The 72,089-nt window shown below is 40.0% G+C and overlaps 1 protein-coding gene across 2 annotated transcripts; it reads right to left on the bottom strand.

Annotated features, from left to right (window-relative positions):
- Window positions 1-39,591: 39,591 nt before the first annotated feature.
- Window positions 39,592-61,068, bottom strand: RPL4 (ribosomal protein L4). Of its 2 annotated transcripts, none has more exons than XM_086502124.1 (3): window positions 60,151-61,068; window positions 59,846-59,959; window positions 39,592-39,937 (listed from the first exon to the last, which is right to left on the bottom strand). In XM_086502124.1, exons 1-2 carry the CDS (start codon window positions 61,016-61,018, stop codon window positions 59,856-59,858), a joined length of 972 nt encoding a protein of 323 aa, XP_086358250.1. In that variant the 5' UTR covers window positions 61,019-61,068; the 3' UTR covers window positions 39,592-39,937; window positions 59,846-59,855. The 2 variants fall into 2 exon arrangements, with proteins under 2 accessions (XP_086358250.1, XP_086358249.1); XM_086502123.1 differs by having other exon boundaries at window positions 59,840-59,959; window positions 60,151-61,067.
- Between the last annotated feature and the right edge of the window lie 11,021 nt (window positions 61,069-72,089).

Below are 72,089 nucleotides of genomic sequence, written 5' to 3'. Positions count from 1 at the left end.
TCTCTTTCTACAATAGTAAGGATGCCAATGAAACTATCAGTTGCGTCTCTTTAGAACACCAAATGCTTATCTACTGCTTGTTTCCTTTTGCTGGAGGCATCTAAGTGATGCTCAAGATAGTCCACCAATTGACTTCCCTATCTTTTCTTATCTTATCCCTTAACAAAGAAAATTTCTTGTAGGTTTGGATGTCCTTCACATTCTAGGACTGGATTCCATCATTGGGAGAGGGGTAGAAATTCTTCGACCTCACGTAGCTCTTCCTTTGTATGCTCTTCTAGAGAGTCTTCTGCCATTGTCCAGTTTTTGACTTTAGTATGAGAACCAACCATCTTTGTTGTCATTAGGTTCTCACGGTTGGCATCTCAAAGCACAGAAGAAGAGGTTCTCATATAGAACGGGATTTATCGATTATCGGGCAGGTTTTTCTTAAGTTTTCCAACTACCCTTGCCTGGATTTCAAGCACTTACATGAAATGTTGGATATTTTCTGCCAAACTTCTCCCCGCTTGTGAAAGGTTTATCTTATGAATTGTCGAGGTTGATGCTTTTTGGACGGGGAAATATGTGAAGCAAAAACTAGGGGCAGCCAAGGCTCCACTACTTGGGACTTGTAAGAACTTCCTTGATTGCTCTTGAGATTTCCTACTAGGAAGGGCTTCTTGGTTTTTATTGGCCCGCCCATCTTTTTCTACCTGTTACCTCTCCGTTTGAGTTGGTTTTATAGTTCGTATTTAGACTATACAGCCATATTGGTTGTTATTGGCCTGCCCATCTTTCTCTAGCTGTAAGCTCTCCTTTTGAGTTGGTTTTATAGTTCATATTTAGACTATATAGCCAATTAATAAGTTTGGTCTTTTACGCAACTCTGACCATGAATTCAAACACTAGCATTGAGTTGGCTAGTGTGGCCAACTGTCTATTTATTAAGGATGGAGGAACAACTACTATAAGTGTATCTTCCACATCCACCCTCTAGGGGCGAGTCTTTTTGAGCGCTTGAAAGGCCTTAGCGCCCTTGGTAGCATCCAAGATAGCAATTGGTGCCTCTGATTCATTGAATGACCTCTTGTTTGACATTACACCTAGAATTTTGGATAGCTCCTTTTAAAATCAAGTTTCGCGATCTTTGTTCTGCCATGTTCAAGGATGTAAAGCTCTTTTGGCCTCTAACATTGATCCTAGGGGTGTTGAATCCCTTCTCTCCATCTTTAGAGCCTTTGCCCTTTCACCTAAAAGGGATATCCTTCATCGGTTCCTTGGCCCTTTGGCCAAGGTTTCATCCCCACTAGTTGGGGGCGTTGTCCCAAACCTCAACCTAAACTTAAACTGAAACACACAAACTATGAATCTAAACTTAAGCTTAAACCGTTGTTGTGAAATTTAAATGTTCACCTCACATTCTATACTTTTTGATATGCGAGAGAAAATTCTATAATGTATATAGTGCCATACGTGTGAAAATGTTTCCGCGACTACAATCGTGTGCATACCTTATTGAAGAGGTGAGGCTCTAGATGTGTCACTATTGCATATTTTGTCATAGTAAAACATGCTTAATTTGGTTTAGAAATGTACATATGTCAAGTGCATTGTGATGACACACTTGTTTCGCGTAAAAAGTTCAATGTGGGCAAACATTGTCCAAAAATAGTAGTTGGCAAGCGTAGTTATCAATGAAGTGATTAAAGGTCAAGAACTGTAATCTAAATTGTATTCCTAAATTTAAACCTAAGCTTTATCCTTGAATCTAAATCATAAACTAAAAAATAAATATACAATCTAAATCTGAACTATAAAACAACATAAAATACACTTAAGCTAAAAAATGTAAATATGAAACTAAACATACAATCTAAACTTAAACTTAGAACATAACCATAAATTGAAGGTCTAAACTTAAACCGTAATCTTAATCTATACTTAAAATGCAAACAAAAACTAAAAATCACAAATGCAGACTTAAACCGTATGTAACCTTCATCGATCTAAACTGAAGTTTAAACCATAAACTTAAAACCAAACTTACAATCTAAGTCTAAACTTGGAACATAGCCATAAACCGTAAATCTAAAATTAAACCTACAATATAAATTTAGCCTTTAAATTTAAATTTTAACTTTAACTTATAATCATAAACCTAAGTTTAAAACCGTAACTTTAAACTTAAACTTGCAATCTAATTTTAATCATACAACAATAACACTAAACATAAGCATATAACCTTCACTTAAATCTACAACCATGAGATCCTAAACCTAAATCTACAACATAAACCTAAGCCGTTGATTCAACCCTAAACTTAAACTGTAACATTTACCAAAAACATAAAGCTAAATTGTAAACTTAAACTATACTTACAAACGCAAACTTACAACCATAGCCGTAAATGTAAACCTACAACTTAAAACTAAACGCACAATTAGAATTTGTATTTGAATCATAAACCTAAATCATATTGTTAAAGCTGAACAGTAATACTAACCTATACTTAAAAATGCAAGCTTAAATTTATATTTTTAAACTTTAAAAATTAAACTTCCAATCTGACCTAATCATAAACCATAAACTTAAATCTAAATTTATAACTTAAATCAGAACTTGAAGTAAAAATGCAAAAACTGATTTTGAACTTAAATTTTTAAACTTAAATTGAAAAACACAAATTATTAACCTTAATTTACAGCTTTAATTTAAACTAGAATGCGCAAACTAAAACCTAAAATCACAAAATCAAAAACTTAACCTACAACATCATCAAATGCAAATCTAAATTTAAAAAGTCAACATAAATTCAAGCTGTAAATTCTAAACATAAACCTAAAATTTATAAGTTAAATTTAAATCAAATCTTAAATATTACATTTATACTCAAAGAAGATTTAAAAACCAAAATTAAATTTTGGAAAAATACAAAGCTTCAATCTGATAATAAATAGTGCAAAATAATTAAGCGCATTCAAATATAATTTTTTTTAAATGTTTAAAATTTGATGGATTCAATAATTGAACAATTAATTAAACAAACATCAATTTTCCTTAGGTTTCTTTTTAAATGTTTAAAAGTTGAACGGATTTCAATATTTAATAATTAATTAACCAAACATCAATTTCTTTCAATTCCTTTGAATTTTATGTGTATCTGCTTGTATTCAACTATGTATATGTAGATTTAAACAATGTATGAAGTGTATCTATGTGTGTAAGTATGCGTGTCTGTCTTTTTGTGCATGTTGTACACACAGTACATTAGAGAGAGAGAGAGAGAGAGAGAGAGAGAGAGAGAGAGAGAGAGAGAGAGAGAGAGAGAGAGAGAGAGAGAGAGAGAGAGAGAGAGAGAGAGAGAGAGATGGGGTAGAAGAGATAGAGAGAGTGAGAGGGAGAAGAAAAAACTTACCTGCAACACGCTTTGGAGAGGACCAAACTCTACCTATTTGCGAATAGCTCAAAATGGGCTCACTAGTTGATTGCGAGTCTTAGGAAGGCAAGGAGGCATTTAGTGTATTGTATCTCGTCTCAGACACCTACACACTTCATTTGCTCTGTCTTTCTGCCCCATAATCACATCCCTTAGGAGACACTCTCCTACTCTCTCTCTCTCTCTCTCTGGACATGTTACTTCACTCACTGAGGTCTTCTCCTTGAAGGTAAGGCCTGTTATGTTTCATTTGGTCTCGTCGTGGCTTTATTATCTCTTACTCAATAGTTCTCCAAACCTTTGATAGTTGAGCTTCATCATCTCTCTTGCTCCTATGTTATTGGTGGTTTCCTCGTGCCAAAATTTGGGCACCAAGTGTATCTGTTCGCCTTGGTATGTTGCCATGACTCTGATGGCAGAAGACTTGCTTTGAGCATAACCTCTCTTTCCATCATCCCAAGACACTTGAAGGTACTATAAACTTTTGCTATGTATCCTTGATCAAGTTGAAGGTTTTTTTGCATGGTTCTTAAACCTATACCCTATGGGTGTGTGGTCTACTGTGTCTTTGTGTGTATTGTAGTTATATGATTTATATATGTCTATCAAATGGTATAACTTGTCCTTGCATGCACCTACTTAAATGGGAGGGACTAATTTTAATGTTTGGCCTAAAAAGACTAGGTTGAGGAATTGGATGATGGCCTAGCTTACTGCCCCCTTCCTATTTAGAGGTGAGGGATCTCTATCCCTCACTGAGCCTTGTGATTTCTTTTTTCTTCAACCAAGAAAGGGAGTGCGAGAGTAAGAGAAAGGGATATGCTGGCCCTATGTTGGTAGTGAGAAAGTGAGAATGTTTGACTGGAAGAGAACTTGAGATTATTGATTTGTTGTGTGTTGAGAACTTTGGGCTTTACTCTTCTTGTTATCATGGAAATTGTGGAAGGATCTTCCTCATAGGTCTTTAATTGATTCAATAGTTGTTGACTTGATTTGGATAATTTTTTAAAATTTTAGCAGTACTTTATGGTTGTGGTTTGTTATGGTTTTTAAGCACAATCATGGGAATACCTAGCTGGTGTTGTCATTGGATGCTTGCACTTAATGGATATATTTGACTTGCTATGGTACAATGAGTTGGTTCATCTACCATATTCTCATACTGTGGTTTGCGCCTAGCAAAAATGACTTGTTGGTGCTACTAGTTATTAATTTTTTTTGGGTTTCAGCTTGTTTCTTGCTTTGACAAGCCTATAATGATTATTAACAAGGAATGCAAAAAGTGAGTGATTTTTATATGTTAACACTAGATTCGTAATAGGACACTTTCATGTCCTCTTAACCAAGCAGTTTCCTAGAATTATTGCAAGAGATGCCAATGAGGTCTTAGAGTGTTTGATATTTACAAAGATAGCTTAAGAGCTAAAAAAAACTTGGAATTTTTTTGGGCTATGTTTCCAGATCTAGAATTGTATTTCATAAGTACTTTCCAACTTAAGCTATGCCAAAAAATACATGTGCTGTTTTTGCACATTTTTCATGAAATTGGTCATAGACCACCCTAGAAATCCTCTTAGTGAGTTCTAGGTACATAAGCAGTCTTCATCATTATAAAGGTCTTGAAATGCTTATAATGCATGGATACTCTATGTATTTGAAGTTATGGATTATTTATGAAAATCATGCCATGCAGATTTATGGACAAATTTTACACTTTGATCAATTTTTAGGCAATGTATATGCAATAGAAAGGCAATTTTGATTGTACATATAGACTCATCACTGTGTATTGCATCTTTTTTGAGTTTTGGGGCACCTAATACCCCCAATAGCTAACAAAAAAAGTCGATGTTAAAAAATCCATTTCACTAAAATAGGACTCATTTTGAGTTAGAAATGTATTATGTCCAATATTGCTTAATTTCTTCAATAAAGATGGTCAACTTGTAGCTAAGGTCCAAACATAAACTTACAATACCAATTTGGCTATAAGTACATACTTTTCAAAGAAATTGAGATGGGTGGATGTTTTTGATGCTTTGTGGGTGTTAGTACGAAGGTGAATTACCAAGGTGTATTGATATAAAGCATATATACGAGTAAATATGGGCATGGTCATGCAAACACCAATGATAGATATGCATAATACAAAATAATGCAACTTTTTTGTACTTTATTGTATGAACAATAAAAAAATTGTGGGGCTATAGCAACATTATACTTACATTAGAAACTCATTTAAGTTAACGAGAAAAATAGATTGATTGTGTGAAAAAGTTCTCCATGTGGTATAGCATGGTATTGATCATGAAACAATGTTGTTTTTAGTCAAATGTAGCACTACATTGACTTTGGATGCTTGTCATGACGTAGAAATCAAGAAATATGCGTGATACTTATTTTTCCCATGGAGAATGGGATCTTAGCATCAAGCTCATGTAAGGATGCTTGAAACTTCAAACATATATACGGAGCATTGAATTTTTTTCCAAAACCCCAAAAGGAAACTTTTATGTCCTGTTACGTTACCAAACTAGTGCTAACTGGTTCAAGTAGCCATGTTTATTGGTTTGGGATGACAAAATCTTTGAGCTTAGTTATGCTTTCATTTGTGTTAACTGGTTCAAGTAGCCATCTTTATTGGTTTGGGATGACAAAAAAGCTTTGAGCTTAGTTATGCTTTCATTTGTGGGGCTTAAGTTTTCCTACCCTTTACCTATACTTTGGTTTGTATCTAAAAATTGACATGCTCATGGTGTTGGCTCTTAGATTCTATGTTTATGTTGTATCCTAGCTCTTGCACAACTTGATTACGAGCATTGATAGGGTATGAAATGCTTGGTTAGTCCTCAGGGCAATCACTCATCAAAGCTCCCTACATCACATGCATTCAAGACATTATTAATAATACCCCAATATACATTTTATATTTTCACATGTGGGCCTATTTTAAAAAACCCCACCCCCTGTAATATATACATAAAAGTAAACATTTTTTACTATTGATAATCCTCTTCAATTAACTTACATAATATAATACACATTTTAAAAAGCAATCGCCCTGAGGGTTAGTCCTTACATCTGTACTTGACTTGGTTTGGTTTTTTTTTTTAATCCCTCATGGACTTTTGGGACACCCTAAGAGTCTAGTTGTGATTCTACTTTATTGGCCTAGTTTTTGACTTTGAGACTTTAGTGCTCCCGCTAGGATTGGAGTGGATTGTCTTATTTTGGAATGCTTAGCTTATGTTGTCTTGGGTGCCTGCACTCAATCAATATTTATGACCTTCTCTCATTGCATTGATCCTTGATTGGTTTTGCTACCATACTATTACACTTTGGTTTACATTTAGTGAAATGACTAGCTAATGATGTTGGTTTTAAAATTTCAGTGTTTAAGATTGGATCCTTGCTCTGGTTGGCTTGGTAATGACCATTGTTTTGGAATGCTAAATTTGGGTAGTCATGACACTTGTATTTGACTTGGACCTTTTATATACCAAAAGGTAGACAAACTTTGAAAGCGAGAAACACCAATATGTATGTTTGTGTGTGTGTGTCTCAAGTTGAGGTAAATGTGAAATTTAGTTGGCTTTTTACTCAAAGTTCTTTGTTGACCGTGCAGCCTATGTTTCTCATACAGTTTGGTCGTTTCTCTCTTGCAATTTCTCCTTTGTACACTGGTAGGTGTGACATGCCACAAGGTAGTGGCTAAGCTATTGGCAAAGAAAGTCAAGTTCTTAAATGTTGGTGCCGGTGGACAATTTACCAAAGTGTTCCAAAATGCTACAATGGATTTTTGGTTGCATCTAAGAACACTGCTAGACAGCAAAGGTTGTTAACAACCCACAAATAGGGTTTTGATGGCACAATAGGGCTGCATATCAAAACGCCCACAAATTTTGGCAACTTTTGCAAATGTGTATTGACAGGTTGTCTTCACAGTGTTGAGTATATCAAGCAAAGGCTAACGATGGTGAATTCTCACAAGTGACACCAAGATCTTCTTGAAGACTTCAATATGGCATCAAAAGTCGATAAATTCAATGGTTTTGGATTTCAGACTTGGAAAATCAAAGTGAAAGGCTATTTTCATGCGAAAGAATCTTTGGAGCGTGGTCAAGCCGCTACTAGCTGACAAAGCTAGCACATCCGCTGCAATTACAAGAGCACTATCTACTACTGAGCAACAACACAAGGATGAGCAAGAATTAGGTATTATTGTGACATCTGTCAAAGATGAATTTATTCATTATTTGAATTATGTGCAATCTTCAAATGCTGCTTGGATGGAATTGGAGAAAGTTTTTGGTCCTAAAGCCAAGTACTCCAATATGAGCCTTAAAATGGAGTTGTATTCTCTTTCCATGTGTGATGTGACAAGAATAATGAAACTTTAGCTAGCAAATTGAAAAGCATCCACACTCAGCTAATTTATATTGAAGCCTCTATGCCAAATGAAGGTCTTATAGCCTACCTACATAATTTCATCAAATTGTAACTATTTTAAAAGAGAAGGATTCGTTGCCTTCTTGGACGAGATTATTAATTCATTGCAGGAAGAAGAGAAATGAGTACCACATGTTAGTTCTGCCATACCTACTGCATATTTACTACCGTGTGGTTGCACTTCAACTGCAACTTCAACCAGACCTACGACCAGCACCACTAGACCTACTGCATATGTACTATCGTGTGGTTGCACTTCAACTGCAACTTCAACCAGACCTACGACCAGCACTAGACCTTGTGCGATCTCTGGCTACAGCAATCATCAAACGAAAGATTGTTTCAGTAAAAATCCTTGCATCCACTACGAAAAGACCAATCATCCTTCATATAAGTGTTTTAAGAAGGAAAAAGACAAATAAAAACGAAAGAGGTGATGATGGTGAAGCACCGATGCTTCTTGTAGATAGTGATGTCCTGTAGTTTTCATTTTGTTTTTATGTTGCTTTTTATGTTAGTCATTTGTCAATAAATTGTACAAGTTATAGGCACTACCACACATTAGTGGTAAGACCTCCCATTTATGTTTGGTTCTAAGTTCTTGTAGTCTCACATTGATGGTTGTTTGAGGGAAGTGCACACACACACACACACACACACACACACACCTATGTTGTTGGGGGGGGGGGGGGGGGGGGACTTCTACTTGTAGTTTCAGGTGGTTGAACTTTGTCATGGTCTACACTAAGTCCATTGCTAGTAATTTGGGCTTGAAAGAGGGGTTGTTGGGTTTTAAGCCCAAGTCCGGTCCAGTAAAGTCGTGTCAACCTGTGGAAAAGTACTCTTATAGGCATGCATACACATCTCCAGTTGTCATTAGAGTTTGCATGGAAAGTTTAAACTCTATATGTAGTACATTTTTAATCAAAAGCAAATTGTATTTTTTTGTTTTATCATGTTGAGATATCTCTTTCTCGTTCAAGATCTGTGTGTGTGTGTGTGTGTGTGTGTTGTAGAGTAAGTTTCCACCCTCTAGGAATTAGGAATTAGCACTAGACATATAAACTAGTAAACCATTAAGCTGAACATAGTCAAATTTGGTATTTTTAAATTCTTAAGCACAATTTTACTTCAGGTAGAAATTTTTTGAATCAAATTCGGATAAAAATTGACCCCCAAAGAAAGTTTTTACGGTCACTTTAATCAATAAAATAATTGTAAACCTTTATAATTATCAAATCACATGGGCTTTCCACATGGCCAACTAGACATTTTATCACATGCATCAGATATTTCAAGTTCAATCAGTAAAGTGAACTAAAATTAGCATATTTGAAAATCAAGCTAGGCAAGTGCTAGGGAAGAGATTTTGGACCTGCAAAAATTTGAAATAGCAGTTTGGGCACTTGGGAAAGCTGTGAACTCCTAAATGCAGACCCAAGTTGCCAAAAACCTATAAATAGGGCCTAGTCTTCACAATTTTACACAGACTCTGAGACCCTAGCAATTTTTCTCTAGCTTAGAGAGAGTCTACCATTAAATCACTAGAGTCTAACGCGTTAGATTAGTGAAAGGCATATTAATTTAGGTCTATTTTTTAATTAAGCTTATATCTATGTATAATCATATTCTTATACATAATTAAATTAATGAATACTAAATCTTTGATTTGAAACAGTAATTAAATTGATTATTAACCTATACTAGGACTGAAATTGCCTAGCAAATCAACCAAGATACTTATGAATTGATTTTCAAAGCTTCCACACATTTTTAGGAAGCTGTGGAGATTATGTCAAAAATTTCTACCTAATTTTGGTATTTATTAAAGTAAAAATTATTTATTTTTCAACCTATAATTAATAGTCAATTTAGAAATATAGCAAAACAAATCAAAAGATAATATTTAGAGAAGATTTACAATGTTAACCAAGTGTGGTAATTATCTAACAGTTAGTTAATTAGTTTTGCTAATTATTATTGCTTAATTCTTATTTTAGCAAAAAAAAAGTAAGATAACTAGTAAATCAGCTTAGAAGTTAATGAAATAATTTCTAAAACTACATTATAATATTAAAAATCTTTGATAAGTATATCTTAATTAGATAATTGGTTTGGCTAATTACCATTGCTTAAATTCTTTGATTTTAGTAAAAAAATAAGTAAGATGATTAGTAGATCAGCTTAAAAGTTAATGAGATAATTTTTAGAGCTAGATTATACTATTAGAAACCTGTGAAAATATATATTAATTAGGTAATTAGTTTTGCTAATTATAATCACTTAAATTTGTCATATCAACAAAAAATTAAGTGAGATAAGTAGTACATCAACTTAGAAGTTGATGAGATAATTTTAAAAGATAGAATACATTATTGTAAATCTATGATAAATATATCCTAATTAGATAACTAGTTTTTCTAGTTACCATTACAATGGGTAGTTTTCTATAATTTTGATAGAACATTAAGTGAGATAACTAGTAAATTAGCTTAGAAATTGATGTGATAATTTTTAGAGCTAGATTTGCTAATTGACTTAAAATCTATGATAAATATATCTTAATTGGATAAATATATCTCAATTAGCAAATTTTACATGCACAGTGGAAGCTCGCAAAATAAGACTCTTGGTAATATTTTGGGGTTATTAAATAAAACACAAGAAGGCAACTATTTGTCAGCATGGTTGTGAGAATTCTAGTCTAACGCACTTAAAACTAGATATGTAGTTAACATTAAGTCTGTATTTAGAGGAAAGATTTGATTTTGATACAACGGTGATTTATGGTAACCAAAAGGAAGATTTGGGTTCCTCAAATTTGAGTATTTTGATTACTTACCCTTGGTTGATAAAAAAAGCACCTTGTCATATGCAAGCAATTGCACATCCTTGATAGAGTGAGTTAGACCACTTGAGCAAGGGAATACAACAACAAGCGGTAGGATGGGGGCGATGAGATTAACTTAGCCAAGAAAGAGCTACACAAATACCTTAGTGAAAGCGAGGACTGGGAGGAATGTGCCTCTATGATGTACCTTGGGAGAGAATATCTTGAATAATTGTGTAAATGCTACAACTTTTCATGTTTTTGCAGGCCTTCCAAGCCAATTATATGTTTGTGTGTAAGAATGGAGAGTGTGATAGCACTCTAATGCTCAATGCTTAGGCTGGGGTGATCCCAACCATAGTACAAACATGACAAAGTCCATTTGGCTATGCATAGTTGTTGGTGCCAACCTCAAGGAAGAAAGGTCAAAGTTGTCATAGTACATCAACCTGAGAATACGACCAAGGATATGTCCTAGATAATGTTGGGAAGTCCATGTATCTTAGCATTGTTTGGTATACTTAAACCACATTTTTCTCACCTAATTTTTCAATATTTGTCACCTAAAAAATGAAACATAGCATCCTTACTTAGTTCTAGAGCTTTGTTGATCTTATTGAAGCAACCACCATGTAGGAAAACCAATAGCCTTCTCACAAGAATCCCATTTTCAATAAAACATTTATTTTAACATTAGAGATTTACCCTAGTTTTGATCTTGCCTTGATAAAGATGCTATGTCAATTCAGGGCATATACTTGATGGAACATTGCCAATGCTTCTTAGTCTAAATTTGTACTCAATGAAAACAATTCAACCAAAATGCAAACCAACAATTGAAGCTCACCCAAAACATTCTCACAAATAATTAAGATGCTAAAAATCTAATGCAAAAATTACAAAGATGGAATAAATTTTATTCCTATGAGGGCAATGGTCCAAGCACTTGCATCATCTTAAACCTACAAGGCTAGCCTACATGGGGAGATTTTTTTATGATTTTGCTAATAAATTTGCTAATTGACTTAAAATACTATGGTAAATATATCTATTTGACTTAAAATCTATGATAAATATATCTTAATTGGATAATTAGAGTTGCTAATGACCATTGTTTAAATTCTTTGATTTTATTAGAAAATTAAGTGAGATAATAAACCTATTTAGAAGTTGATGAGATAATTTTCAAAGCTACATTACAGTATTAAAAACCTATGATAATTATATCTTAATTACTAATTACTATGTTCTGAATTTTTCATTTTTAGTAGAAAATTAAAGGGGATAATTAGTAATTCAGCTTTGAAACTTCTAAGCTACTTTTTAGACTTAGAACACATTGTCAAGAATCTAGGATAAATGTGTTTTATCATATATTTACTTTTACTAATTACTAAGTAAAAAATGATCTATTTTTTACTATAATTAAAAGGAAAAAATTAGAAATTTGACTCAAAAAATTATAAGATAATATTTAGAGCCTTGATACACCATGAGGAAGCTAATATAAAATATATTTCTCAAATATTTAGTTTAGAAAATTTTATATCAAAAAATTATTAATTTTTACTATATTCCAAAGGGTGATTAGCATACTAGTTTTTAAAATTATCTGTGAATCCATATAGCTGATTGAAGGTATGAGGAACCCATGATAATGATATCACATAAAAAGTAAACTATGCATAAAAGCATGTGTGAGTGCGGGTGGTAAGTGGAGATTGACTAAGGTTGTCGATCATGGACTGGTGAATGTAATTTGTCAGATAACTATCCATTCCCACGCATTAATGTTTTGTAAACTTCTTCAGTGGAAGAGGATTTCTTAGCCCATTTGTAGAGGTTATAGGGTTGAAAGAGTTTTAAGTCTTTTAAATATTGTCTTGTTTTCGCTTGCAAGACGGGACTAGGTCTTTCTCTAGGGCTATAGTTCCAAGCCATTGCCAATGGTAAGGGCATGCTCCATGTAATTGTCTTGCTCATTTGAAGACTCTAATTTTTATTAGTCCTAGAGACCTTTCAAGGACCCCATCATGGCTTTAGAGTCTGTGGATTGGGGATCTGTCAATAGAGCTACTCTATAGTGTCTCCACATGTCATTTTTTTTACTAATGGTAACTTTGGAAAGCCTCAACTTGTAGACTTCAAAGAGAACATCTGCAAGGCATCTCTCTAAAAACTAGTCCCACCTTCTACACTTGACAATTCTATTGCAAAAAGGAATCAAGATCAGATGGTAAGAAGATCACAAAGCTAGCTCTATGGAATTAAAAGGATAACTAGTATCAGCTTTTATCCTAAAGCTTCCTAATTTCACTTAGGAGTATGGACTCATCGGGGGGGAGGGGGGTTACTATATGTAAAACCGACATATTTTCTGCATTCAAGGACTATTTATAAAACCCCTTAGCCTTGGATTTTCCACCAATCCACCAATAAAAGGGACCCTTTTTCTATTCAATTTATAAATATTTTTTTCAAGATCATTTTTTCAACACCCTTCTATGTGTAAAAATGTGAGAAATTGTGGAATAAAATAATCCCTACATTTGAACCCATTACTTGAAACTCCTAGCGTTCATCCATGAATTAAAGTGGTGGAGGCATTAACTTTGTGAATGCAAATTTCAACTAGTTTTCTATTACAAAGCTTGAAGTGGATCTTTACACAACTTAAACTCAACATGAGGTAGAGGAGGTGGATTGGAATTATTCAAGAATAAAACTTTCATATGAAGTATAGACTAGGGAAGGATAATGAGGTCGCATATGGAATTAATTGTAAAAGAAAATTATAAGCTATCTTTATACTTAGTAGCCCTATTTGGGAGAGGATCAAAGGAGCTTCCTAGAAAGACCCACAATATAAACAATTCTCTTTAAAAGTTCAACAAGGTAAAACACCTAATAAAAAAACACATCTCAATTAAGGCCTATGCTCTTCAAGATGGATACCTTTACGTCATGCAAAGGATTTGCATACTTAAGGACCTAGACTTGAGGAAGGAAATCTTATTTGAGGTCCATTATAGCCCAACTTTAAGACACCCTCAATATGAAAAAACCTTAAACACAGTAAGGTGAAGCTAATTTTGGCAAATATGAAGGGAAATATGATTTGTTATGTTAAGCCATGCCTTTCATGCCAAAGGATCAAAGCCAAACAAATCAAGATATCTAGACAACTCAAACCTCTTGATATACCCCATATGAAGTGGGATTTTATCAGTATGGACTTCGTCACTGGATTACCTAGTTATGGAGGAGGATACGACACCGTATTTGTGGTAGTAGATATGCTCAAAATGTGTGACTCATCAATCATTGAAAGGTATCTAGAGAATTTGTATATGGCAAAATGGCATAAATTGGAATGCTATATGCTTCATTCCATGGCAAAGGCCATCTTATATTGGTCTTTAGGTTTAATAGTTGATTGGTTGTAACCTAAGAATCCATCTAAAAAGTTGTAGGCCTCCTTTTTTACCACTCTCCAACACAGGATCCGCAATAGGAAGGGGATAATTATCTCTAATGATGGAAACATTGAACTTCTTGAAGTTTACACACAATTTGAGTTTCCCATATTTCTTGTGTACCACAACAATAGGTGACACCCATTCCATGTGCTCAATCTCACAAATACATTCTACCTCCTTTAGCTTGTCTGTCTCTACCTTGATTTTTTGTGAAGACATTTTTTATACATGTATGGAGGTTGTTTGTTCCGCTTAACGTTTCTCTTAAGAGGATGGATATGCTAACAAATTATGGGGTCCACTCCATTTATTTTTTCTAAAAACATTTGGTTATACGTGTATGGAAGCTATCTGCTTGGCTTAGCGTCACGGGCCTCTTAAGAGGATGGATATGCTAGCAAATTTTGGGGTCCACTCCTTTAAGATATTTCTAAGACCAAACAAAGACATCTCTATACTCCTTAAGCATTGCAATCGAGATCTCTTCTTTCTCGTGGGATAGTTTAATTGTGATGTATGTTGGTCTAAGCTCCTTCCTTGCTTTTGCTAGGTCAATTCTCTTGGCTTATTATGGCCCATCGTGTGATGTCCTTGGTTTTTTCACCTCTCACATGGGTTGTTATTCGTCTATCTTGAATTTTATATTGTTTGTAATGGGATGTAACATTGGCATGGATAGTCTAAGTGTCTTCATCACTCTCCATTTCTGTTGGCCAAACTTCCTTTAACATTTGTTTCAGCACTTGATCTACTTTGTTTTGCATTTGACCTTTGACATTTTTGGCTCGTTTTCTTTTTGTTGGATTGGTTTAGGTTTAGTTTCCTCTTTTCTTGGTGTTTCTTCCCTTTGGGTAAGAAGCTCCTAGAGTCTCTTTGTGCTTAAATTTTTCTTCTCACAATCCATTGCCTCTACAAGCATCAAGTAATTAGTCTTCCCTTTTGCTATCAACATTGGTATCTAGTTAGTTATTTCCTTGCACTTGGTTCACTTTTCTTTGTAGTTCTCTTGGCATTTAAGTTTCCCATTGGAAAAATTGTAGAGTCTTTCGGTTATCCCTCCCAAAACTATGTCTTAGTCTCAGATGCACTTGTCATGTCATCATCTATATCTTCTTGAAAAAGTGGAAGCTTTCTAGGATCATAGAATATTTTCTTTGTTTCAAAGATACCTTTGATGGCCTGGAGACATCATCTTTCTTGTACACAAGTAATGTTTTGTTATCTATTGGCTTGCTCACACCCTCCTACATTAGTTAAACCCTTTGTAGGGACACTATGTCATATGCATCTTCATTGCAAACCTTGGTAGGGGTTTCTTTGTTTACATATATGTCCAGTGTGGAAATTATATAATCTTATCAAAAAGTTCCGAAGAGATATTTGGGGAAAGGCTATGGAACATACGATTTGTTCTCAATTGTCCTCTTTATTATACAATCTTCCCTTTGCAGGGGTGTTGACACTCAGATGCATTTCACATCCAAATGGGTTTCTTTTAACCATATAGAAATGTCTTCTTCTCCCTTGGTACTCCAGTAGAATTCTTCGGCCAGCGTCTTTGTGACATCTCTAATATTCACATGTTCTAATAGTCACATGGGTGTCTTTCTATGTAGCCATCTTGTAGTTGCAGTTTCATGCATGTCTATTCAAGAGCTAGTTTGCCCCACTTCTCCCACATTCTATCATAGCTATGGATATTCCTACTCTACTATCTAGGATAGATATTGTTTTAACATTCTCATATTCTACTGGTATGGTGGTGTTCCCATCTTTTCTTTGCAATATTCACCCACTTTTTTTCTAGGCACAATCTTAGTGGTCTTTGGTTTTCAACATTTCATTTCCTTTACCTCTCTTTCGATGATTTTGAAATTAAATTTTATGCCCTTTCTTGAGGTGCTTTACCACTTCATCCCACATATGTGGTCTATTTTTTAGGCATTTTGTGAGCGTTATAGTGCATTGGATGGGAGTTCACATCAATTTCTATGAACTCCTAGAATTCGTCATTTTAGGAGTTTCCTTCCACTGTGACGGAACAACTTTGATTTCTAAACTAGCCTAGTGTTCGCTAGTGTTAGATGGTAAGGTTCTCAACATGCAAGGTTTGCTTTCTCTTGAGGCAACAAATCCCATGTCTCCATAGAGAGACTTGATATCAATATTTAGATGCTCTTGTTCCATGTTGGTCTCAAGAATCGGGATGGAAATATAAGTTGTACTTCAATTTTTTGCATTTTGTATCCCTTTTGACAACTCATTTGTCCATGTTTCCTCAATCTCTAAATGAGTGCTCTCTAGTATGACCTAGTGTCATACGTGGTATTTGCAACCACGTGTTCATCAATTTGAGTGTCTTGTTCAATCATGGTTCACTTCCTTTTGTCACATTGTACTCTTGGCTCATCTTCAATTTGAGTTTGAGTTTCTATCTCGGTATTTGGTTGAGGTTCAGGTTCTATTTTAGTTTGAGGGTCTCTTTCATTGGCATCTCTAGCTCAACTTTTTGTCTTTTGGGGTCACTTTGTTGTGGGGTTTGGGATGGCATCATCAAGTTTTGTGTAGTTTTTGTAGGTTTCTACACATTTTCCACTATTCATCAACTTTTTCATATGGATATGTCATCCATCTTTTCTCTAGTGTCTCGTTGGTTTGAGCTTAGCCTCAAATGCTTCCAATATATCATCCAAGGGTTTGAAGAGTTTTTATACGAGCACTGATCTTTCGAATCTAATTGGAGAGAACTTGTTTCGCCTCACTATCAAATCTTCATTTTTCTTATTTTGTTTCAAATTGCTCTTGAGCTTGTGAGAGCTTCCTTTTTTTTATTTTGTTTCAATTTTTCTTGAGCTTATGAGAGATTTTCAACCATGGTTTCTTCTTTTTTCTCTTATGTAACCTTCATTTTCTCTCTCTTGGATTTCCAAGATTTGAATTGTGCTCTTATCAACTTGGCATTTGCTTTAGTGAGATTTACCTCTGTGGATTCCTTCCAACTATCGTCATCACTTTTGTCATTTGTGAGCTTGAGCTCTTACTACATTGATAGGAGTAATCCATTCCGAGTCCGATGTGTTACTGCTGGGTACGATTCCTATTTTTTTATTAGTTTCTTGCTTTATCAAGATTTTTGGGTCAGTATGTAACAATGTGTGTTTTATTGCACTCTAGAAAAAAGCCAAAGAACCTTAATATTTGTCCTTTGTGTGAGTACTTTTTGGCCCAATGATTGGCATAGCATGTGAAAGGTAATGGTGGATACCATAATGAACCATTCATAACATGTGAAAGGTAATGGTGGATAGCATGATGAACCCTTCATGTACAAAAATGAGCATAGTGATTGCATTATGTTTTGTTGTGAATACAAAAGGTAGCTTTATACAAGCTTGTACATTGCCTTCTGCATGCTTCTCAAAACACACACACAAGCTTCTTGTTGACACACACTTATTGCCTTTATCAATGGCATATGCACATGTTAAGCATGACTCTTATACTAGGAGGTATTCCCACGAGTGTGAGGTGCTACAATGCGTGCATCCCAACAACCCTCCCCTTGTGCGTATAGCTCTCACACAAGTTTCCTCCCCTCAAACACAAACAAGGATGAAAAAAAAAAAATTGCCTCCCCTTGACACATAGGGTGTAGGCACACAAATCCTCCCCTCACACAAAAGTAGGAATGCAAACACAAGCATGTCCTACTTATTAGGTAAAGGCGGTGTGCCTCATCGTGCTTTGCCCATGTCTGTCGGCCAGTGTCCGGCCGCCCACATTTATCTCCTTATTCTTTATACATACAAAGAATAAGTAGCTCTAACTCATTCTCACATTGTGCTCATACAGTGAAATTTGGGAGCTCGTATTCTCTCTCTCTCCCCTTCTCACTCTCTGCACACGCACCGCATTCATGCACTCACAATTGGTATCAAAGTTTTGGTGATGCGCGTGCGATGGCTTCCCAGCAAGACGAAAGCGACGGAGCTCGGCTATGGCGGCTTGAGCTCGACGGAGGTGGATACGGCTCGGTGGTGCCAGATCTCAGCTTAGGCATGTATATTCAGCTTGTGTAGAGCTTTTGTAGCAAGCCATTGCTGAATTTTGCAGAAAAAGAGCAGGAACAAGAAGTGTTGCAACTCGTTTTTGTTGTTTTTGGCTCCCGAAACAGCATTTTTTGCATATCTTCGTCACATGGAGTTGGATGAATATGATCCAGGAGTCTAGGTTGGGGTTTTGGCATATTCTAGATTTGATGGTTGATGTCCATTTCCAAAAAATTTACTCTAAATTATAGCAAGTGCAATAGCAGCAAGTTTATGCTGCTTTTTGGGTCAAAAACGGAGGTTTTTGGCATATCTCTCACACTCAGACTCGGGATACATGTGATCTAGGAGTCTACCCTCAGGTTTTGGCACGTTCTAGATGTGCTGGTCATATCAAAATTTTGAGCGCTGAATTTTTCAACAATCTCGTGATATCTAGGTTTTGCAGTTTGATTCCTACAGTGTAGAGAGTGATGTGGTTCGCATCTTTGGCTATGTATGGCACACTGTGGTGCTTTATTTTTTCATATGTAAGTGATGCTTTGGGATGTGACTTTCGGATCGTTACACATTCGGATGCAGTTTCATGCGCATTGTTTGATTGTGTGGGGCATTTCAGAGAGCTTTTTTAGCACGGTTATGTGCAGTTTTTTATGCTATGTATGCATTATACGAATACAGTTTGAGCTAGCCATAGCTCACAAGTAGTAGGTTTTATAGGTTTTTAGTGTTTTTTGGACAGTTACATGTCCATAGAGCTATTTGGTTAGGAGTGAGCCAGTTTGCCAGGCTTTTGGCATTGCATGTAGACCATTTGTGGATTTTTCTACTGAGACAATGTCTATTGTCATGTGTATTTGGTGATATTTTTTAAGTTTTTTGCTCAGTTTTCAGGAGAAACTCTATTGGATTTTTCCCAAGATTTCTCGCCATAGTTTATGCCTATTCGCAGTTTGCTCTCTAATGGTTTAGCAGTCGAGTTGACTCCCACTCTGGCAGTTATCTACAATTTCTTGGCTTGCGGTTTGCGTTGAGTTTTGACTCATTTCGCAAAGGAAATTGTGTTCATTTTTCCCCATCTTCTCGCCATAAATGTTTGCAGTGTTATGCAATCTTGTACAGTGGTCAATATATTCCCACTTTGACAATTATCTAGCGTTTACTCTCACTTTTGACAGGTTTTGTCAATTTGGACACGGTTTGGTGTTCTTGTACCCACTCTCGCAGGAGTGAGGATTTGTGTATGATTGTGTGGTTACAATACATGCTAGTCAGAGGTTTCACAAGTTTTTTGCATATTTTTGTAGGCAGTTTCTCTTGTGGGACGTGTTTTGAGCTAGTTTGCTCTCTACTTGAGTATATGGTTATGCACTTTACGCTCGGTTGAGCAGTTTGTTCCAGTTTATGCTTGTAGAGTTTGCAGATTCTGGAGTTGTTTTTTGCATGTGTGAGCATTAATTTTGATGCAATTGATCATGCTTTTGAGCATTGTGTAGTGGTCGAGTTACCTCCCACTTTGTTTGCCATAGTTTTGGCATGGATATGGAGATGCTTCATGTTAGAGGTGGTTCTCCCTCACGATCGTGACTGACATGTTGGCACTACGACCATGATGGGCATATTAGGCATCGTTGCTTCAGGCGTATGAGGCAGCGGAAGATGCAGATGCATGGTGCTACTATGAGGACAGATGCTAGAGAGTACGCATGTGACGGGCATGTCACTTTTGAGTCTAGCTTGCCTTCAGACTACTTTGTGTCTTGGGATAGCACATTGTCTACGCGTTTTCTACTAGATGAGCATGTAGTTTTTCACATGATGCCATGTCGTGATTTTTTTTGCTCTTTCTCTAGTGGGAGACTTGGTTGTATGCAGTTTGCTAACGGTTCAGCATATGACATAGAGGGTGCTAGAGATGTATGCATGTCTTTACCTAGCGGTGCATTGATTACACTATGAATGTATGTTATGTACCAGGACTCAGCCAAAGTTTCATTTCAGTGCGTCAGTTGTTGCAGAGTAGTGGACATTGTGTACTGCTTGGAGAGAGGTCATTTCAGATGCATAGGGGATCACTGGTGATAGCCAGAGGTGCTAGGAGTGGTATCGTATACCCTTTGCATATTTCTGACACACGATGCAGTGTAGTCTCTGTGTATTTGCAACCATGTTTGGAGTAAGAGACGAGGCATTTCTCTTTTGTAGATGTGTTGTATGGAGAGCACGTTGTGCATTTGTCTTGTGGTGATGTTCACACAGACAGTGGTATCTCTGGGGATGCACAGTTTTATCTATCATCAGTTGAGGGGACATCAGTTGAGCCAAAGACCAATGCATTGTTCTATGATGCATCTGATAAGTTTGAGGGCGACAATGTCCTTTAGACAACTATGTGTGATTGCAGTGGTGCTGATTTTTTGGTTTTGCAATCATTCTCAGCAGGATATACCTTTGCTAGACGATGTTGACATGGTGATGCATAGTCAGGTGGTTCTTGACGAGGATGCATATGGCAATGAGGTTGCTGACAGGGATAGGTTGGCACACATAGTGCATGTTTCATCGGCTTTTGGGTCTCTCATGTCTGACCTTTTGGTCTCGAGACCTGATCTTGCTTATGCAGTTGGTGCATTTACAGTGGGAGTTTTCAGTCGTGCAATGACTGACACTGGCATTGTGCATTCTGCAGCCATGCAGGTTGTCACTCGATACCTGCATCAGGAGTGTTATCGTAGCTCTAGCCCTAGTGGTATGCATGTTGCATCTGCACTAGAGCGGTTACATAGTGAGCCAGTGGGCATAGGTTGAGAGCAGTCTTCTCTCACCTCTTGTATATACTAGTTGTATGCTAGTCTTCTCGCCACTTATCGGCACACAGCCTTTAGTGAAAGAATGTTAGGTAAAGGCGGTGTGCCTCACCGTGCTTTGCCCATGTCTATCAACCAGTGTCTGGCCGCGCACATTTATCTCCTTATCTTTATACATACAAATAATAAGGAGCTCTCACTCATTCTCACATTGTGCTCATACATTGAGATTTGAGAGCAGTCTTCTCTCACCTCTTGTATATACTAGTTGTATGCTAGTCTTCTCGCCACTTATCGACACACAACCTTTAGTGAAAGAATGTTAGGTAAAGGCGGTGTGCCTCACCGTGCTTTGCCCATGTCTATCAACCAGTGTCTGGCTGCGCACATTTATCTCCTTATCTTTATATATACAAAGAATAAGGAGCTCTCACTCATTCTCACATTGTGCTCATACATTGAGATTTGAGAGCTCCACCCACATCCTCTGTATTCTCTTTCTCTCCCCCTTCTCGCCCTTCGCACACACACCGCATTCACGCACTCTCACTACTCACAAGGGAAAAGTACACAAATCCCCCGAACACAAGGGTAGATACACAAACTTCCCCTAACACACACAAACTAGGGTTGAGGAGCACACTCCTTCCTTACACAAACAGGGTGGCACAAAATTGAGGATACACATAGTTTCTCATGGAGTGTATTTTTGTTGGTTGATTTGGAGGTCATTCACCCCCACAAATACCACAATCATTCTCTTTGCCATGTAAGTTGCTCATTTTCGATGGTGTAACATTGTTGTTGTTGATGTTCATTGTTCCTTGATGTTGTTTTGATTTTGGTTGGCTACTCAAAAACTGTTGTGGCTTGAAATCTGGGTTTGATGCCTTTATGAGAGATGAAGCTTATACTTCAAACCTGTCAAAGGTGCACATGAAGGTAGTATAAGCATGCACATAGTTTATCCTTGAGGAAGATCTTACCATCGTAATGATAACAGTGCCTAATCCTCTCACAAATGGCATAATCATATGATTGTCACACAAAAGATAAGTACATATGTTTCTCTTAGTGCAAAAGTGTGAATACCTCTCTTAGGCTTGTGTGAAAAAGGGATTTTAGGTGAGTCGGAGCTAGATCACTTCGAGGTTAACAAATGCCTTCATTACAAAACTTTTGTAAAGGGCTCTTGATTGCACCTTAAAGGATATGTCCACAAAGTGTGAGAATAAGGCTTAAAGGCTTGGATATTTTTAGAGGCTTTGTGGGGTCGTATTGGTGGGAAGCAAGGCTTAGCCAAAAATAAAGTGCCCTTTAAAGGGTTGATCAGCTGGAGCTTGGAGTTTTCTTGGTGTTGATGAGGTAGCGAGTGGAGATGTAAGTGGGTAGCTGTGATCAAAAGTTGATGTAAGTGCTAATAGTGGCCCACATGGTGCTAACAAATCATTCGCTACAATTGACCTAAATTCTCATGGTCCTTTCACGACTACCATGCATGCATCTCTATCAGCTTGATGTATAGATTGATCACCAACATTCTTTCTAGTGCTTTGACCTATGTATTCACATTATCTGATATCACCTAAGGTTGGCCAAAATTAGTGCTAGTAAATAGAGTTGAAATATCACTAGATGGGGCTGGTAGGTGCTGCACAGTGGGATGCTTATACAAGGTGTGCTACACCTACAAGCATCATTGAAGCCTTGCAAAGAAGGCATTAGATGTGAGTGTGCAAGGGTGGCAATCTTGCTAAATGGAGATGATGCACTAAAGTTGAAATATCACTAGATGGGGCTGGTAGGTGCTGCACAGTGGGATGCTTATACAAGGTGTGCTTCATTTTCAAGCATCATTGAAGCCTTGCAAAGACGCATTGGATGTGAGTGTGCAAGGGCAACAATCTTGTTGAATGAGTTTGGGCCTATGGTGATGGTGTTTTGCAGTTCAATGTTGCTAGTTAGTTCCTTGAGGACAGAGCCTACAAGGTGGGGTAGGGCTTGATGTAAAGGGCCCTAGCCAGTTGGCGTGAATCCTAACAGTTCCCACTTCAAGGACAAGTGGCCTATGTATGTACAACATATACAACCATGAATCATTCAAGTGGCTTCTCCTTACACCCATCATCTCCATGCACTGTGAAAACCGCTCTGAGGATAGGCTCTTTGTGAGAATATCTGCAAGGTTGTCATCTGTATGACCCTTAACTAGCTAAATGTGCTTACTAGCCAATATGTCATGTATCACATAATAACAAAATTCTATGTGTTTCCATCTAGAGTGAAACACAGGGTTGTTCTCTAATAAAATTGCACTCTGATCATCATAAATCAACATTGCAGTTTGAATAACCATTTTTGCTTTCTCAGCATCAAACTTGGGAGAATCATTCTTGCTAAGTTTTTCATATGCCTGCATTGGGGTACTCAATGTAGCCTTCCCTATAGCATATTAAAACATTGCAAGACCTTGTGGATACACATTTCCTGAGAGATCTCTAGTATTCCATTTTTTCCATCCCTCTTGATATGCATACCAAGAAAGTGACTTGCATCTCCCTAATCCTTCATAGAAAATTGTGTGCTAAGTGACTTTTTCAAGATGGAAATTTTTTCTAGACTTTTTGACAATAAGCATATGATCAAAAAAAATTATTAAGATGATAAGTGAACCATCATTCAACTTTTGGGTATACAAGCAGTGATCTTCTTGGCTCCTTTCATATCCTTGGGACTGCATGTGCTTGTCAAACTTCATGTTCCAGTCTTCCTTGAGCTTTATTTTAGGCCATACAATGCCTTATGAAATCTACACACCAATTCTACCCTTGTAGACTTCTCAAGTTTGACTTCAAAACCCTTTGGTTGTTTCATTTAGGCATCTTCTTCTAGATTTTCGTCAAGGAAAGTCGTTTTCATGTTCATCTTGACAATTTACATCTCCTTGTGGATACTAATCCAAACACAAGATGCAATATAGTCATCTTGACCAATGGAGAAAAATTATAATCAAAATCCATGCTTTTCTTTTTCTTCAAACCCTTAGAAACTAATCTATCCTTGTACTTAGGCTTGGGATCTTTAGTTGTGTACTTCTTCTTGTACGCCCATTTTCAATACAAGGCTTGTTTGCCCTCTAGAGCTCTCTCAGTTCCTAGAATTGAGTTATACTCAAATTCATTACTTGCTCCCTCTTCATCCTATCGTCCATCTCAATAGACTCTTGATAATAGGTAGGCTCTCTGTAGTTGATGACCAATAGATAGTCTAATCTTGGTTGGAACCACTTAGGGGAATGAGATACATGTGTAGATATCCTCGCTGCTTAACACTAGACTCTGGTATGTCAGGAGAATCACTGGCTCTATCTAGAGCACTACTAGTGGTAGGTATATTGTTAGTAGACTAAGCTATTTGTGTAACTAGTGGTAGGTATATCGTCAGTAGACTAAGCTATTTCTGTAACTAAACTTGAGGCTATGTCCTTGAATCTTACTCTACATTATTCATCCTCTTTCATTGGTTGTCTGTGCATCTTGGATTCATTGAAGATCACTTGTGATCTATGAATAACTCTTTAATATTTTGGGTGCCAAAGACGATAAACCATCTCTCCATTTGCACCATAGCCAATGAAGATGTATTTGTGTGACTTGGGGTCCAGGTTCTTTCTAACCTCTTTAGGCACATGTGAGAATTCCACACACCAAACACATGTAAGTTGTCATAATTAGCCTTCTTTCCTATCCACATCTCCTACAAAGTCTTGTAGTCGAATAGTCTACTAGGTGACCTATTGATTATATGCATCGCTATCATAACAATCTCTCCACAAAAATCGAGGTAAATTTGTCATAGATAGAAAGGAAGTAACCCTCTCCTAAATAGTCCTATTCATGCACTCGGCAACTCCATTCTAAATAGGTGTGTACAACATAGTAAACTATCACCAAATTTCTCTTTTTCTTTAGAATTTCTTGAGCTCAGTGGAGACGTAGTCTCCTCCATTGTCAATGAAAAGTCTTCAACTTCTTGCATGATTGGTTCTTAACCATTGCAAGGAATTTGTGAAACATAGCAAAAACGTTATCTTTCCTCTTCAAGAGGTAAACCCGCACCTTTCAAGTAGAGTTACATATGAAAGATAGGACATATAATGCCCCTAGAGACTTATTTGGCATAAGCCCAGATAGATCACTATGAACCAAGTCTGGAAGATTCCCTAACTCTTTGTTCAATGGAAAAGTGGTAAGATTAGTCTATTTCCAATATATGAAATGCTCCCTTTGACTCGTATGACCAAGCCGGCTATGCCACAACTTAGTAGAATGCAGGTTTAGCTATATAGATAGAGTTCTCTTTCATAGAAGAGACATGCAAGGAGTATAACGAGCCAAACTTTTGGAATTTGATCATGACCAAGTTACCTTTTTTTATTATCCAAGAATCATTGCCAAATACTATAGTGTATCCAACCAAGCTCTTAGTTAGCTTTGGCACATATCTAATACCTCACAGCATGAAGTCAGTACTACCATTGCACATATGCAACTTCACATCTCCAATACCACATATCTCAAGCTAATGAGAATCACCTAGCTTAACTGAACCATGTGTAGAAACATAACTGGAGAACCACTCCTTGTGAGGAGTAACATGAAAATTGACACTTGAGTCAATAATCCAATTCTATGTATAGCATTTATCAAGGTCTAAAAAGGCCTCTGGACTCAAATCAGAAGTGAAAAATAGTACATTTGATGGCTATGTCATGTCAAGAATAGCATCAAAATGTGGAAACTCAATGACATTGAGCTCCTCTATCTTCACACTACTCTTAGGAGGCGTAGAACTTACAACAATGGCTTTACCCTTCTCTCTTTGCAACAAATGGAAATCCTTTTTCATGTGTCCTTTCTTGTGAAAATAGTAGCATTCAATATTCATTGAGTCACGTCCATAGCTCTCGCTATGGATATTTTTGCAATCTTGAGAACAACCATGACTGTAACTACGACCTCTTTGTCTTTAATTGTTCCTTTGGCTACTTCCACTTGCTACTATAAATGCATCATCATGCCCACTAGTTTCAAGAGACTGACATCCAATCTCTTCCGTGAGTAGCACACTGGTAACATCACTGGAACAAGCTTTATGAAGACAAATACATCAAAAATCATAAAGAAATCTATGAAGATTAAGCACAACAAGCTTTATGAAGACAAATACATCAACAATCATGAATAAATCTATGAAGATTAACCACAACAACAATTATGAAGATTAACCACAACAACAATTATGAAGATTATGACCACAACCCAAAGGGCATTATCAATGACATGATACATGAGAAGAGGAGACACTTCCCTCTTCCCATGAATTTGTTTCAATATGAAATTTTGTATAAGCCTTAGGATCTCATGAGACCCTACATGTTGTATTCAAGTGAACCATGGTTGAAAAATCCACCAAGAGAAGACCTACTCTACCTCTACCTGCATAGACCCTAACAATACCTGTTGTGTCTCACTAGAGCACTATCGCTCTACCTTTGTCTCTATAGAGTCTATGGCACGTCTTGCATAGCTAAGTTCTCTGTCTTGTGAGCATGGTGGAGCTCACCCATGAATGAGAGATGGTCCCTCTCTTGCTCAAAGCATGCCAACAACAAAATTGAGACCATGCCGTCTCGAACCTCAGACACATGCATAGGATATAGCAAGCCACAATGGGCTCGTCTAGAAATCACTATGAACCACAATGCATCTGAAAGACTTCTCTCTAAGCAGTGTCTAACACCCACAAATTGCTAAATGTCTCAGTGAGATCAAGTTATGTCTCAGCTGAGGAACGTAGCACACATGTCATAGTATATATGATGCACCAGTTGGAAATGACAAGAAAACATCTCCTCCACCTGCAATGTCAAACGCCTTACCATATCGACCAAGTGTAGACAACCAAAGCTCCCACTAGAGAATGTGTTAAACCACTCACAATGTGGTGTGACGTGGAAAATTGCATCTTGATCTCGTAACCAACGGGGAGAAGTGTCACCTCTCAAAGACATGTAACCAGGAGGAACGCTAAAGGCAAATGTTCCATCACCGTCACTGGCATATGAAACCACTGCTCTAGCATGTGTCAAAACCTCATCTGCATCTCGCATACATCTCTATTTCTATCTAAGAGTATAACTACAGATATGCATGAAACATGGCGAGATTCTGGGAAAAATTTGATAGAGTTTTCATTGAAAACTAAGTGAAAACTAAAAAAATATCACCAATACTTCATAAAGCATAGACAGACACTCAGTGTCTCAGTAAACAGATCCACAAATGGGATACATACACTGCCAAAACCTTTGCAAACTGGCTCACTCCTGAACGAGTTGCTCTATAGACCTGTACATGTCCCAAAATGCTGCAAACTTGTGGACCTACTACCTGTGAGCTATAGCTAGCTCAAGTTGTATCTGCATATGCATACATGGCATAAGCTGCACAATATTGTGCTAAATCCACTCTCTGAAATGCCCCACATAGTCTGCACTTCAAGAAAGTGCAATGTGTGAGCAAAACATCAAAAATCTGACGCACTATCTCATCGGTCAAAAAACACGTCGATCGAAAAACAAACACAAAGCATGACCAACTGCCTGTGGTCAAAATTGCCATCTGAGAGCCGTGCTCACGTGAAAAACTACTATGAATGGGCTGTTGGAGCTACTATACGCTCATATGTGCCAGCGAGGTTGGAAACTCGGGAACCATAAAAGGTGAAATGCTAGATCAAGGCTGAGATGCCGGGGGATGTCTGTCGGAGCATATCCTCTTTAGAATGGGGTGTGGAAAGGACTCTAGCTCAATAGGTCTAGAGGCCTAAAGTGAAGAAGGCTCCAGATAAGCGAAAGCCTAAGCCAAAAAGGTGAAGCTAGATCAAGATTTAAAATTTTGCATATGAAAAAATCAAGGAATAATAGGAGTATGTAGAATGTGGGAACCAATTCCTAGAGACCCCTTGCATGGGTGGTTTACCTGGACGAGTTACCTAGCAGAGTTACTGTCAATTACCTGATATTGTGAAATTGTGCGACAAGTGAAACTCCAATGTGGACACCTATAAATAGGACCCACTAATCCGATTTGGGGGGATCATTCAATTTTTAGTCTTGAGACTCTTGACTTGAAGCTTTTCATTTTGTAGAGCTTAGGAGCACTTAGTTTTGAGCCTCATAATAGTTGTACTTTTATACCAATCTTTCTAGAACCCTTGTATTTGAATGTTATTTTGAATTTGAATACACAATTTTAGTTGTCTCATTCCGTGTCTATAATCTGAAGTCTTTTGGTTAGATTCTCTTTCTTTATTCATATGATCTGATGTCAAGTCAATTGGAGTCTGTATCAATCATCTGGTCATCTGAGAGTTTGAACTCATTCAGCTCTAGAATAGTTGTCAAAGAGATCCAACTCATTCCAAGGGTGCCAGCTTTTAAATCCATGTCATATGCTTTTATAGATACGCCTTCTTTTTTAAGAACCCTTAAAAAATCTTTCTTGTAGAGCATATTGTTTTTTATGCATTTCTATGTATGCATATAGGATGTCCCATCATTGGGCGTCTGCATTAGACACTTTTTTTGCTTCCATCCATGCACCTTGAGTGGACTACAACATGTGAACAAACTTTTCGTATTTCCACCATTATACATGGTGATATTTTATTCATACATACACCAGCAAATAATAACTTCTGTACTTCGTTAATACTTCCCATGCTAATATACTAGTGCAATAATGTGTGCGTCCCAAAAGCACTTTTTCTCCAATGGATTTTTTCCCTTTGGTTACCCATATATTAGACCCTAATCTAGATCCTTCACTCTCTACTTCTCTTGTCCATGCCTCAAATAAAGAATGAGCAAAGCTAGTCATTATACTCCTACAACGGACAATGGCACAACATTGACTCACATATCAGAGGTGAAATTTGGATCTTCAAGATCCTACATCAAAAGGAGCCTCACCAAACAATGTATCAATCAATGAAGACAACAAAGCCCATCAACAACCTTCCAACCTCCACAAACACTTCTCAATAGTACTTGTGGATGGGTACTAAAATTGAAATGTTAAGAGAGAAATGTTAACTAACATGATATCAATTAACATTTTTTTGCTAAAGACCCAAGCTTAGTAGCTACACATCAAGGATGGATCCAAAGAAGCAAAAAGGATTGGATGTACACATTTTTCCAATATGGATTTGTACTGTAAAGCTTTCATTAATTTTCGGACATTCTAATAATTATGATGTGATATCAGCTCAATAAGAGTTCCAAGTTTGTAAATATGATGTCAGTTAGTCTGTTAAGTAGTAGCTAATAAAGTAAGTGTGGAGCCCTAAAGGCTTAGAGCACCCAGACATTGCAAATTTTTAACCCTTAGAGTATAAGGCAGTGTGAAAATGAAATTAGGGTTCTTAGCTTCATTTGTTGAGAGCACAACTTAGTGAGTGGTGTATGGATATCGAGTCGTTGAGCTTCTTCATGCTCATATGACTTGATTAACACTAAATTTCAAGGCTAATTACTCTCTAATGTTATGTAATTGCTCTCTTTTCTTGATCTACTAATCGGCTTTGATGCCTTGATTAGCTACATTTCAACTAATACAAGTGTGTGCATGTGATTAGTGTATGACATGATAGGAGTAGCATAGTTGTGCATCATTCAAATAATTAGCATGTTTGATTGAGTTGATTTAGGTAAAGAGAAGTGGAATTGAAATTAAAATTATCATGCTTCACGGTTGTATATATTGACTTTAGTCTCCAAGTACATCCACTTTGACCTAGATTGTTGGGTAAAGGCCCTCTGTCCATCGCCCATATGACCCTAACTCATTAACCCTTTGTATACTAACCCTTCATCGACTTTATACAAAAGACAAATAAAAATGTACATACAAATATGCTGCTAAGCTGTGTGTTTTTCCCAATTGAATCTCTCCTCTTCTCTTCTCCTTCCCCCTTCATGCGTTCACTTGCGCACAAGGATTCCTTCCCACATCATGCATACGTAAAGAGAAGGAAATTGAATCATTGGCTAAATGAAAAGGGGGTGGACTGAACTGGTTACTACCAAATAACTAAGAAATAGAAGAATGAAACCTGGACTCAAAAAAAGCAGGTCCTAAGATGGTAAACATCGACAAGCATCTAAAACTAAAAATTAAGGAAAAGGCTAGGTAGTTGTTTCAAAAGTCTCGAGATGTGTTTGCCTCGGAGCATATAGATCTGAAGGGTGTCAATCTTGATGTATGCCAACATCGAATACCAATAAGACCATATGCATGACCAGTATAGCTTTGGTGGTACATAATGCATCTAGACTATGCCAAGAAGGTTAACGAAGAAATCCACAATTTACCGAAGGCGTGATTCATCATTAAGGTGGAAAGTAGCAATTGGTTGTTTCCTTAAGTGATAGTTTGAAAAAAGAATGGGAAACTAAGGGTCTCTGTGGACTATAAAAAGCTACATGCTCGTACAACAAAGATCCGGTCTCTTTGCCATTCACACATATGATGTTAGATGGGATAGCAGGCCATGAGATGTACAACTTCACGAATAGGTATAATGGAAACCAAAAGAAAATACACAAGAAGATCAAAGCAAAACAATGTTAGCCCCTAAGTGGGGAGCTTTCATATTTTTAGTAATGCCATTAGGTTTATGTAATGCTCCAGTAACCTTTCACAGATGTATGATAGAAATCTTCAATGAGTTTTTGCACAAAAAAATTTGGTTTTTTTTAGTAATGCCATTAGGTTTATGTAATGCTCCAGTAACCTTTCACAGATGTATGATAGAAATCTTCAATGAGTTTTTGCACAAAAAAATTTGGCAACTTTTGTGGACAATTTTGATATGGTATTTGAGAGATACAAAGAGAAAATGATCTATCTAAATTCATTTAAATGAACTCTTAAGGTCTGAAAGGGATAGCTATTGGGACATATTGTGTCCAAAATGGTATAGAAATGGCTGAGTACAAAATCCGAGGTGTCTAGCAAGCCAGATCACCAACAAATGTGTCTAAATTAAGTTCATTCTTGGGGTACATCAACTTTTATAGAAGGTTTATTCACATAATTGTGAAAAAGGCCATTGCACTATATAAATTAACCAAGAAGCAAGTTAAACTTGTATGGACCCCAAAATGTGAGAAAAGATTCTAGTCTCTCAAGGAGTATGAAGTTGATTCTTCACCAGCTAGATTGGGATGTTATTTTTCACGTTCATGTAGATGCTTCGGGTATAGTGATGGGAGCTATCATGGCACAACCTAATGGGAAAACGAACTACCTAGTAGACTTTGCTAGTTGAAGATTCAGCCAGTCGAGCACGGCTAGATCTTTGTACAAATTGGGTATTGATGGGGTCTTGAGGAGATATGTACCCATGCAAGGAAGGAGGCTAGTAATCTTTGAAGCTCACCGTGACAATTTAGGGGGACACTTCTGTATTGATATAAGAAGATCTTGCAAGCGAGGTTATGGTGGTAGACCATGATGTCATATGTTAGAGCCTTTTGCAAACATGTGACATTTGCTAGAGAATGGGCAACCCTAATGCATCAGAAATAACACCTCTGAACACAATAAAGTCATAAGGAATATTCATGAAATGGGGTCTGTATTTCATGGGACCATTCAAGAAGGTCACACCCAAAAAGAACAAGTATGTAGTTGTGGCTACATGTTATGTAAGTAGATGGGTGAAAGCTAAGGTATTTCCCAACAACATAGCCAAGTCAACATCTTGGTTTTTATACGAACACATTGTATGCCAAAATGGTCGTCCGATTGAGATTGTCTTAGAGCAAAAGACCCATGTAATTAATGAAACTATTCTAATTCCGCCGACTGAAATCTTCTCGATCAAGCATAGGAAGTCTACACCGTACTATCCCAGATGCAATGGACAAGCTGAAAATAGCAACAAGACTATTAATACCATTTTGACTAAGATAGTTCTAAAGGAACCTCACACTTGGGATGACAAGCTTCAAATGGCACTTTGAGTGTACAAAACAACCTATAAGATTACAAGTGGTATGACACCATTCAAAATGATGTACGGAACTGAAGGAGTGCTACCCATGCAATTGGTGGTCCTTGGTCTCGGATTGGCTATAGAGCATGATATGGCTTACACTCAATATTGAAGAAAGGATTGGATGAAATAGTCAAGCTGGATGAAATCATACAAAAAGAAATGCTTGAAATAAGGAGTGCAACAACGAAGGAAACACTGGTATGATAGTAAACTAAAAGCAAGGGACTTCAGAAAAGGTGACCTAGTTTTGTTATATCAGTCAAAGTAAGGCCCTAAAAACCCCAATTTGAAGATAGCATGGTCAGGACCATATAAAGTAGCCTGGGTTTTCTCTAATGGCACAGCTAGATCAAAGGACTTCTTTGGCTTGATGCTATTATTATGGCGCAAAGATTAAGTTGTACTATTCCAGACTAGCATAACCTCCAACACCAAATCCTCAAGGGACTAGCACATTTGATTTTGAAAGCCCTCCACTCAATATGTTTTTTATCAAACTAGAAGGGGTCAGAGTAGCTAATGAAATTGAGGGTTGTCAGACTCGAATCTTAGTTACTAGATAACCGAAAGAGATCTGAATTCCATAACGGTCATTGATGGTGCACTAATGCTAGTCCTGTAATAATAATTGGACACTCAAGTGTTCTGAGACACTAAAGTGTCTTGTTTTCGTACCAAATTTTGGCAATTTATTTGTCAAGCTAGAGAGAAGTTTTTTACACCTTGCTACTACCATAGGTTGGTTATGAGGGAAAGAAAACATTGGATTTTTCTCCATGTCAGAATACAAGCCCTATGAAGAGAATTGTGGTAAGCTCGAAGTTGTAAATTTTAGTAAAATTTTAAGTTGTTTTGCCCAAAAAATTGTAAAATTCTTATATCTTTTTGTAGAGATGACCTTTTTTATGTTTGTAAAAGCCAAGTGTTAGCACTTAGTGTTACACAACAATGGAATGACCTTCAACAAATAGTTGCCATGTCACTTGCCATTTATAGATATAATTTCATACTTGAGCACGTGCTGACTAAGAGCACAATTTTGGCCTTTCAAAGGTCCTCTCGTGGAATTGGGGTTATTCTGGTGTAGTTTGACTTGCAAATGACTTTATATGTTGAAACCAAGAAACTACGTGTTTTTTTAACTCCCTACTTCAGTTAAATCTTGTTGCTTGAACCTTATTTTAAATTTTTTATTGTGCAAAAACACTTGAAATCTTGAGTCCTCCACGATAACATTGAAACCAAGGTTTAGGTGCCCCAATTGTGTTGATACCATGTATTTGACACATTTAGTTTATCTATGTGGAAAGTGAGAAGATATTTGAGGTCTTGAATTCTTATGTCTCAAGAATTAAACCATCAATTTTTTTGCATGTGCAATTTTGAATATTTGAAATGATTCAATCATTGTTGCTTACCAAAGCAATTCTACTTGCTACCTTGAGTCCTCAATAGAGAAGGTAAGCAATGTATCACTTTCTAAAACTCACAAATACATCAAAAAACATATTGTTGTTTGTATACAATGATATGCTTGAAATGGCCATATCAAACACGTAGAAGTTTCCATTATTTTATATACTCTCAAGTTAAAAAAATTGCGCATAAAACTTGCAATTATCTATAGCACAATTGTGGATAAGTTGCATACAATTTTCTACAAGGCCGCTTCATTTTTTCTCGAGTTGATAAAGTCATTTTCTGCAAAGAATCAATCACATTCTTACGAGGGTCCACTTGATGAGTATATTTATTGATCATGATAGCTTCTAAAATGCAAGGTTATTTTTTCAAAAGACCCTCTAGCTAACAAATTTAAGCATACCAAGAGGGTTTTCTTAAATACACCCTCTGATGCAAGTAGCTTTTAATCTACATCTGTAAAAAAGGACACTTAAGTGTCATGTTTTGGTACCAAACTAGTGTTAAAACACGTATCATTTTGTGTATCTTGTCGATAATGATTATAACGCAAGACCAATGCATGCATGCCATGTAAATAACGGATCCTATATCTTGAGGCGCGCAAAGAGTGGAGCATTTATGGTTCAAATAAAAAGAACTATGAGGAGGGTGCGTGATCCCGCGAGCCTTATTTGCAGAGCCTCTTACTTCAATGTCTTCAACACCTTCCTTCACTCACTTCATTAAATGAGCTCTCCTTCTCTACACAACCACTTTTGCAAAGCTCAGAGATGGGGAAGCGTAGGGCAGTCTCTACACAAGCTATGCAGATGGTCTTCGATGAGCAAACTCAAGCCATAGCAAACCTTAAGCAAGGGTTAGCACAAGGGAAAGCTCAACTCACGGTCTTCTATCAACCTATTGGCAAGTATGTCTTTCAGGATAGAGAAAGGGAATTGTTGCAGAATTGGGGAATGATGGTTTTTCTCGAAACTTTCAAATTACCTATTGATTCCCACATCATTAAACAAGTAGTGGATACCTTTGATGTTGAGACAAAAGCAGTCATAGTTTATGGTTGGAACCTCCATATTATTACCATTGCTATCTCGCATATCTTTAGACGGTCATTTGACCAGAAGGCGCAAACATGCAATTCTGATACAATTAGCAGTTTTCAAATAAAATCACCAAACCAGAAAGAAGAGAAAGTTGGGAGGGCAAGGCATTCCTGTATTTGCACTAGAACACAGAGAAGCCTTCGAATCTATTGTCACCAGTCTCAAAAATCATATGACTGATGTCTCAGAAAAACTTTTTAGCATGCTTCTAACAACGGCTGTAAATAGTAAAACACCTATCAACCTCATCTCAATTCTGTTTAGCAGTGTGGTAACCAAGACAACAAAGGTCAAGACACAAAACGTAGTTAAAGCCTGGTATGTGGGGCAATATATGTACTAGGCAACTAGCATACCAAAGCATATCAATGTTAAAAATGTACTACTAAAGTTGAGTGGGGCCGAAGTCTCGAAGGACTAGACGAAGAGTCTTTAAACCCAGACAGAGAAGATAGCATTGGTCAAACAAGGAACAAAAAGGAACCTGAAAAAAGCGTCGTATGACCATCTGAACCAGTAACCGAAAAGCAAAAATTGACCAAAGAATTATGGGACCGCCTTAGTGCTAGGACAAAAAAACCAGCAATGAGCCCTGTTGAAAAGAAACCAAAATCGATAACTATGGAGGTAATAGCCACTTCACCTACCACAGCCATTGTATTATTGGGTACCATGCCATAAATAATTAGAGCTCCAAAAGAGCCTATAACAAACTGGCACATCTGAACAAGCTACCACCATCACTACTACCATAATATAGAGACCAGTTGATAGGCTACAAGCTTTACAGAAAAACGGATTGGTTTTGGCCATTGATTCATAAAACATTCGCAATGCCTTACAAATTTCATGTGCTTAGATACTAAACGGAAAGAACGTATGTTGATACCATCATTGATGGTTGTGTTGCCACCATCGAGACTGATTGGAACACAATCATCAATGATTTTGGTCATCCTAGCTTCCATCAAATATGTTGATGTAACTAAGATAGAACAAGAATTGGAAAGAAAAATTGTCAAATCAAAAATTCAAAGAAAGGAGATACCCCAGCTTAAAGAATATCTCATTGAAGAAGAATGTCAGAGTGAGCAGGATGCAAAAACCATCAAAGAGCTCCAATAGCAAGCAGAGAAACTCAAGGTCGAAAATTCTAGATTAAATGTTGAAACATGGAGACTTGTAAGGGTATGGCTGCACAAAAGGTCTTATTGGATCAAAAGACTGCAACTCTAAGCAATTTAAAGGAGGTCCATGGTATACTTCAATAGTCAATTCTTGACAAGTGCATCTATCAGTCATTAGTGGATATATCTGACTCGGATGGACATTTAACCCTAAATCTGAAAAATCTGCAGAAACTGGTTACCACTATAAAAGATGATCTGAAAGACAATGCTCCACATATACCAATGCAGTAGCAAATCAAGCGCTCATTGAGCATTTGACTACAAATGTAGAAGATGATGAGGAAGCCGATAAAGAAAAAGAACAAGATGTGGAAGATGGGGGCCGATCATAGAAGAAGGACGATGATGGCAATGGTGACTCCTCTAAAACTCCTAGATCTTTTGAAGGGAAAAATCAAGTTGATCAGACCTCGGGGAGTTCTCAAGGTCCATCGGACTAGATAGCTAACAAACTAGCTGATCATACCAAACGAGGTCAAGAACATGCACCTCCAAAGCAACACAACCTGGCACCCAATAGTTGAGGATGTTTACAAGTAAAGGTCCATCGGACTAGATAGCTAACAAACTAGTTGATCATACCAAACGAGGTCAGGAACATGCACCTCCAAAGCAACACAACCTGGCACCCAATAGTTGAGGAACATGCACCTCCAAAGCAACACAACCTAGCACCCAATAGTTGAGGATGTTTACAAGTAAAGGCAAGAAAAAGGTGTGTTGGTAGAGCCAGACTCAAACTATAGCTTTGAATTCTCTAACCAATGTCTAAGCTTGAGCAAGCACTTGCGCCAAGAAAAAGCACTTGAGATCTGAACCTTCTACATGAAGATGTTGTATATTCAGACCTGAGCAATACCAAATTCTTTATGTCGGGGCTAAAAGAATGATCAAGCAGTGGAAAATCATGCACTACCATGAGCAAAAAACCTACAGTCTGCAACACGTTCGAATGTCATTCAGATGCTGAGAGTTTGTGTTGACACAAGATAACTTACTACTGAATCCTCAAACCAAGAAAATCAATAAACTGACCATCCAGAGCATGAGAATTCAGTTGGAAGTGCTATTGGGAAACAAACCAGTACACAAATGTATGCAAGACATAAGAATTAAGATCAAGGAACTATTCAGATAGGTAGATGACTGCTAAATCGTAGGGTCAAAACCCTATTAGAAAACAACGCATCCAGCAATTGAGGCCCAAGGATTCATATGACTTTTATTTTGTGAGGGTTTTGAAGAAGATGATGCAACAAGAGAATTGGATCGTCCTCAACCACATTGAGGTAGTACTAGACTCATCAGTAGTGATGTGTATGTGATCCCCGTGAAGGATGAGGAGCTACCAAGATTCTATTGTGCCCTAAACCCTAGTTATAATGAATTGACGAATTAAATGAGATATATCAGAATAGTAGATCAGGTCCGAGAATGGTATGAGCAGAGCAAAGCACTATGGGTGGCTTGTAAATTTACGCTCAATGAAACTAGATAGAAAAGCATAGTATCTTAATTGAAAGATGATTTGGTCAATTTTAGGGGTATGATAAATCAATGGCAAGGCCAAATTAGTATGATGATCAAGTATACAAATGAATTGTTGCAGTTGGCAATGCAAGCCTCCAAGGTTCTGGGTTGGTCTATCTCCTATCAAGTAGTCTTGAGTAGAGATATATTGTACCCATAAGCCTTTTTGAACTCATGCACGTCTTTGTAATCTAGTACTTAGTGCCAATTCATTTGTATTCTAACTCAACAAGCTGAATATATCAATTGCAATTGTTTTGTTGTCCAACATCTAATTTTATTCTTTTGATTCAATCCAAGTTTTTTAATTGTTCATCTGAAGTTTGATTTTGTTCATCATATCTGATCTGGTTTAATCTGCATCTGACTCTAAAGTTCTAACTTGAAATGGCTATCCACTGACGAACTCTAACATCATTCCACATATCACCGCAACTCTAACATGCTCTATCACAAGGAATGAAAAGCCACTGGATATACTCGACCAACCTCACCTACCTCTCTTATGTCTCCTCAATGTCTCACTATATATGGAAATGGGCTCAATACCCCTCTTACATCATGAGCAAGGTTCAAGGACTTTCGTCGAGAGTGCATGGAATTACAGTATTGCTCTCTCTCTCTCTCTCTCTCTCTCTCTCGACATGGTACTAACAAGTATCCAGAAACATTCCGGCCCATTCTATGGTAATGGGCAACCCATGTCCGTTCCAAATTCCTCTCACCAAATATAACATCTATTTTAGTCTCCAAATTCCTCACCAGATATAATATCTATAGCAAAGATGAGCTCTATCTGGATTCTAAGGGTCTTATAACGCTATGCTCTATGCTACATGCATGTGTTCCAAGTAGAGGGTCTTTTTTCCCCAGTTCAGGCACTTTTGTGGCTCAGGAAGAGGACAGCCTATGCAATGCAAAAGATCTTTGCCGCTCTGCCTCTATCCCTCTGTCTTGCTCAATCGTAAGCCTCGCCTATTCTCTTGTGTGTTTGTCTCATTAAAGACTGCCATTAATTCTCTCTCTCTCTCTCTCTCTCTCTCTCTCTCTCACACACACACACACACACACACACACACTCACAAATGTGACCCAATTTAAGTCATTAATATAATTTTACAGTGTAAGATTTTGTTTGGACAATTTCACAATGAGTGCGTGTGGATACTTAAGGAATTTGACAATAATCTCTCTCCCCACTCTTGCTCATTCGGCTATTCTCCAATGACGGACTCACTTCTACCTACTACAAGTTATTTGCAAATGGCTGTTCATGGCTTCTCGACTAAGACCCCTACTGCAATGCAAGAACGCAAGCATCTTATTACAAGGTAGATTAGAGGTACACATATTATAGAAAGAGTTACACCCAAGTCTTTCACCACAAGCTCTACATAAAAAATCCTGTAGAGAGCTTCTAGGAATGTTTGAAAATGTCGAGAGTCAATGAGCTGTAGATTGCCCTGACAATTACAACAGTGTCCATATGCACAAGAAAAATTGACAACCTACATAGCCAGTTCCTTCACATTCCATTACTACAACCCCCCAAACCTTCCCTTGCAGGTTTGCCAAGGATCAGAATGCAATTTATAGCTTCATATTTAAAATTTGAACATGGTTCCCTTACTTTATTGAAGAGAAACCATGAGACCCCAAAACTATACTTAAATGTAAAAGGCAAATAACATTTTGGAAGGTAGACAACAGGGGCATGTAAGAGCAAATCAATCTCTCTCTCTCTCTCTTGGGATAATTTCCTACGACGTTAAAATTCTCTTCTCTCTCTCTCTCTCTCTCTCTCTCTCTCTCCACATGTTAGCATTACTACCTTCAAATCTTGCATTTAGTCACATGGACAGCTTCACCTTGAGAGATTAGAAGTATGAACAGGCCGGATTTGCTCTGCCCCCCCCCCCCCCCCCCCCCAAAAAAAAAAGAACAGCTAGGGTAAAGCCATAATGACAAGTTCTTTAGTCCTTATCCAGAATCACCGGCCTATGATATGAACGCTCATGTGTAGATGCTCCAAATTAACTCTTTTTTTTTGAGGCACAATAGATCTTACCACACCTAAATAATGCTTTCTAATTATAACTTGGGCATCTCCACCTACAGATTGCAAAATATTGATTACAAGCACTGATGACTATCATAAAAAGAGAAAATACCCAAAAACAGAGGTCACCCATTGCAGTAGCCCATTTGATTCCTCACCTTTAGAAAGAAAAAACCACAGTGAACATACTAGGCACAGACACAAACACTCCATCTCTGGTTGCATATCCCTTGACTCTCTCGCGAATATCAATAATAAAGCTCTGTTTCAAGCACTCGTGCATACAAAATCCTGACAAGGCCTGTAGAAATCAGCTGCTTGTAAGCACAGAATGACTCGCAAAATGGCTCAACGAAAGAATGAAGTGTTTCATCTCTAGAGCACTGACAGCATATGAAGAGCATAACGTATGGATCACCGTGACCTTCAAAACTTTCTAAAGATTCAAGAAACCGCTTTTGCATGCCAAACCTGCAGTACAGATTTAGGGTCAACTTTTTATTCCTCAAGAAAGAGACATTCATAATATAAAAAATTTACATACATCTATTTATTTATTGATTTGTTTATTTCCGGTCACCTGTACAGCGGTCCCCTCGCGTCCCCGAACCTCTTGGGGGTATTAGGGACCGTTTAGGGCCAAAACCCTAAACCTGCAAAAATACACAGCAGGCTGCAATTTACTGTTTCGGGCTCCGTTTCGCGTGCCGGTCGCATCCGTAGCAAGTCCTCGAGCTCCCGCACCTGTAGGGCTACTTGCCCTTTGAATCGGACGAGATTTCTGGCGTGAAACCTCTCCGAATTCACCTGTACCTGCGGGGATTAGCCGCTAGCTAATCCAGTACCTGAGCAAGAGGCTCTCGCCTCGGCAATCACGCATGAACCCACACAACTGTACATTGGTCAATTGAAAAGCCCACTAGTGGGGCATAACATACTGCCATAGGGGAGAGAGACCAGTGCGTAGCGTGCAAGGCATCACTCCTGGCACCGCACTGTACATAGGAGGGAAAGGAAGCACTCCATAGCTCTTAACCTGTGACAAAATCTGCAAATGAGCCTCTTTCCCCTTCAAATTCAGCGCCACCTTCTCTTGCATGAGGAAAGTGCACAGAAATGTGCCACTTGGCACATTTACAGCCTATTTCCCGTTTCGGGGTTGCCGCCTAAAAATCTCCCAACTAGTTGCCCAGTTGACTTCACAGCAGAGTAAGAAAATGTTCCCCTTGTCATTCCGGAGGTAATGACGCAAACACATTTTCAAGTCCCAAAATAGCAGTTCCCTAAATTTTAGGAGATGCTGCCATTGTATCTTTCTAGGTCATCTGACCCCCTTTGTACATTGCAGCCACACCCAAAACTGAAATGTAGCCTCTATAGCAAAGGATTCCACTTTGGCTAGTCAATGACCCCACTTTGGCTAACCATAGTCTTTGTCCAACCTTAGTGCTCTCTTGCCCTCAGGCTTGGACTCCCTCTGGACAGTTCCACACTAGCTATGCAATGCAGGGCAGTTAGATTCCCGAGGGGTGTTTCCAAAAAGTGAAAGTAAATAAATAATAAGAAAGAAATCAACAAAAAGGATATATAGTAGGCACACGCTGGTGACAGATCTTGACCTTGCAGATCTTGAGACAGGCCACTGGCGACTTTGGGCTTGAGAGAGCTTCCCTCTCGCTCGCGTGCAGTGGGACCCTGGAGAGTGGTTCTCAAGAGACCCCTTCTCTGCAGTCAGTCACCCTAAGATCCCATTCTTTCAGTACACAGTTCAACTAGGGCACCACATACTGGCAGCACCAAGGGAGGCTCGCCCTGCTGCAGCACTTCATTGGCACGAGGAGGATCTCACACCTAAGTTCTTGTCAAGTTTCTGGGAGTGGTTGTGGGACTCCAGACAGCCGAGGAGAGTCACTTTGTTCCAGTGGCTTGTTGCCACAAAGAGCTACACAGCAGGTGTGAGTTGGCTAGTACACAGTGGCTTTTCAACAGCCAGTGCAGCTTATGGCCATCCTTTGGAGAGTCAGCGACACTATCTCTGGGACAGCCCCATGGCACAACAGGTTTGGCTTCGCTTTCTTCGGTTGATGCCGAGTCTTTCGACAGCTCGACAGTACACTTGGGGTGTTGCATCCTGGTCCACCCTCAGAGCCCCTGCGCTCCATTTTGAGCTAGCCTCCACCAGCAGGATGATAGTGATCCAAGGGGGTCGACCTACACTTCAACTTGCCACAGAGCTTACCCCCCAAGAGTGGGGCAGTGAGAGAGAGGTGTGTTGGGAGCTCGTCTGTGGCATGACACTTTGGTTCATTTAGTGGGCCCATTGCTTCCGCATCTTTGAGGCTCGCCATGTTCCTCCAGCAAAGATTGTTCGTGATTTTTAGTTGGAGCTGGTTCACACTCTCAAGGGCCAGTTCGAGAGACTCCAGGGCAGCTTCGACCGCATGCGGGACCTAGGACCCTTCTTCACCATGGTCCAGGGTGCACCCAGATGGCACTACCATCCACCTGTGTGGCTCTTTCCTCCTCCCATCTCGTGATTTAGCCCCATTGTACATTTTTGTCTGCTCACTGGGAGAGTCTCGCCATTCTCTTGATGTAGCCCTCTATAGTAGAGGTGGTTTTGTAGCCCTATGAGCAGTTTGATTAACTAATAGAAGGATAAATTTCTCGGGAAAAAAAAAGCCGCCGATGAACACTCCCCCCGCAAATAACCATCTTGGTCCGGGCCATGAGCTGTTCAACGACTCCCTCATCACTCCTCCAACAAATAACCTAAAAAGGTCCGAGCCATGAGATATAGAGGCCTTATACAATCAAACGCCCCCCAGACCGCAACTTGCGTCGTTTGGAGGTGCTAAGAGTAACCACTGCTCGGACTTCTTAATACTCCCCCCGTAAAAACCATCCAGGGCCGGGCCATAAGTAACAACAACAATACTCCCCCCGTAAATAACCACAAGGGTCCGGGCCATGAATAAAAGCTTGTCCTTCTGTTATCACGGTAATTGTACGGTTCCGGATATGAAGTGTCGCATCATTCTTGTCATGCTAAGGCATGACGAAGAGGACATCACAGTTGCCCAACTTCTGGGAGCACGCGGTTGCGTCGAGATTGAACTCCACTACTACATGGAATTATCTTTAAGAAATCCCGCTGCTCAAGAAATCTTGGATTCTTTTGTATAGTTCTCCCAAGCATAGAGGTTGTCAAATTGCTGTAGGAACTGCAATGCTTTCTTCCGATCTTTCATCCCGAAAAAAGGTGAAAATTTTAATTGTCGTGCCGCCATCCTTAAAATCTTCCGAATGGTTAGGTGCGTATCCCAGGTACGAATAATAAGGGCATCCATATGGGCTCCAACCATTGTAGCTTGGTGACGATGGTGGTGGGGGAGGTGGGAGCAACGGTGGTGGCAAAGGCGGTCGCACTGTATCAGGGTCACATGGTTGCACCATATTCCTAAAGACTCCCCCCCTATCGGAACAGACGGCTAGAAAGGTTGCCGGTTGGAAGCTCTTGTACTTTCTAGTGCCGGAGGAGGAGGTACCACCTGAGGCATCACAAGGGGATACCATGTGATTTAGAAATTGTTGAAAACTTTGATGCATTGGAAGATTCTGCTAAAGATGCCACGAGAGAATGTTGCGAAGCTCGTCGAGGAGAAACTGCAAGTATTCTGCTGAATCCATGAACACCATGCCTTGGGTTCCTTATGGATTATGCCCTGTAAGACGGAGCGATGCAGACAAGAGCACGCCCGACGCGAGATGAAGTAAGGGTGGAAGTGGCTAATATGTCCAAGGTAGGCCACGAGGATTCTTAAATAAGATTTCGTGTAATTCATGTAAACTTTGGAAGCGTCAACTTGTTGTGTCTAATCTTTGGTGGGACCAGTATGCTTTCAAAAAATCACACATCTGAAGCTCTGATACCAATGTAACGAGACGGGCACCACGTGCCAACAGAAAAGAACAGACTAAACAACTTTAAACACTTCAAATAACAATTGAACGGTAAGAGAGAGAGAGAGAGAGCACGACACGCGACACGAGGAGTGGCGAAGTTCCACCCCAAGAGAGCAATGGCCCCAAACCTTGGTGCCGCTTCATTATTTCTTTATAATGCTTTAACTCAGTACAAGCCAGTACTCCACGCTCTGCACCTTTAACCGGAAGCGTGACAAAGACTGAGCCCATGGCGCATATTGCAATTTCATAAAAAGCTTCAAACTCAAAAGCATTTGTTTCCAAAAGCTGGCCCTGAACTCTGCCAACACGTTTCACAAAAATCCGTATAGGTGCCACGCCAGCACAGTCAATGTAAATTGCAAGATTCTGTACTTTCTCCCACGTCATCAACTGCTACGCAATAGCGTGTGTGTGTGTGTGTGGTCTTGCTTTATTTTATCTTTATCTCTAGGCACTTGGGCCCCATCAATCGGGGTCCCATAAGTTGGTGGGAACTTTTTTAAAAATAGGCCACTCGATAAGACTTTGCAAGTTGGTAAAACTTCTTCTGCTGCATCTAGGGTTTACGCCCCTCGGTCGAGATCTGAAAGTTGGCTTTGTTCTTCAGTGGCTTGACACGTCAGTAGTTTGTGACACTCTCATCACATCAATCTCCCCTCACGTGTTTTTCCATCTGCGATCACTCTCTTTGAGCCTAGGGCTCCCTCTCTCTTGTGGTGTACACACCCTCTCTGTGTTGCACCGTGTGCAGCGAGTTCCCGTGCCCGTTCGGTGGGCGGTACACGCTAGGAGCTTGACGACGAGGAGATCCATCACGATAGATACGAGTTCTATTGGCTGCTTGTCACAAAGAGGTGGTTTGCTCGCGGTTGCAGACAAATTCATCACCCGATTCACCCTTTTTTGTTGCACCTTTGACATGTGTCCCTTGGGCCCCATCCCGCAGGGTCCCATAAGAGGAGCTGAACTTTTAAAAATAGGCCACTCAGCTCTTATGTTCGTAAAACTTCTTCTGCATCTTTCCCTAGGGAATTGACCCCTCTATATCCGGAGTCCGTTCTATAGGTCATGCCCCACCATCACTTTGTGACAATCCCCCCACCTCTCTCTCTCTCTCTCTCTCTCTCTCTCTCTCTCTCTCTCTCTCTGTGTGTGTGTGGACATCTCTACCTCCCTCTCAATCCCTCTCTTCAGGGAAATAAAAGGAATCATCTCCCATGCCAAGTAGCAATCATTAATGCAAGGAAATAAGTAACATTTGTGGAAGTGTAAAGTCTAGATCTTGTCACCATTTCAACTCCATTGCACCTGACAATGAAGCACCAAAATTTATAATTCACCTCCAAGAATCTCGAACCGCAAGAGTTGTCTCAACCTCCAAAGTCCCTCAAGAAGTCTCTGAAGGTAGCATCTCCAAAGATTGGGGCCTTTGCTAAAGTTGAAGAAGTAGAAGCCTCCCCAACTCGCTTTGGACACTTCCACCAATAATCGTTTTTCTCCAAACTTGTCGCAATGCCGCTTCGCTTTCAAAGCCTCTTTTTCAACATCTGTCTTGTTGTTCTTGTTGTTTTTCTTCTTACCCTTGTGCTGTTGGTATATTGGGCACTCAGTAGAAGCAGAAGAAGCAAGGACACAAGGAGGGAAGCACTCAGCAGGCAACCAACACCTCAGCAGGAGCCTTAGCGTTGTCTCAAGAAGAAGAAGACCCAAATCAGCCTGGCCTTTTTAGATTTCAGCCAGATCAGCCAACGTGTTTGCATTTCAACCCTAGTCCGACGAAGCAATTGCACATCCAAGCCGCAGTACCGCCGCAGTAGCAGATCCATAGCAAAACATCTAGCATTTTCAGTTTTCAGCATTGACGCCGTCGTCGTCGTCGACACCATATCGCCATCATCATCGTCATCGCAGTCCCAATCTTGACGACAACACCTTCGTCATCGTCATCCACCTCCCTATCTTGACGACGACACCTTCGTCGCCATCGTCGCAAATCTCGGACTTGACGATGACACCATCGTCATCATCATCATAGTCTCCGTCGTCGTCGTCGACATCGTCGCGGACATAGTCATCATCAAGTACCACAGCATCTAGACCATTGTACCAGATTTGTGCAATCTATAGATAGACCTCTCTCGCCATAGAGAGAGGAGCCGTTGGAGGACGGTTTGAGAACCGCTTGGTGTCGTCTCTCTCTCTCTCTCTCTCTCTCTCTCTCTCTCTCTCTCTCTCAACACTCTCATTCACAGTAGCATTCACTTTGTTTGTGATCATTGCACTCTCTCTAAAGAAACAGAAGGCTCTCCCTTCCGTAAGTAAAAGGAACCCTTGAGCACAGTTCGGAGCACTTATCATAAGCACTATCAACATTCACTTCCGTTGCACCTTACATTGGTATCAAAGCTTGTAGCAATGTTCTGTATCACTCAAGGAAAGAACATCAGAAATTTTTTTGCTTATTGCGATCACACGAAACCCAAGTCCACTTGGGCATGTCGATTCCTAATCATATTTTTGAAGAGTGACAGGTAACCCAAGAAAGAAGGGCTTGTCTAGCCTCCCCTTGTTCCTCTTTTTACTCTTTAAGAGCAGATCGTGCACTTAGCGGCCGGCCAATGAACGTAGGGTGGGAAAAAGCAACTTTGGTGTGAGCGCAAGGCAGCAAGGGGTGCGCCCGTAGGGAAGAGTCGAGCTCGGGTAAGAGAAAAGTCTTCTCAAACACCGATTGCAAGCTAAAGAATTCAAGAACTTCAAGAACCCTAGAACCTCAAGAACCCAAGAACCTCAAGAGCCAAAGTTCCTCAAGAACTTAAGTACCCAAGATCTCAGTGCATGGTCATCACCCAACGCGGAATGGATACTTTGCGTCAAGGTGATGAGAGTGGAGTTGGTGAAGAAGAAGTTTCTACACCAGGAGGATTGTTTCCCGATCCTCCCCTATCCCCATCTACGCCACGGGTTGCACCACATCCTATGGAGGCTTTGATCAAGTCGATGATGGACATGATGCTACAACAAGAGGCGCAACGCACCACCATGGAGCAAGCACGAGAAGCTCAACGCATAGCGGCCGAAGAAAGGCGAGTGGCTATGGAGTTAGAGTGTGAGGCGCAGAGAGACCAACATATGCAGGAGTTGGTCCTACAGGTACTCACCTCGAAATCCGAGACAGTCAAAGATATGGGCAGTTCATCACGTAGCACAAGTAGAGATGCGGACTCCAACAATCCAATCACTAAGAAGTTGACGTTCAGTAAGTATGACGGTAAGATCAATGCTAATGTTATTCATTCTTGGTTGCATCAAGTTAATGCTCACTTTGTGAAAACTAAGAAAACAGGGAATAGCAAAGTTTTGACGGCAGCCATGTATCTTACCGGTGATGCCATTAATTGGTATCAAGCATGGCAAGAGGCACAGTTGGCCGCCCACCTAGAGGAAGCCGAGGAAGGCGTGCCTCTATCTTTCAATTGGGCCGGCTTCTAAGACAAGTTCAAGGTGCGGTTCATGCCACCTCAATACCTAGCGCGCTTGAGAGAAGATTGGCACAATCTCAAGTAAAATGGTATCCCAGTTATGTCTTTTTCTAACCGTTTTTTGCAGCTCGGCACCCAATTACGCAAATCGGATGAAGAGCGCAAATAGGCATTCCTATTCGGGTTGGACGAGTATATCAAGTTTGATGTCGAAGTCCTCGGACCAATAGATCTCAACAAGGCGGTAGCGTTTGCTCTCACACAGGAGATGAAGCACAACAAAGGTAAGCGTAAGCCTAAGGAGGACAAGTCTTCTCACAGCACCTCTCAGAATTCTCAGAACCCACAGAATGGTAAGAACGGTAAGAACAACGGTAATTCTCCTAATCAATCTTCCTCTATTTCTCAAGCACAGAATTCTCACAATGAACCTAAGGGAAAAGGAACAACTAAAAGTCAAGAAAACCCTAAGTTGACGCCTGACCCACTCAACGAATTTTAGGAGGTTGGTTAACTCTTGAAGAACGAGCCGAATATGCACGAGACAAAAGATGTTTTTAATGCCACACTACAGGTCATATGAAAAGAGATTGTCCTAAGAAAGCAATGAGCATCCAACGAACCTAAAGAACCCACGAAACCCGCTTCCTCTGTTAATGCCATAAATGAGAATACTAGTGTGTCCCAAGTTTCTAATGCTCATATAGCTGATGAGTCTCTCATGAAGTGTTATGGTCATGTGAATGGTCAACGCATGGTGATCTTGTTTGATTCAGGTAGTATGCATGATGTGATTAGTGACTCTCTTGTAGAAAAAGCCCGCTTGGAGGTTAGCCAAACAACTCCTCTCCAGGTGTCAGGCTTCGCTTCCGGTATGAACTCTCTCATTACAAGTGCCGTGATGTGTTATTCACTGCTCAGCAAGCTTCCTTCCGTAGAAGATTTGTTGTGTCTCCTCTCTCAGAATGTGATACGATTTTGGGCAATCGATGGTTTCGTGAACATAACCCTCTCATTGATTGGGCAAACAATATGCTCACTCTAAATGCCAAAAGTGACACTCCCATTATCATTCGTGGTGAGGAGGATATTCATTCTTTACCTCTCATTTCTAATGTGCAGGCGAAGCTTAAAAAGAAACATGAGAAGGAGACTCTCTCAGTCCTTTCTTCTCCGAAGCACGACACACATTTTTTGCATGATAGAGATGTGATTGTTCGCAAGGATGATGGCTTGAATGATGATGTTTCTAGTGAAGCTAACCTTATTGCAAATACGATCAGTCACGCAGAACCGATCTTGGCTCTCGAGTCGAGGTCCAAAGAACTGACTATGGAAGTATTGTGTGTTCGCATGATTAGTCAGTATGCATTGTTCGAATTTCTTATTCATGACAGTTTCTTGTATTTTCGTCACAGTCTTTATGTGTTTCCTTTTCACAAGCATGACGTATTGTACGATGCACATGATTCACTCACGGATGAGCACGGATGTCTGCGGATCACTCTCAAAAGAAAAGTAATTTGCATTCAAAGCATTCACCTTGTTTTCGGATTGTCCGTTTTGTCAATCGCTTTTACATGTTTCTTTCTTGGCATGACACAGTCTCAGAAAGAGCACGACCAAAATTGTCCATCAAGCATCGGCATTTCCGTTGTGATTTGCCACAGTTGCTAGGCTTAGGCAAGTTTTTCTTCCACTTTTTGCATGTGTTTGGTGAGCAGTTTGGCACTCCGTCACTTTGTTCATTTGTATTGCATGCACAGTCATTTAGGAAGAATACTATTCTCCAATTACTTTACATGGAATGGGTATGTTTATCGTTTTGTGTTGGAAATGGTTTCAGGAATTTTCCTCCTCAGAGATTCTTGAAGGTGGACCCACGACCATAGCCGAGTTGGAGCATTGAAGTCACAACAGATCATTTGGTGTCGCTTTCGATGCAGCCCAAAGAAGCAAGCATAACAGACCTTCATGAAGTTCAAGTACCGCACGACCCACGCAGAGTGGGCTGGCGAAGAGTTCTTCTCAAGATTCCCAGAGTTGTTGGCGCATCCCTCGACACCATACAACTCGGTACCAATACCTCACTTTTAAAAGGAGGGGATGTCACGAGCACATCTAACTCTGTGTATGTGGACAAGCTATCCCAGGTCTAGGGTTCAGGTTAGCTTACGAAGTGTTATGTCACCCTTGTGAGCCTGTGCGCAAACCGTGCATATCCAGTTACATATCCTCTAATTGCACACTGCATAATCATTAGCATGGCATTCAGTACCCATCATGAGCATTTTCCAGAGCATAGAACCCTTTTTTACCAAAGTAGACATTTTTCACTTATTTATTAATAAGTGACTTTTGTTGGAAAAGTATTGGGCACTCAGTAGAAGCAGAAGAAGCAGGGACACAAGGAGGCAAGCACCCAGCAGGCAGACAGCACCTCAGCAAGAGCCCTAGCGTTTTCTCAAAAAGAAGAAGACCCAGATCAGCCTGGTGTTTTCAGATTTCAGCAGACAGCCCAGCGTTTTCAAAATTCAGCCAGATCAGCCAGTGTTTTTGCATTTCAACCCTAGTCCGGTGAAGCAGTTGCAGATCCAAGCCGCAGTACCGCCGCAGTAGCAGATCCATAGCAGAACATCTAGCATTTTCAGTTTTCAGCATTGACGCCATCGTCATCGACACCATCCTCGACATTGCCATCGCCATCGTCATCGTCATCGCAATCCCTATCTTGACGAAGACACCTTCGTCGCCATCGTCACAGATCCCAGACTTGACGATGACACCACCATCATCATCGTCATAGTCTCCATCGTCGTCGTCGATGTCGACATAGTCATCATCAAGTACCACAGCATCTAGACCATCAAGTACCACAGCATCTAGACCATTGTACCAGAGTTGTGCAATCTATAGCATAAACCACCATAGAGAGGGGGGACCCTTGGAGTTTGAGAACCGCTTGGTGTCGTCTCTCTCTCTCTCTCTCTCTCTCTCTCTCTCTCTCTCTCTCTCTCTCTCATTCACAATAGCATTCACTTTGTTTGTGATCATTGCACTCTCTCTCTAAAGAAACAAAAGGCTCTCCCTTCCGTAAGTAAAAGGAAACCTTGAGCACAATTCGAAGCACTCATCCTGAGCACTATCAACATTCACTTCCGTTGCACCTTACAGCCAGAGAGTTCCAAAGCAGCTGAAGAACGTGGCAGAAAAGGAAAGATGAAAGCACGACTAGTCCCAGATTGTATGGGGACCAACCCTGATCAGATGGATGAAAGCACAGACCTTTGTCGCGCATGGGGCAAAGTACGAGATCAAGAAGCCCTCATCTTCTTTGATGAAGGAGCCAAGGCCAACTTCATTTCACCTGAATTGGCGGCTCCACTTGGAATTACGCCCGACAGAATGGGGCCACAGGCGAAGGAAGTTCTAGCGGCACTCGGACGGGATGTTGCCATTACATCTGCCATTGGCAAACTTTGTTTGCATTGTTAGGGGTATTTAGGCACGAGGACTTTTACATCATACCTTTGGAAGGGTGTGACCTCCTCCTAAGAATCCCTTGTACCACAAGAACAACGCCGTGGTTGATTATCGGGCCAAGAAAGCTACTTTGAATGAGAAGCGCACGAAAATTGTGCTTGATGTAAAATTGAAGGGCGAGTCAATCTCTACTCTATCGGCTTCGATCATTTCCAAATTAATGAAATCCAGTCTTTTCGTATACTCGATCTACTTGAAAGAACTGAATGATGACAAACGAACCAATATATATGAATTGGATAAGGAACATCAAGAATTTCTACACACAAGCTGATTGTTTCTTTGAAGGCCTAACAGGCGAGTTACCTCCACCTCATCCTGAGGACTCCTGGAAGTACACCACTGAATCGGCTATCTTATCGAGTTAGCAGAGCCCAGAATGAAGAAATAATAAATCAAGTAAAAGAACTTCTAGGAAAGGGTCTCATCCAACCTAGCACGTCACCTTTTTGTTCTCAAGCATTGCCAGTACTAAAGAAAGACGGATCTTGGAGAATGTGTATTGACTATAGAGCTCTCCATAAAATCACCATTAAGAACAACTTCCCTATCCCAAGGATCAATGATATCCTCGATAGACTTCAACACGGCACAAGAAGGTAGCAGATAGACATAAACGCGACTTGAAGTTGAAGATAATTGGGTGCTCTTACATTTTGAGAAGGCATGCCTAAGGAAACGAAAGAGAAAAGAGTGAATTTTTCCAAAGCTTAGCACGACGTACTATGGCCCTTTCCAGTTCCAAGAAAAGATAAATGATATATCCTTCAGACTCAAGTTGCCAGACACTTGGAAGATTCACAATGCTTTTCATGTGAGTCTCTTGAAACCATTTAAGGGTGAGGTGTCAGTTGACAGGGAGCCTGATACACCCTGAAGTGGAAGAGAGCGAGGAGATACTTTTTCCAGAATGGATACTGGCAGAAAAGTGAAGGGTAAAGTGATTCGGCCTTCTTAGAGAAATTCAAGAACTATCCGACATTGGATGCGAAGTGGATGGAGGAGCAGATACTCCTCAGATTTTGAAACTTTACCTTGAGGCTTTCGCCTTAGCTGCATCTGTTCTGAAAGATCTTGCAGATCACCAGGGTTGAATCTGGTGCAGACGAGACTACTTAAGAGGGGAGTCACTCCGCTGGGAGTCACTCCGCTCCTTTGTCATAGATTACATGGATGAAATAAAGTCATTGATTTTCCTTTGGATTTCAAGGATACTTCTGTGCTGATAGTATTCTGCTGTATAACTTTACGAATAAGAAAATTGAAATGGGAATTCCCAAACTTGAATCTGATTGATGTATACTCTCTCATGTGATTTTGTTTGAGTGCAGGACAGACGAAATGACTACAGCGTTTCGGTCTTGAGATGTAAGGTGCAACGGAATTATTGTTTGCGCTTTGCTCACGATGAGTGCTCCGAACTGTGCTCAAGGTTCCTTTTGTTCTTATGGAAGGTAGAGCCTTCTGTTCTTAATGAGAGAATGTTATGATCACAAAAAAAGTGAATGGACACTATGCGTGCAAGTGAATGAGACTGAGAGATAGAGAGAGAAGAGAGATACAACACCAGAGACATTGTAAAACCCTCCTCCCAAGGCCCCACTCTCGTTGGCGAGAATGGTCTACTATTGATTGCACAATCTGGTACAAATGGTATGCATGAGACTGATGCAAGTCTAGGCTATGTCAACGATGACGACGGTGATGACGAAGTCGACCTAAAGGCTGAAATCTCAATCTTTCTACTGCTGTCCAAAAACGCTATGGGCTGAAATCTGCAAATGTTCTATCTGTTGAATTCTGACTCTATGTCGATGAAGACAGCAATGACGACAATGCAACGACGATGCGCTGAGAACGCAGATGCTGAAATCTGCGTTTTCCGGGCTGAAATTGTAAACCTTGCGAAAACTGACCGTGCGGCGAGGAACTGTTGCGGGAAGGTGAGATCTGCAAGGTTTGGGACTTGATCTGCGATGTCTAACTGCTGAAAACTGAAAACGCTGATGATACTTGACTTTCCGTCGCGATGATCTGCAAAAACGCTGAGGTGGTGCTGCAAATCAAAAACACTAGGGACTGAAATTGGTGTTTCTGTCGCCGTGGTTCTACAAATGCAAAAACGCTAGGCTGATCTGTTGTGGTCTTGTCGCCAGGGATCTGCAAGAGCAAAACACTGGCTGATCTGCGGTGGTCTTGTCCAAAAACGCTAGCCAAGCTGTTGTGAAGCAAAAACGCTAGAAGTCCTTGGGTTCTGCTGAGAAGTTGCCTCTTGAGCAAGGTGCTCCTACTGCCTCTTCTGCCATTGAGTGCTAACTTGGGTTTGCTTATATATTTTCTTAGCAAAATTGCCCTACCTACTTTTGTTGGGAAGTCACTTAAATTAATAAGTGAAAAATGCCAAAAATAGATAAAATAGGCTAAATGCACTGGAAAATTCCCCGATGGAATCTGATGGATTCTGGTGGGAATACTGATGATCATGCTGTGTGCAACCAGAGGATATGCATCTATACTAAGTGATTGGGCATGCACGGTCTACGAATAGACTCACAAAAGTGCCAGATCACTTCTAATCTAGACTGGCTGAACTGACTGAACCCTGATCATGCTCAACGTAACCGCGAAACGCGTTTCAGCAGGCCTGAAACGCGAAACGGGTGAAACGGCCGAAACGTTTCACCTGCAAGGTGAAACGCCTTGAGTGAAACGCTTGAAATAAAAAATTTCCTCTTAGGAATTTGGCCATTAAATATTTATTTATTTATTATGTATATGTTATTTCAAGGTTAACACAGTTATGTGTTTCTACTCACTGCACTATGAACACCTATTTTGTCGATACATAACTCTATATATACACAAAATTGGCGTTTCGGTCAAACGTTTCAGTGAGGCCTTAGCCTAGAGTGAAACGTTTCGGGGTGAAACGCCACGTTTCGGGTCTGAAACGTTTCACGGTTACGTTGATCATGCTGTAGCTTGTCCACGGACACATAGGGTTGGATGTGTCACGTAACTTCCCCTCCTTTTCAAAGTGAGGTACTGGTACCAAACCGTATGGCGTCGAGGGAGATCACCAATAGCATCCGGAATCCTGGAAGGGACTCTATGTCGGCCCACTCTGATGTGTAGGTCGTGCGGTACTTGAACTTCATAAAGGTCTGCAACCCTTGCTTCTTTGGGCCACGTCGAAAGCCACACAAAGTCTTATGTGGCTCCTTCGATGCTTCAACTTCGTCGAGAGTCATGCTTCTTTCTTCTTCAAGAATCTCCATGGCTGAAAATTCCTAAACCCATTTCCAACACAAAACCATGAACATACCTATTCCATGTAAAGTGAGTGGAAAAAATCTAGTCTTCGCTAAAGACTGTGTATGCATGTAGATGAACATAGAGACGCAGTGACACCCCGTTCATCAAACACATGCAAACAATGAGACCGAATCTTTCTCTTTTGATCTAGAGCAATCAACTGTGGCAATTCACAACAGAAATGCCCATGCTTGGTGCTCATACTTTCATGTACTCTTTCTGCGAATGTGTCATGCCAAGGAAGAGACATGGACTGTGACTTCCTTGAATGCATACTTGTCAGCTTCTCATGAAAATTCCACATACATTTGTGCTCATTCATGAGTGAAACGTGCTCAACGTACAATATGTCATGCCTAGTAAAAGGGATCACATAAAGACGCTGACTAAAACACAGGAAACAATCACGAATGAAACACTCGAACAATGCGTGCGTATCAATCATGCAAACACATAATACTTCCTGTGATGGTTCTTGAGACCTAGGCTCGAGAGCCAAGATCGGTTCTTCTTGAATGATCGAATCGTCCTGTGGCGGTTCTTTGGACCTTGACTCGAAAGCCAAGATCGGTTCTTCGTGATTGATCGAATCTACAACGAGGTTAGCTTCGCTAGAAAAAGCATCCACTAACACATCATCCTTGAACAATCACATCATCTTCATGCAAATCATCATGCTTCTCAGAAATCACATCTTGATCATGCAAATCATCATGCTTGTCATTGTCATCCAAATCATCATGCAAATCATTGGCATTCAAATCATCATGCAAATCATTGGCATTCAAATCATCATGCAAATCATTGGCATTCAAATCATCATCATGCTTATCACAATCATGCAAATTTTGTGTGTCATGAAGAAGAGACTGAGAGGGTCTCTTTTCCCCAAATCTCTTGCATCTGTGCCTGAACTTGAGAATAGAGTCCTCAGAACTCTTTGTTGTGTTGGTCGCTCTTTTCTTTGAGGGATTTGTTCTCGCGATCAAATTCTGCTTGTCTTGCTTTGTTCTCGCTATCAAATTTGGCTTCACTTTCTTTTTCTTCCAAGTCGTACTGACGCTGCATGGCTGCCATTCCTTCTTTGTATCTACGATCTATGGCTGTCCTACGTTTTTCGTAGGCCTTTCTTTCTGTTTCTCTTTCTGCTTCTCTTTCTTCGCGTTCTAACTTCCTTTCCATAAACAACTGCTTCAACTCCTCCATAAGAGTTAGTGCAATCTTTGTCGTAGATGGGGAAGGGGGAGGGTCGGAAAAACCTCCTGGTGGGGAAAATTCTTCTTCACCTCTCTCATGCTCATCACCTCCAAGCGAAGTATCCATTCCGCTTCGAGTGATGACCATTCTGAAGTCGTGGGTTCTTGTGGTTCTTGGGGGTTCTTGTGGGTCTGGGGTTCTTAAGTTCACGAGGAACTTGGGTTCTTGAGGGTCTTGGTTCTTTGGGTTCTTGAGGGTCTTGAGGTTTTCTTTCGCTTGCAAACCGTGTTTGAGAAGGATCTTCTCTTCACCCAAGTTCTACTCTTTTCCGCGGGCGCACCCCTTTGGCAACCTTGCGCTCACACCAAGCTTGCTTTTTTCCACCTCACGTTGATTGGCCGGCCGCTAGGTGCACGGTCCGCTCTCAATGAGTGAAAAGAGACACAAGGGGAGGTTGGACAAGCCCTTCTTTCCTGGGATTCCTGTCACTCTTCAAAAACACGATTAGGAATCGACACGCCCAAGCGAACTTGGGTTTGTGCGACCTCAACAAGCAAAAAAACTATTGTGATTCTTGTGGTTCTTTCCTTGAGTGATACAAACACTGCCAAAGCTCTGATACCAATGTAAGGTGCAACAGAATGATTGTTTGCGCTTTGCTCACAATGAGTGCTCCGAACTGTGCTCAAGGTTCCTTTTGGTCTTATGGAGGGTAGAGTCTTCCGTTCTTAATGAGAAAATGCTATGATCACAAACAAAGTGAATGGACACTCTGCGTGCAAGTGTATGAGCTGAGAGATAGAGAGAGAAGAGAGATACAACACCAGAGACGTTGTAAAACCATCCTCCGAAGGCCCCACTCTCGTTGGCGAGAATGGTCTACTATTGATTGCACATATGCATGAGACTGATGCAAGTCTAAGCTATGTCGACAATAACGACGGTGATGACGAAGTCGACCTAAGGGCTGAAATCTGCAATCTTTCTACTACTGTCCAAAAACGCTATGGGCTGAAATCTGCAAATGTTCTATCTGCTGAATTCTGAGTCTATGTCGATGACGACGATGCAACGACGACGCGCTGAAAACACAGATGCTGAAATCTGCATTTTCCGGGCTGAAACTGTAAACCTTGCGGAAACTGACCGTGCGGCGAGGAACTCCTGCGGGAAGGTGAGATCTGCGAGGTTCGGGACTTGATCTGCGATGTCTAACTACTGAAAACTGAAAACGCTGATGATACTTGACTTTCCATCGCGATGATCTGCAAAAACGCTGAGGTGGTGCTGCAAATCAAAAACGCTAGGGGCTGAAATTGGTGTTTCTGTCACCGTGGTTCTACAAATGCAAATACGCTAGGCTGATCTGCTATGGTCTTGTCGCCAGGGATCTGCAAGAGCAAAACGCTGGCTGATCTGCAGCGGTCTTGTCCAAAAACGCTAGCCAAGCTGTTGTGAAGCAAAAACGCTAGAAGTCCTTGGGTTTTGCTGAGAAGTTGCCTCTTGAGCAAGGTGCTCTTGCTACCTCTTCTGCCATTGAGTGCTAACTTGGGTTTGCTTATATATTTTCTTAGCAAAATTGCCCTACCTACTTTTGTTGGGAAGTCACTTAAATTAATATGTGAAAAATGCCAAAAATAGATAAAATAGGCTAAATGCACTGGAAAATTCCCCGATGGAATCTCATGGATTCTAGTGGGAATATTGATGATCATGCTGTGTGCCACCAGAGGATATGCATCTATATTAAGTGATTGGGCATGCACGGTCTACGAATAGACTCACAAAAGTGCCAGATCACTTCTAATCTAGACTGACTGGATTGACTGAACCCTGATCATGTTGTAGCTTGTCCACGGACACATAGGGTTGGATGTGTCACGTGACATGAGAATCTATAGACATGATCGCAATAAGAATTAGCTAACCCGACGCAATGAGGTCCGCTGTGGATCTAGATGCGATTGCTAAATATGTTGCCAAGAATCATGGTCTTAGATCTGGAATCAATTTGTATGTTATTGATATGATCAGAATGTGCACTGATTGAGTTGTCTTTGTGAAAGTGCTAGATTTGTGTTGTCTAGTGCGTTGGTACTTAGAGTCGGTGTCTACTGAATTGGTTTATGGACTCTTACCTGTTTTGCAGGCGTAATCAAGGGCAATTACAATTCTTTCATGAGGGGGGTATGTCACAAACCGATGACGTGGCATGCCCATAGGAAAGAGGCTTAGCGCTTTAAGTTGTTCCAACCTATAGGGTCCCGTCCGATGGGGCCCTAGGGACAGTAAGTGAATATAGAGCCTGGCGGCTGGCTGTACGGAAGTCTGCAAATCGCGTTGGAGTGCTGATGTGGCTGGCCGTATGGAAATCTGTAAAACGCGTTGGTTGTGCCGATGTGACAGGCCGCACGGAATTCCATAGAATGCGTTGGCTACTTTTGGCGCTAGAGATTTTGTAGCCAAGTGCTTTTGAGTTTGGAAGTTTTTCATGTACTGCTTTTCCATGGCCAAGGGCCTACCCCTGGGCCTCTCTGTGACTCACTTGTACTCACGAGCCGGTGAGCAAAGAGGACCCACGGGCAATTGTACTTTGCTCAAGCATTAATACAAAAAGAAATACCGAGAGGGGCACCAGTCTTTGGGGTCAATCTCTCTGGGCACGGAACTACGCCAAGCTGTGTCGACTCAAATGAACTGTGAATAAGTGATTTTCTCTCATGTGTCGTGCCAGATTCTCGACTTGGGGTGTCCAAGTTTGTTACAGAAACATAGCGTTGAAATTGGTACGAGGGTGTTGGTTGGATTTCTTGAAATCCCAAGCAAAATAGCTCCAAAGAGGGTGCTCTTAGCTGCAAATAGAAGAGCAGATGCAGGTTGACAGAAAAAACAAAAGAAATAGAGAAAAGTTAATGCAATGGACATTCTCATGCAAGCCCGCCAAATTGTGTCCTACAGTCTTCCAAGGTGTCCCTCAACATAATCACTCTACCATAGTAGGGTAGTAAAGGGCTATGGCAAATAGAAGGGATCCTATACGAGAGGGCTTCAAAGAGGTTTTCTTTGCTGCAAAAAATGCAGCTACAGGCTGATGCAAAAAACCAACACAAGCACACACAAGTTATCCAATGAAAACTCTCCTAGAAGCCATCCACATCAGGTCATAGGACCTGCTTCAAGGTGTCCTCGGCCTTCTTAATCCAATACCATAGAGCCAAGACGAGAGGAACGCAAAGTAATGGCAGCATACACAAAGCGTGGAAAGAGAGTAATAAGGCTAGAGAAATAGCTCTAGCCCACTATATCAATAAATCAAGAATGCATGAGATACATCACATGCTAAATAGTGACAGCAAGGGTCTCTTCTATACATAGAAGCGGGAAACACCCCGAAAAACCCCTTGGGAAGTGGGAAACACCAAGTCGACCTCCCGAAATACGTTCCCCATTCTGAAACATTCAGGATTTCTCAAATGGCTGCCACGTGGCATTTCAGACATGTGAGACACAGAGTTTCGGGCTGCTTAGCCAAGTTAAAGTAAAAGGACGCACATCTAATGAACCTTAAACCCATCAAATGTAGTTGTCTCTATGACTCTTGTATCCTCTTTAAGTAAATCGAATGGCTCGTGTGATCTATGCATTGAGGTAGAAGAGGAGATCTCTTCTAAGTTGTTATCTTCGTGTTATTATCTGCTTTAAGCGACAAGAGTCATTGTTCTTCTTGGAATCTTGAGTCTAATCTCTTGTTATAATGCATTTGAGTGAGAAACATTGCAATCCCTTGATTTCTGTTGAAGAGTCCAAATTTCTGTTTTTTGTTTGTGCCTGGTTCATAATTGTATGGTTTTCTAGATAAACAAGTTTTTAAGTTACTTGAAACATCCATAGTAACACACCCTTGTTGACGTGGCGTTTCCCCGTTTCAACCCTTGAAAAATTTGGCGTTTCATTTCCGTTTCTACATTTCCATTTCCCACAACTCTGCTTCTATATCACCCCAAGGTTGATGCAAGCTCAGCCAGCAAATAGGCAAATATGACAGCTACAAATAGGCTAAAACACATGCACGGTCAAAGTAGCCATACAACAATGCAACACATTCTAACTTCTAGCAACCATCACCACCGATGTTCTTCCAACACCACCCTACACCTGCCGCACCAACTTACATGACAAAGACACTGAAGATGTCAGGGTCCCCGTCTCATTGAAAATAAATCACCTATGATAATGACCAAAGCCTCAATTGTTTGGAAATGCATACAGCTCGTATCCAGAAATCGTGTGAAGAAAAGTTGAGAATCAACCGTGTTCTTGATTGCAAACCCATCCAAGCTTACGCGCATTAGAGAAATTAGAGCTTCACCCAAATCTAAGGTGGCAAGATCCCACATTTGTAACCTATTATGGCAAGTCTTCTGTTTGCTTCATGAAAGCTCCTAAACCTGAGTCCACCATTCCTTCTAGCACCTCACTGGCCTAAAGGGTGCACCACAGACCACGTTGCACCATTTTTCCCATCATTCTAGCACTTCACTAGTTTCAAAAGTTTGCCACCGTCCACAAATGTACATTCTATTGTATCCAGTTCTGAGAAATAACTAAAAAGAGAGGCCCCTGAGCAAGCAGCAATGTTTAGCGAGCGCTAATAGCAGTTAAACTGAATAAAACAAGATACAAACGACAAAAGAACCTTAACTAAACGCTTGGCATTTCATCTACAATACATCAAGAATCCCTGATGTCAGGAGAAAGTTTCTTCCAAGTTCCAACAGACAAACTTTTCACTAACAAGTCCCTCCTACCTCAAAGTAGTGTTGCGTGAGTTGCCAGATAGCAACTACAATCAAAAATTCAAATAACATACCAATACCATATCGACTCTACGAGCTGGTCTCTTCTTGTTCAGCACCTTCTTCTGACTCTTCCTCATCTTTTCCTTCCTCATCAGTTTCTTCCTCGTCGTCCTCCTCATTGTCTTCTACACCTAGAAATAAGCCAATACAAGCAGTTGAAATAAGCAAGAACAACTTTGAAACAATGACTTGTATAGACATGGAGATTTGTTCTCTCTTCAATGTATATAGTAGCTTAATTGAACGCCTAGAATACACCAATAGTGAGGCACAAACGGACATTACTATGCATGCAATGAAGAGCTTGAGTTAAGAACAATACTATTTGCACCGTAGCGCGAATTGAGGTACTCGATGGCTGATTTTGTGAAAATAAACTCCCGCGCTTTCAGAATATTAAAAAGGTTAAGACTTCGAGGAGTCATGAGCATCAAAGTGCTGAGGTTGCGACTGGACTTTTGAAGATTTTCAGTGTAATTGGTAGTAAACAGCAAAAAGGATTCAGTGTAATCAGTACCCCAATTCTTCAAGGCAGCAAGAAAGGCTTTGGTTTTAGGTTCAATAGAGTCCTCAAAATCTTCAACGACAATAAAACTACCAGTAGCATGCTGAAGTGCCGTGCTGATGGCAAGCCGCTTCTCCTTGCGATTTATCTTAATGGTCCAATCCCTGGGCTTTGGACCAAAGATAACACCTCCTCCTGGCCGTAGAGGAGTCCTCTGAGATCCACGCCTTGCACGCCCAGTCTTCTTTTGTTTATATGGCTTCCTTCCTCCTCCCCTCACCTCCCCTCTCGTCAGAGTCGAAGCAGTCCCCCTCCTCTTGTTTTGTAGCTCCGTTATCAAACCTCTGTGCACCACAGCACGTGCTGTCTCTGGTCGAGCACACTTCAAGTCCAATTCCACTTCTGTGCCGGAGGCCTTCCCCTCGAATGTCAGCACAGGGAGGGCTACCGCCATGGCTGGGGTACATTTTGTTCTACGAGATGAGCTAAAACTGACAGAGGAGGACGTGTGCTTACCAGAAAGAATGAGAGTAGAGGATCCGACACGCAGGGCCGTTGGTGGAAGAAGCGATGATATCGACGAGGAAGAGACTGTTGTTGCCAAACTGTTAATAGATGTGACTGCAGTCGCTGCAAGGGCAGACGACGAAGCAGGTGAGGATAAGGCAGCGGATGCCATCGCCATTCCTTGAACTCCTTCACGATATGGTTAATTATTGCCGAAACATTAAAGCAAATGCCATGGTGACATGGTCCTACTTTTATTATAACTTACTCATCAACTCCAACAATGGGTACACAAGCACCTTGAGCAATGGTGGGTTGAGGAGAGCTCGTGATCATCATTGTTGTTACTAGAACGGCCGGCCGCCTTCGACGGCCTCTCTCTCTTTCTCTCTCCCTCTTTATCGCGTGCACAGAGGCTTCTTTCAGTTTTGGAGTTTAGCTTTCATGTCGCAAATTTCAACACGTGTAAAGGGCTCCCCTTCCGCCATATTATGTTAGTTTAGATGTGAGGGGGATCCAAGCTAGATACAAGCAAAAGCTAACTAAATCTCCTCCAAGTGGCCTAGTGTTGCTTTGATGTCGTCTCTTCTCTATATTTGAGTTGGCCTAAGAGCTAAGTCTTTTAATCAACAAATAGCATTTCCTTTCTTGAGGGAAATATCTTCATAGTGTTGCATGCATTGTGAGTTGAATTTTTTTATCTCTTTAGAAGAGTGGACTTAGCAGGTGCATAGATATTAAGGAGTTGGCTATATGGTAGCTTAATTTTGAGCCATATCAGTGTTTAACTTATTACATATATAAATCAACATGGACACACTAAAAAAAAATCACATTATAGTAGGAGATTGATAACTTAAGCTCAATCTCAGGTGAGGGAAGTGTCAGGAGCTTGATTTAGAGTATCCTGAGGAGCACATAGTTCAGAGCCATCCTGAGTCACCAACTTAGTTAAACTTTCTCTAACACATTGAAGAGTGCACGAATGCAGAGCGTGTTGGGGGGGGAGGGGGGGGAGAGAGAGAGAGAGAGAGAGAGAGAGAGAGAGAACACATGGATGTGGGTGGAGCAACTCGACACATTGTGTGTGAGACAACCCCTTATTCTTCTACCTAGTAAAGAATAAGGTGTGTACAAGTGATGGGTGGTCCGACGCTTCTGGTATGTCCAACCAAGGCAAGAGGCACACCACCTTTATCCCAACAATCCCCCACTTAAAGGCGAATGTGCCAATAATTTGTACTACTATAGGACCTAGTAGTATGTACAATAGGTATAAGGAGGAAACTCGTCTCAACCTATGCCCAGTGGCTCTCTCGAAGCTGATGCATGCCACAGTATAGGTTTTAGCTATGTGCAAAAGTGTATATCTCTACTAGAATAAGCATGCATACCCTGCAAGTATCCTACAAGAACCTCACTACTCCATGATGCATCATGCTAGTGTCATTCATGGCACGACTGACAATCCCAACACTGCAGCTCCTATGTCGGATCTCAACACTAAAAGGTCATATATGAGAGTCCGAAAGGATGATGATAAATGTGTAATCTATGCTGGAATATCCATACCATTTGCATCAATTCCATGTGCATTGACCTCTGCCAATCTATTTGCAGTAGGTATCTCAACCCTCACTGCATCACCACCAGAACTATTCATGCATGGACACGTGAATCCTAACTCCAAGGTAGTCGTTACTCCCACATTGTCCATGGGGGCCATATCCACATGTCGTACCATCACCATATCAGCCTCTAGCATGAGCATGTCAAATAACTCCATATCGATCATCTTTGTGGTAGGAGACATCTCTGTCCTCAGGGGATCAATATGTTGTGTCTCGCTAGATCATGGGCGCTCTAACACTTTGGAGCTCATTTGCAAAAGATATGTGTCTAGTCTCTCACTGACATAACTGTAATGTAATCGAGACTATGCCATCTCGCACCTCAGAAACATGCATGGGGTAGGCCAAGCCAATTATGGCTCCTCTTGGAATTACTAATGAACCACATGGATCGAGAAAGAGTGCTCTCTAAGCACTACCTAACATCCACTATCTCACCGAGATCAAAGTGTGTCTTAGCTAAGGAACATATCGCACATGACGAAGTGTGTATGATGTACCATTGGGCAATGGAAAACATACATCTTTTGCACCCTCTATGTCACACGCTGAAAGTCGCACACAACCGAGTCACCCACTAGAAAAACTATTGAACCACTCACAACATGGTGTGACATGGAAAGCAGCATCGCCTTGTGGAGAAAGTGTGTTATCCATATATATATTCTGCAAGAGGTATACTTGAGGTAAGCATAACATCACCATCACTGGCATATACCGCTATTGTAATTGCCTCTTTAACATGTGGAAAAGCCACATATGCACCTCACATACATATGTGCCACCGCCTCATGCATCTAAAGCAACATCGATTAATGTGCCCCTGTGTGACTGAGGTGTGACCAGAATGACAGCATGTCAAGTGTCAACATGAACGGGACCACTGCCTCATGCATCTAAAGCAACGTTGATTAATGTGCCCTGTGTGACTGAGGTGTGACCAGAATGGCAACATGTCAAGTGTCAACATGAACGAGACCCGTGTCTCACACAAGTCATTGTTGTGGACTCAGAATTGTCACACATATCAACTGCCATAAGTGAAGCTATGGCTCTACAGCATGCACAAGGGCAATGTGCATAAACCAATGCCGAAGGGAAGTGCAATACCTGGAAGAAAAGGAGCTCCCTGCAAGGAGAAAACCCTGGGGAGGTCACCTAATAAAAATGTAACCTATCACGTGAGTTCAACAGAAGGGTATTTAAAGTTCTCGAAACTTACAGAAATATATATACATAAGGGCATTATTTTTTCAAATTTGAAAAAAACTTACAGATTTTAAAAGAAAAGGGTACATTATATTCTTAACAAAATTCACAGATAAGGGGTTTTACAAATATGTATTGAATGCACGTGATATGGTAGTTTCACACATAGTGAACCCCCCTGGGAGAAAACACTCTCAAAAAGAGCCCATCAACACTCGTAGTGTTGAAGCGCATCAACGCATAAAATCTCTCGTAGTAGTGTAACCACACTGTGCTCTGCAATCGTCACACGGATGTTGTAACTAGCGACTACATGTAAATTGTATGCAGTAGACTCACGATCAAATATTTATCGATAAAAAATATTGCATATCATAAGTCTACCTATAGCCACTGCGAGCATACACAAATCTCACTCTTGCGAGAGTGAATACAATAACACCAATCCGTGTCCAAAAACAACCGTATGTTTGTCAACCACAACAAGAGAGAATCACCATCTCAATCCAATGACCACAAATACATCAAAACAGTATATAGCAATTAAACCAAAACTATGGCGAGAAATCTAGGGGAAACGGGATAAGTCTCCCCTGCAAAATGAGCAAAATCTCAATGCAAATTCTCAAACCATAAACCGCATACAAGATGCCAAAGTGGGAGAATCTCTCGACCACTATAAAATGACTGAAATTTGTCAACCAAAAGTATGGCAAAGTGGGAGTAAACCTTGACCACTATAGTCTCTGAAAGAAGATTCAAAATCATAAACCATAACACTACCCAATGCCAATGAGTAGAAATGCCAAAGCAGCTCCACAATGTCACATTGTGGTAACTTCATAAACCAAAGCACGAAGTTGCTACCAAAGTGTCCTATGAAAAAGTGTGAGAGAAGCTCCACTTGTGTGCTCAAAAAATTGTGTCTCTCAAGAGACCGCTTCGATGGTGTGTAAACGCCTCCGTGATTCTTTACCCAAATCTACCAAAAAACCTCAAATCTCAAGCTTTGCACAAGCCGAAATTTCATCTTCAATTGAGAATTTATGCACCTAACTTCGAGCACCTGTCATGCTTCCAAAAGGCACTATACTTGCACATTGTACAAAAATAAAAAACCAAAAATTTCTTGCATATAGTCAGTCTTGGCTAAATATCAACAAAACGGTGAGGAATTTGCAGTGTAGCGAGAAAAAATTTTAGACCTGCATTCTACAAGGAGAAAAACTATCTGCAAAATAATGCTGCTCCGCACACAATTTTTAGGGTAGCGCCCTTACCTACACATTATCTTCCACATTTTCTTTTGAGCTTTCACAAGAGCATATATCACTCTTAGTTGAGCTCACCAGCGCCCATTGTATTCTCAGATAGCTTCCAAGCTTTCTTGATCTCTCCACCATCAAGAGCAAGCAAGCTATTGTCTCATAGCTCTTGACAATTCAGGTACATACAACTTAAGAATTTCCTCATTTAAATGCCTCTTACAATTGTGACTTACCCTTTTGAGATATATGTTTACCCACCTTAGCAATGCATTGTTGCATACCCATAAAACATATTCTAGGCCTACGTAGAGTCTGCATGAGCATCCCGCACATCATCAATCAAGATAATGACAGGCGTCTGAAACAATGCTCTCTCTCGCTCTCTCTCTCTCTCTCTCTCTCTCTCTCTCTAAAATTGTGCTATTTGTTACCATGTTATGGCAATGTGTATGAAATATTAAGGATCGTAGAGGCACTTTTTTCTCTTTATTGGAGGTGTTTTTCCATGCATTGTACATATACCCATAGTCCTAATGTATCATTTCATTTGTACTAACATATTAATCGATATTACTTCCTATGTTGTGTGCCCTTGATTGTCTCCTTTGTTTAGCAAAAACAAAAAAAGAAGCATATGGTATTCTAGTTCATTGATTGATTGTTGGTTGAATTCATTGTAACATAGCTTCGATGGCTCAATAAAATTGTCAAACCAGAGAGATGAGCTACCTTGTTAGGGCATGGAAACACTCACACAATTAGTGAGCAAATCAAAGTAACTCAAGTGGTTAACACTATAAGGTGGCATTGGCCTATGGAGGAGCTAAAGCATATTGGAATGCTCAAACTACAAGACCTTATGGATATAGGATTCTTGAGATAACTCAAGAATGCCCCTTTTTCTATCTCTCTTGATATGTACACCAAGAAAATTATTTGCTTCGCCCAAATCCTTCATAACAATTTTTTTTTCAGCATTTGCTCTAATTTGGCAATCTCCTTAGTGGACTTTCCTGGTATGTGCATGTCATCTTCATATATGATGAGAATGACCAAAGAACCATCAGTGGGTTTCTTTGTCTACAAGCAGCGATTCTCTTGACTCCTTCTAAAACCATGGACCACATAAAAGCGTCAAAGTTTTGATACCACTACCTTGAACCCTACTTTAAGCCATAAAGTGATTTCTTGAGTTTGCATACAAGCTCCTAACTACTAGGTTGTTCAAAACCTTCAAGGTGCTTCATGTAAACATCCTCTTCTAGATCCCCATGAAGAAAAGATGTCTTCACATCCATTTGGATAAACTCCATGTCCTCAATTTCTATTAGGCCAAGCATTGTATGCAGTGTAGTCATCTTCACCACAAGTGATAAGATTTCATCAAAACCAGCTCCCTTTTGCTGCTTGAATCTCTAAGCTACTCGAGCCTTGTACTTAGGTTGTGGATCATCAGATGTAAACTTTTTCTTGTAAACCCATTTGCAAGGTAAGGTTTGCTTGCCTTTTGGCAATTCAATCAAGTCCCATGTCTCATTATGAAGATCAAGTTGTACTCAAATTGCATGGCTTGCTCTGACTTGACCTTGTCATCCATTTGTATGGCTTCTTTGTAACAAAATGGCTCACTGCAAGTCGATTAGCACGACATAGTCCAACCCTAGTTGAAGCCGCTCAAGTGGATGTGAGGATCTAGTAAATCATCTCAAAGCCTGACTTCTGCTGTCTCAATGGGGTGTTGTTAGTGGAAGGTACATCACTAGGCTTTTGAGTTTTTACAAATTATGAGGAAATGTCCTTGAATGTGACTTTTCTAAACCGCTTTGATGGGTTTCTTGTGCATCTTCAACCCATTGACGATAATATGTGAACTGCGAATTACTACGCAGATTCTGGGTGCGAGAGATGATATCCCATCTATCCATCTGCACCATAACCAAGGAAAATGTACTTGTGTGACTTTGGGTCTAATTTTTCCAAAGATCTTTGAACACATGTGCATATGCCTTGCATCCAAAGACATGTGCATATGCCTCACATCCAAAGACATGCAAATGATCATAATGTGATTTCTTTCCAGACCATGGTCCCTCGCGAATCTGGAAATAGCAGTTACCTCTACCCAAAAGCCTTGAGTTAGATTTTCCATAGAAAGCATGGTTGTGAGTCTCTATTAAATCATACAATCCATCCTATGTGCAATTCCATTTTGATTAGGTGTGAGGTGCAGTAAGCTACCTCTTAATACCTCTTTTTCTACAAGAATATTGGAACTCTTTTTAGAGACTATTCTCATTATTAGTCCTCAAGCTTTTGATCTTCTTGCCATACTGATTTTCTACCAATTTTTAGAATTTTTGGAAAGTAGAGGACCTGATCTTTATGTCGCAAAAGATAAATCCACACCTTCCTAGTGGAATCATCGATGAAAGTCACAAAATAGCTAGCTCCCTCTAAAGACTTGGTCGGCGCCATAGGATCGCAAAAGTTGTTATGGACAAGCTCTAGTGGCTGCAAATGCTTCCTATTGAATGGCAGTGGGGTGGTCCTAGTTTGTTTACGATAGACACAATGCTCACACATAGAAAAGTCGGAATAACTTGACACAGGCAAGTTATCAAAATGAGCTAGTGTTTTCGTTCCCTTTTCGCTCATATGGCCTAGCCGGCTATGTTTCTGACCCCTGAGCATCACAAGATTCCCCTTTTGAATTGACCATGAAATATTCCTAAAGGTGGTCGTGTCAACGAACTCGTCAAGCTGACCAGCATAGATTAAATTTTTTGCTAACATGAGAACATGTCTAACATTCTCAACTATGAATTTCGTGCCATTTTGTATGACTAGCTTGATGTCTCCAACACTATGTATCTCAAGCTCATAGACATCATCAAGATTCACTTTGCCATGAGTATGTACATACATAGAGAACCATTCTTTATAAGGTGCCACGTGAAAACTGGCTCTATAATCTATGAACCAATTCTGATCAAAGCTAGCATCTTGTGCACTAAGAGCATTTAGACTAAGATCTACTTGTAAAGATGAGAACATCCGGGAAACTATGGACCTCAGGCACATCTACAATCTTAGGAGACTCTATCACATTGAGCTCAGCTTTGCCCTTGCTTTCTTTATTAGACATCTTGTTATCTTGCGACTTTTTCTTATCTCTCTGCCATGTGTGATAATTTTTCTTCAAGTGTCCTTTCTTATGGCAATGGCAAGACTTGACATTGCGCAAAGTACCTCTAGATTTGGTTGAAGAATTCCCACAATCCTTACTTTTGGCATGGTTATGAGTGTGAACTCTTTGACCTTTGCTATTGGCAACATATGCATCACCTTGGTTTGCAGGCTCCATTGACTTCCTATGTATCTCTTCACCTTGCTTTGCGTGCTCCATTGAATTCCTATGTATCTCTTCACTGAGTAGATTGGAAACTACAACATCGTAGGCCAACTTGCCCTCATACGTAGAGTTGCTAATTGCTGTGCAAAACTTGTCCCATGAAGGGGGTAGAGAGCACAATAAGAATATGGGATACACTTTGTCATCAAAATCCAGTCCCTATGATGTGAATTGACTAAAAAGTACATTGAATGAATTCAAGTTCTTGAAAACTATTTCACCTTCTTTCATGTGAAGCTCGAAAAGCTTCTTCCTCAAGTACACTTTGTTACTTGTGCTTTTTCTTTCATATGTATTGCATGACATATTCCACAAGGATTTAGCAGTGGCTTCACCCACTATGGTAAAATACACAGATTTGGCTAAGTGTATGGCTAAGTTTAAGAGAACAGTGGATCTAGCTTTTGCATCTAGCATCTTCCACCCTGGTTTTGTATAGCTATCACCCTCCTCTGTACGCTTAAAGATCCTCTCTGATTGACATTTTTGGGCAAGCACATCTTGGATTTGTTGTTTCCATATAGAGAAATTCGTATCGTCAAACTTTTTGATATTGTAAATGTCCTTCTCAAATAAAAGATGCCATGTTTGTAAAACTTGAGTACTACAGAGATAAGGCCAAAAGAATACTGGCAAGATTTTGACAGAACCTCCATCATAATGAGGGTGAGATCTCAAGCCAAAATAGTGCTCAAAGCCTCATAAAAAGCATAGACAAACTCGCAAAAAACATTCGACAGAGTCTCCTTTGTTCAAGGAGTGAAAACCCAATGCAAGTGATGCATAATGAAGCCAAATCAAGAGAGTAAATTTGGGCATAAACTATCAATTGTCACTGACAACTGACTGTCATGTGGTGTCAAGAAAAATATCCGATTAGATACATAACCTGTGGCAAAGATATTGCAATAGGAAACTCCAACAACCTTTATCACCAAAGGTATCTCACCATTTGAGAATACCCCAACTCAATAAAACCTCACAGAGTTACTTCTAAAAGGCTAAGTAGACACAATGACTAGCCACAGTCTCAAAAAGGAATCTTTTGGTCAAAGTCTCCAAAACAGTCGAAAAACTGCCAAAAAACACCAAAGTGGCTCCACATGGTGTACAGTGGGCAATATCTACAATTCAATATACATGAGTATGAGACCGCGCACAAAAAAGTGCCAAAAATTGTTGCATGCAACAAACAAAATCCCTCCGAGGATATCTGCTCTCAAAAATGCTCAATAGCAATATGTGTGCCCACAAAAATACACATTTATCAATGGTAGCATCCCGTAGCAAAACTGTTGTCAAAATGACTACCAAGAATGCATGTGAAGGTGTTGCACACGTGCATGTCCGAAAACCTCAAGATTTTGATACCAATTTTGAGGAGGAATCCCATGTGCACGAGTGTGCGAAAGAAGGGGGAAGAAGAAGAGGAGAGGAGAGACTCAGTTGGGGAAAACACATAGCTTAGAAGCAAGTATATATGTGCTTCTTTATTTCTCTTTTGTATATATTCAATGAAGGGTTAGTATACAAGGGGTTAATGAGTTAGGTTCATATGGGCACCGTCCATAGGGCCTTTACCCAGCACTTGCCATATACTCATTGAAATGATTCTTCATATCAACTAAATCTACCTCTCGCTTAGATTGTGTCCTATTATGCCCAGGTATATCTATGTTCTATTGCCTATTATCCAGGGGCTGTTCACCTACCCTGGCCTCCCACATAGTTTGGCTTTCATGTTCTCTAGACGACCTACCATCCATATTTATTGATATTTCATCTAATCTCCATCAAATGCAAGGCTACGACTTTTTTCTATTGATAGCACAACTGTCTTCTAAATCTGGCAAGACAGAGCTCTCATTTAATGCATCCTCGTGGAGCATATTTGTAGATTCTCCGTATTTTGTTTTTTTTGAAATTGGGTATCATTTATTACTTGCTTCATTAACTTGTGGCTAGCTAATTGGATATGTATCTTTGTAGGTAGATTATTCAAAACGTGTCATTAAAAAGAATGTTCAAGAATTCAAAATTTCAAGGACCTTAATCTCACTTTGTAAGAGGGTGGTCACATGAGGCATAATTACTAGTTACTTTTTCTAATAACTATGTCTCTATTGTGGTCACAAGAAGAAAATACAAGCAACATCGTAGAGCTATGCATACCATTTTGTAAGTAGTTGGCACAATTGCAAAAACAATAGGCTAGTGGCATTAACTAAAGTATGCAATGTTGTAGCTTTATAGGGACTGTAATGAATCCAAAAGGTGGCACTTCTATTGTAATAAATGTTGTGAATGCTCGCACATGCTTTGGCCCTAACATACCCTCTCTTTCCTCGTCCATTGGCTGCCACAATTGCCATTGGCTATGCAGCATGGAAACAACCTCCACGTGCCAGTGACCCTCTGTAAAGTGGGGTGCATAAGACCATGGCAAGGTTACTACAGCTTCTTTTGGCGTAGTTGGCATATTTACTTATTACTAATAATTTTGCCTTGCCTAGCCACTACCTTGTAAATTTCTTCACGGTCCACGGGACCACGTTGACAATGATGTAGTCCTTTCTTTCTTTGCCATGTATTAAACAAAGGAACGTGGGATGAATTCTTTTGTTCCAATATAGGATAACACCTTGCTTTTGGAAGGGCTTGCCAACGGTTTTGCAAAAATGGCCACCTTTTGATATGCTGCACAAAACAATTTCATCCATGTGTGCTTCCTTCACTAATTGCGTGTTAATGCCACAACATTTTGAGAAGTCACCCACTATGCACCTCCTCACATAGTGCCAATAGAGACAACATTTTGAGAGGCGGAATTTTGCTACAATTGCCTATAGTGCGTAGGAATTGATGGAGCCTTCAAATTTCGATAGCGTCTTGAGATGTCGCATGGGCTTGTGTAGGAGGACGATGATGATCTGCTGCAACAAGCGCCCTAGGGATCTGATACCAATTGATAAGGTCCCGGCTATGGAGGGTGTAGAAAAGTAGGAGCCATGGCAAAGAAGACGTGCAGAGAGAGAGAGAGAGAGAGAGAGAGAGAGAGAGAGAGAGAGAGAGAGAGAGAGAGAGAGAGAGAGAGAGAGCTTGACATAGTAAAATAAAAAACAGACGCTTTGATTTTGATTAAAAATCTACTACATGTAGAGTTTAAACTGTCCATGCAAACTCTATTGACATTTGGAGATGTATCCGCATGCCTATAAGAGTACTTTTCCACGGGTTGAAAAGACTTGATTGGACCAGACTTGGGCTTGGAGCCCAACATTAGGCAGTCAATATCCAATGTTGACACCCATAAACAAGGCCCATTAATCTCATTTTAGGTCATCTTAATACTTTCAACTCTTGCGCATTGTCTCGCTTGGGAGAGCCTAAGAGAGCTTTGTGATCACCCAATGTTGATCCTTTGTATCATTTGTAATTTCACTCCAAAGTTCTCTAACCTTGTATCTAAGTTTGAGTCTAAAACAATTGTACTTTGAACTATATTATGTAATCTAAATTTGAACCACTTTCTTGTTTTTCTATTCAATTTAGTTCAGTCATGTATTTGCTGTCTGATTTTGACGGAGGTCTACTTATTTTATTTTGTCATCAAAAGTCTTGTCCAATTATGTCACCTGGTTGTCTAACATGTAAAGGTCTAAATCCTTGATCAGGTAAATAGGTGTCAAGCCTCCATCTCATTCCATTTTGGTGATCCTTGTGGTGAGC

This window comes from Adiantum capillus-veneris, chromosome 26 (assembly GCF_014529385.1).
Source record: "Adiantum capillus-veneris isolate H3 chromosome 26, ASM1452938v2, whole genome shotgun sequence".
In the NCBI taxonomy this organism is placed as follows: domain Eukaryota; kingdom Viridiplantae; phylum Streptophyta; class Polypodiopsida; order Polypodiales; family Pteridaceae; genus Adiantum; species Adiantum capillus-veneris.
This window is presented reverse-complemented; position numbering and strand designations above follow the sequence as displayed.

Excerpts from the sequence above, each read along its gene's own strand:
- RPL4 (XM_086502124.1), bottom strand. The coding sequence starts at position 61,018 with ATGGCGATGGCATCCGCTGCCTTATCCTCACCTGCTTCGTCGTCTGCC. Across the intron at positions 59,960-60,150 it reads TTCGCGCTACGGTGCAAATA|GTGTAGAAGACAATGAGGAG; the intron begins GTATTGTTCTTA and ends GCTTATTTCTAG.